The sequence below is a fragment of the Podarcis bocagei genome, assembly GCF_964188305.1.
Source record: "Podarcis bocagei genome assembly, chromosome: 7".
Lineage (NCBI taxonomy): Eukaryota > Metazoa > Chordata > Lepidosauria > Squamata > Lacertidae > Podarcis > Podarcis bocagei.
Genome location: NC_138132.1, coordinates 47,751,677 through 47,823,765, shown reverse-complemented (window position 1 = coordinate 47,823,765; position 72,089 = coordinate 47,751,677). Strand labels below are relative to the sequence as shown.

Here is a 72,089-nt window from a genome sequence, read left to right as displayed (position 1 = left end):
ACTCAGCGGGGCCATCTCCATGTGGCACGTTCACACTTAATAATGGCAACCAATCTAGGCCATAAATATTGCAAACAACGCCATTTGAATGAGAAGCCCTATGAACCATAATAAACCCCCCGTGATTAATTCCAAAATGGCTCTGTTCGTATTAGACCTGCGGTGGCCTCCCTGATGAGATCAATACAGTGTAGCCGAGTGGTTCTGATAGAAGCGTTATTATCTTTTAATCTTCAGGAGAATGGCAACTTTCTCCTGCTTCGCTCTCTCTCGAATACTTTGCCTCACTTGCTCTCTTTTTTCCTTTTCTCAGAGCAACCTTGAAGGTGCTCATTTTGAAGTTGGTTCTCTTTTTCTCCCCAGCCCCACCCGCAACATCTCCTGAAATGAAGATACATTAGAGCCTTTTCAAGGATTTATCAATAATATGACACGGTCACTGTTTGCAGAGCCAACAGCTAAAAGGCACATTTGTATGCTGAGACTTACAATTGGTCACAATGACCTTCCCTGTCAGCCTCGATTTCTGCAGCAGACAAATGCCTTCAGTGAATGAGCGGTAAAAGGACAGACATTTGCAAAGGGGCGGGGGGGGGAGAGGGAGGGGATTGGCGGGGAGAAGGGGAGGGGAGACGGCAACATATTGTTCTCCAAGAGGCCAGAAACAACTTGTTAGAAGCTCGGCTGCATACATTATGCTTAGCACAGCCATCTCATTCCTTGACATGTAGCCTCTGTTAATGGCAATACACGGCCAGTTTACAGTTTCCTTTGGTTAAACAACGAGATTAAAGCTGGCATTAAAGCTGCAGCTGCAGAGGCACCAATTAGGAAGCAGAGGCTTGCTCTGCTCTGGACTTCTGGAATCCAAATAGCATGATGTAGCTAAATGATCAGTCCCTTTTCTCCTCAGTCCCAAATATTTTGTGCGTGTGTGCGCGCGCACACACACACAATTTTATTTCGGAAAATAGTGGGGTCGTGGCCAGGGGGGAGTTGACTGCACAACCACAATTCCCCTGCCACAATATAGGGAGGGGAGAAAAGAAAAGCATATAAAGAAAATGCTATTTTTAAAGGGCAGGGTGAAAGTGGTAAGAGTCGATTTCCAGAGAGGAACAGCAGACCATAGAGAGAGAAATGGCTAGAGCACATTAATGGTGCACATAGTCCAGAATAGCTGTGTGATATCTCATCAACACCTATGGAAATAGTACAGCTGTTTCATTATGCAGAATAAGTCAGATTTTTTTTTTGAGCTCTCAAAAAAAATGGGGGATGAACAGGGAAGGAAAAGTCTTGCTTGCCACATCCTGCAGATGTTCCGTAAAAAGTGAGTGAGCAAATCATGGCTATTCCACATCAAATGCCCAGTGTGGAAGAAACCCTTCCCTTTGTTTCAGATAAAATGTGATTATTTCTCTGACACACTTATCTTTGTGGCTAACACACAGCTTCTACCCAGTGAAGTTCTGTTTAGATGGCCATGAAGAATACATATGTGTGAGGCTCATGTCCCCTGGGCCATACCTAATCTCTACTACATACTGGGTGGGGGATGGCTTGGTTCAAATTTCAATGTGAACGTACCTAATTCACACATCCCAAAATTATACTCAAACTGATGCCCAGCTATCTTACTCAACTTGCACTTTCTCAAATTTTTGATGCTGTTCTCCAAAGAAACAAAGTGCAAAAAAAGCACACACTAGGATGAAGTGTGCAAAGAAATACATGTATTAATGTAAATAAATACATAAATGCATTATAGTAGGGGAAATCACATTAAAATGTGTAAATTAGGATAAATTCTCAATATGTTGCTGATTAATTTTTATGAGAGCTTTTTGTTTAAAAAAAAAGATTCTGAAACTGACGTGGAAATGTGGAGAAATGAACTTATGACTGAAAAAAATGGAACCTGGGAGAAATGGAAATTGGCAAATTCATTGATACCTAGTCATGCACACTTTTGTACTTTTGATATATCAGTTCAATAAATATTTATAGTTTGTTGCCATAGGACATTGCAGATTTGATATACTGGTGGAATTGCCATTGCCAACGGTCACCTTAAAGAAAGGTGATCATGTTGTCAGATTCCTCAAGTCATAGGATTGAAAAATAGTTGGTGGCTTGGAATGTTGCCTTTGTGGATTTTGCTATTATTTCAGATATGAAGAGGACTGATAAGGGATCACTGGAAATTTCTGTGTAAGCAAATGGTCTCCAGCAGGCTCCCACTAGCAATGCTAAGTGGTTTTGCAAGTGTAATCCCTCTTTTTAGTTTTGTTCCCATTTAATTGAATTAGGAACGCATAACAACTAAAAGAGGTTACTTTCATGTCCTTTACTCTGCGGTATGTATTTGCCGCATAATGATTTTCAAAAAAAAAAAAAGGGGGGGGGATGCTGTGCTTGGCAAAGAATGCTTTTTTTGGTCCCCCATAACAATTATAATTCATATTCATGTCCCTGCTTCATGCTTTAAATTTTAATCAGTGTTAATTAAAAGTATTTTTTCCAGGCTCCTTTTTTCATTTTAATTTGTGAAAACACATGCGGACTTTCTGACAATTGTTAAGCCTTCAGAGAGATGTTGCTACCAATTGTGATAGATGTCTACAATCAATCAATCAATCAATCAATCAATCAATCAATAAAGACCAAGTTGTAGCCTGTCCAAAATCACTGGAGGTTCTTGCTGTCTACTCAACTTTTGCTGACTTTATTTACTGACATTAAAAAAACACACGTCTTTTTCCTCCCATTTCATTCTTATAACAACTCAGTGTGTTAGGCTAGGCTGAGAGTCACACAGCTGAGTTTCATAATGGAATTGGGATATGAACCCACAAACCATTCTGTGTATTCATCTTCTCTATATGTTCTTTTCTAGTATGGTAGGATTGGGGAACAGGTGGCCCTCCAGATGTCATTGAACTACGACTTCCATTATGCCTGACTCCTGGCCATGATGGCTGGACATGATGGAAGTTATAGTCTGAAACATCTGAAAGGCCACAGGTCCCCAGCCCTGTGACCTAGATTTGAGTTGTGGGAATGGATGTCATGCTAGAGCAGTAAGTAGTATAGCATTGCCTTTTTGCTGAGACTGATGGTATTCCAAAACATATGGGTGCCATCTGGTTGGGAAAGGCTTCAAAGGTGTAGAGGGACAATTATGCTCTGGTAACCGCTAGGTTTGATTACTGTAGCTCATCATATGTGGGGCTGCCTCTGAAGACTGTTCGGAAACTTCAGCTGGAAAAGAAATCACAGAACTTTGCCTAAAAATGCAGCACAAAAGAAAGTGTGGATAAGACCTTATCGGTATTATTTTCACCCCACTTAATAACCCTTTTGGATTCTCAAAACATGTCACAATTAAAAGCACCAAAAATTCCAATAAATATTGTAGGCAGTGTCATGACTGGGCTATTGTCCTCCCCATTATATTTCTCTTTCCATTCTCTACATTGTCTCCCAGAACCAGCAGCTGTGGTACCATGTCTTGTGTACTTTTCCTACTTAATTAACTTAGCACATATAGAGATTTCATTCATAAGTTGCTCTCATGTGGTGTATCCGAAGTTGCTATGGTTTCATGGCTCTATTAGCCCTGCGTGTTTTCAAGTCCCAGAAGAAATGAACGAGAAATTCTAAGAGACCTTTTTTTTTGTTAAAAAGCTGACATTCTTGAGAGATTGCAGCAAGAGATGTTTGTGCTATGTTTGTGTTTGTGTGTGTGATTTCTAAAGAGTGTTCTTGGTTAGGAGTAACCCTTACAGACTTAGATAAAACTGATCACTTCTGTTTGTTATGGATGAAAGTTCTCTTGATGATCTACTGAGGAAGTCTCTAACACTTTCCCTTTTTACTCTGAGAGGTGAAGATTAGGTAGTGGTAATTGGAACTTTTTAAATTGGTAAGAATGTGCTGATCTATTCATGTTCCAGCTGAATTTTTTTATTATCAGATCCTATTGAAAGATTCTCATTAGATTTCCTTTCTTCCATCTATACTTGTTTAGAGAAAAGTATTAATCAGCCCAGAGATGCAAACAGATATAAAGAAGCAGAGTGAAAGTAGATATTCCAGACTGTAGAAATATGTAGTTTGATCAAGTTGGTTGGCCAAACTTTTTTTAAAAATCCACCAATTCATTCATAGCAACTACTTTAACATATTAGCTCCTGGAAATGACTTACTTCAAACATCTTTTGATCATTTCTCATGGTGATTCTTATGGCACCTGAAATCATATGAGTTTTGGGTTTTCTGACAACATTCTTTGACCCCAGAGGCACATTTGGGGATGTACTGGAAGACTGCCACATATAAAATTTTGTTAATATGGATGAGATCTATCAATTATTGTTAGTGTATGAAAGTTCCTTAATAAGGTATTCATCGTACCAGGTTTTTAGGCAGAGCTATGAAAATGTATTTATGAATTGACTGGCTTTTTATCAACATATGATCTGCATTCAACGACTAGAAACTCTAAGATGAGTCCTTCTGGACCAGACCAAAGGTTTTCTAGTCCCACATCCTGTTTCTCACAGTGGGCAAACTAATGCCTTTGGGAAGCCCACAAGCAGGACACAAGCACAATAATCCACACCTGTTCCCCAGTGATGGGAAATTCAGAGGCAACCTCAGCACTTTGAGGCAGCATATGACCATCATGACTTGCAGCCATTGACATCTTTTTTGAATTCATCTAATCTCCTTTTACAACCATCCAAGCTAGTGACGATTGCCCATCTTGCAACAGCATGCAGCTAACTGAATGCTAGGTGAAGAAGTACTTCCTATTGTCTGTCCTAAATCTCCCACCAATGAGTTTCACCGAATGGCCAGTTCGGGATTCTATTATTTGCATATGTAAATGGATTTAGACTAAGCAGTTCAATAGGGTTCTATTTTTAAAGCTCTTTAGGTCCACTGCCTTCCCCCTTCTCCAACCAAAGTTTCAGGGATTCCTCTGTCTCCCTTCTGCTTACTCTTTTGTCTACCTTTTATTTGTTCTCTTTTGACATGACTGTGTTGGTGACTGTAGCATTGCGATTCCATTTCCTGCAGTCACTCTAGCTTGAAGCCACATTGAATATCTAGCATGGAACCATGTTTAACCCTTCCTTTGGTCAGCTTGTGCTTTGGGCTTTGGTCAGCCCAGTGCCAATGTGCTGGGCTAGTCCAAGATATTTTGCCACCTGAGGCACAAAGGACAGGAAAGTGTTCTTGCCCAGGTTACAAGTACAGAAGCTGATCAGACTGATGATGGAACAGTCTACTCTGGTATACCTGAAGGTAGCAGTCTAGTTTACAGGGTGCAGGGCAGGCCACACAGGCCACACAGTTTGTCCTCTAACACATTGCAACCATTCTTATTCCTTACCATCTCCTGCCTAAGATGGCTATCTCATGCTATGTCATGGTAAGGCTTCTTTAAGCTTTATGTAACTATCAAGAAAAAAGCTGGCATTGGAGGGATTCCTAAAGGCTGTGGTGGTGAACCTCAACTCTGGATGTCAAACATGGCCACCAGGCTCCTTGGGTCTCTCCTCAGGCCGCACCGTCTCTCCCTGGGCCATGCTCCTCACTGCCATTGCTTCACACCCTTATTTAGTGTTTTTGCCTTGCTGGAATGCGTCCTTGAACTCTGATAATGACACTTGCTTCCCTGGATAGAGGGTGTGTGTGTGTGTATGTTGAAACTAGCCTAGTACAAAAAGCAACATTCATTTTAAAATCAGATGCGCCACCTATTTTGGCCACCACTTGCATGTGGCCCCCAGAGGGCAATGTAGACTTCAGGCAGAAAGAAGTCTTCCTGTCCGGCCTGAATTTGCACCAGAGCAAAGTCAAAAACAACGGCATTGTAAATACCCTCATTCTCTTTCTGGATATGGAGCTCTCTAGCTCTGTTCCTGAAGGGGGGTTTTTTGGTACTGCTCTCGTGTGCAAGAAGCCAAAGCAATCATCCCTGCGATGAATAAGAGGACTGAAGCTGCAAGGGGAAACCAAAGGTCTGGGTGGAGTGTCAAATTGCACTGCTGCTGTGGTGGTGAACATAGCAATACAGGCTCCAATAAACAAGAGGAATGCTGTGCTGGTAAATGAGAGAGGGAAGTAGGTTATAATTACTTTAAGTACAAAAGGAAGCGAAAGTATTGGTTTTGAAAGCAATTTGTGTGTGTGTGTGTGTGTGTGTGTGTGTGAGAGAGAGAGAGAGAGAGAGAGAGAGAGAGAGAGAGAGAGAGAATGCAGTTGTGTCATGATCACAGCAAGGAAAAGAGGGTGAAAGAGGCAGACAGAAGTAGCATGCAGGGGACGGAAGGCCATCAAGTCATGTAAGCCACACTCAGGACCTGCAAAGTGGCTTGAATGGAAACTGGCATTAGAGACAGTAGGGGTTTCATTTATCGAAATAGGAAAGGCAGAAGGTGCCAGCAAAAGAATTTTTGTTGTTTGTTTGTAGAAAGGGGGGGGGGAGGAGAGCAGTCAGCAGGGAAAAGAAAGCATATATTGGAATAGTAACTCAAGTATAACCAGCAATAATCATAGTACTGCTGGACACTCACTCAATGCATAGAAGCCTACATCACTGCAGAAAGTAGATGAGTATGTTTAAGCTTATTTCACTGATTGTGTAGAGGGAATAAAACACACCCAGAAGTCAAGCAAATTCCTTATGGAGGATATGGCTTTCAGTGCTTAATGGCTATGCTCTACCTCCACTGTCTGAGGCAGAATGCCTCTGAATATCAGTTGCTGGGAATCACAGATGGGGAGAGTGTTGTGGTGCCGAGGACCTGCTTGCAGGTTTCCCATAGGCATATGGTTGGCCAGTGTGAGGAACAGGATGCAAGACTAGGTGAGCCTTTGGCCTGATCTAACAGGGCTCTCCTTCAATTCTTTCCCCCTCCCTTTTTTGGGTGGCGGCTTAGTTTTAAAGCAGGTTTATGGAACCTTTAGCCCTCCAGATGCACCAGAACTACAACTCCCACCATCCCTGGCCATTGAACACGCTTCCTGTTTTTAAATGAGCAAGGTTGCTGAGCTCTTGATTTAGGTGTTTCACTTGCAGCCACAAGACACTTTGCAGCCTCCCAGACATCTTTCTTGGACTGGAACGCAGAGGTGACATTTGAAAGAGGTGGAAACTGCAACAGTATGAATTCTGAAATCTGAAACTTAGAAATCCTTCCATCATTGTTTATAACTTTATTTAGAGCTGTGATTAATATCCATTTAACAAGTTGTTTCAGTATTGGCTTTATACAAATTGCATTTATTTATAAAAGTTGCAGCATTATGTATAACTATCAGAAAGTTATCAAATGAGAACTTGGAGCTCGGAAAAGGGGGGAGATTTCAGGGGAGAGGTTTTGAGGAGTTCTTGGGGACAAAAGTGGGCTTGTGTGCTATGAGGTAAGGATGAGGAGAAATCCTGGGTTTTTTTGGGGGGGGGGAGGAGGCCTTGTTAGTGGTGGCCAGTGCTGCATGTAGTGCTTAAATATGTTTGTCTTGCCAAAACTCTTTAAGGCTATTCTCCCCACCCCCAATGCCCCAGTTGTAATTAGAATACAGTGTTTTTAAGGGGTGGGTTGGTAGCCCACCTGTAGCAGCCACCACACCCCTGATTGCCCTGTGATGTTGCTAAGTTCTGTGGCATGCTGGGTAAAAATAAAGGGGGGTGTCAACTAGCAGCCATTAAAAAAGAGGCCACAGAGTAAAACAGTGTTAAAAAGTAATGTGGTTTTTCTTTTCTTTTAAAAAAGACCACTACTGCCAACACAGTGACATGCCCAGTGTCTTAAAAACCTTTAAAGAACTCCCTCCCCAAAAATCTCTCACCAAAATGTCCTTCAGTTCAGCACCTACAAATGAGTATTCTTTGTTCAGTACTAAATGGGTATTTTCATCCAGTGCTAAAAGTAAAGCTATTGAATGCATAATAGCAATTTTAGTTAACAATAAATGTTATGTAAATAACCTAAAACTAACAGTCCTATGAAAATTGCAAAACAAATTATGTCAATATTTCAAGTCAATAAAATATTCAACAGTTTGGGGACAAAATCGGTATTTTGGGAATGCAAGATAATGTTCCTCTAAACTTTTTTTCCAATTGAAGAACTTTTATTTTTTCCACACTCATTCACAGCTTTTGTTCCTTTGATATGTTACTGCTTTGATACATTCCCTCCACTTGGATGTAACTTCTTTCTCTTGCTGCATGACCCTCATCCAGTCAGTGAGCATGAAGCCACTTGTAGTGTAAATAATAATCACAGTGTTATGTAGGAAAGGATGTTTTGTGTGTGTGACTATATCACTGAAGGCAAACAAAAGTGACTGTGGATGAGTATCACATCTTCTGGATTCCTCTCGAGGCCAGCCAAGGGGGATTCCTGATTGCTGAATGGGAGAACACTTTTGTCACAGTCCCTGAAAAGTTTCTGAAAGGGAACTTATTGCACCTACAGAAAATGCTCATAAAAAGCAACACACACCCTTTTAGCTCATTCCTGACTTGATGGTGTGTGAAACCTCAGAGATGAATGATCTCCATAGGACCGCTCTTGGAAAGAAGGCAAATTGTAATGTGAGCTGAATGGATTCAGTTTTATGATCCTCTTTGCCATTTTGTGTGACATTTTTTAAACTTAAATTGATAATGGAATCTTGCAGCAGGCATAAAATATGAATTAGCAGAGGTCTGGAGAGAATGCAAACAGAAAGGCAGGCACGGAAAGCCCCTCCGAGAAATTCAAATGAGGTGTGTACTGACACAGTTTGTTGCTGAGGTACCATACAATTATCGTCAAGGTAATAAAGCACGACAGAATATTTTCGGGGTACTTTAAAGTCAATGGAACTAATATTGTTGACAGTGGTAGTTCACAGGGCAATAGAAAAGAAGTCACAGTTCCGTCAGCAGGGAATATTTGCTGAGTTGTTTCTTTCAGCTCTTTCTTCTTGTGGGGTTTCTCTTCTAGTCTGTTTTGTTTTTGTTTAGTAATGAGCAGAGTATCTAGTTCTCAAGTTTTTCAAGGTACATTTGAAAGCGTGTGGTAAAATCTCAGAGGCTGAGTTTCTAGTCACTGTCGCAAAGCTTCAGTGGCTACATTATGGGATTCCACTCTAGGCATCCACAGTTAAAGGATATCAGGGGATGGGATAGGAAAAGAATTCTACCTGAGGAGAATTCTGTGGCCTAATTCTGTCCCATTTCTGTTTTGCCTGCACATTTTCAGTGGTTTACAATACATTTATCCTTAAAATATACATTTTCTACACTTTGCACATACTTTTGAGCATATGTTTTGTGCACCAAAATGGCATTGTAAAATCTGGAGAAATGCAGAATTTGACAGAGGGCTCCATTCTAATCCACAAGAAAGTTTGGGAGGGTTGGCTTGGGTCAGTCCATTGTGAATATTGGCCCAAATGAAGTCTTTCCCCATCCATAAGAGCATAAAAGTGTTAAGCTAAATTAGTGGTGGGGAACTGGATCCAGCCAGCAAGGCCAATTTTGATAGGTAAGTGGGACCATTCACCTGCCTATCAAAGGAGGTCACAGCTGATCCATGGTTACAGAAAAATCCTTTGAAGGTGTGCTTTCAGTATCAGTTGATTGGTACTGAGAGGAAACCTTTGATCAGCCTTTATAAGGAGTCCCTTCAGAGTTTGTTTCAAGGGAATGGTTTGAATCAGATACATTCCTTCCAAACGCACCATTGTCCATTCTGCAGATAAATTAGCCCTATGTTTATTTTATAAAATTTATATACTGCTTGATTGTAAAAACAAACATCCAAGTGGTTTAGGAAGGTGTCTTGCGCTACTTCCTTCAGATGGAACATTCCCCCCATCCCTACAGACATCTGCAGGGGAAGAAATGCTCCAGTTGGAGGAAGAGGTTTGAATCCAATACACATACACACAGATATTCTAACACTGTATTCCTGGGTGGCAGACATGAACACCCACACACAAATTAGAGGTCCCATTTCAAGGTGAACATCCCCTTTGAGTTTGATTTGATTTGGTTTCCACACTCCACCTCCACAAACATTTGCAGACAGAAATTGAGGATTTCCCAGTGAAATGATCCTCAGCTGTCCAGGAGAGGCTTTATGGAGTCGCAAATAATTCACACTATGTAACAGCCCAAACACTAACAGCTGCAACTGACCTCCCCACACTTTGGTGTGTAGCTTGTGTCAGTTCAGAGCAGCCTAGGAGCAGTTGCAATGACCCATGATCTCTGCTTGCAGTCCACAAAGATTGCAGTGGAGATTATGGTGCCATGTGATCTCTGCCTGTGAGAGATGCCACAGTGGTCTCAAGTATTTATAGCTGTGAATTGTGGAGCTTGCTAGCCCCTTCATCCTTGGCTGCAAAATGACAGCTCCATGCAGCCCAGGTGAGGTGTTCAGGGATTCTCAAAGATTGTAGCTGGGGATTGCATAGCTGGCACACCCCATGATTCCCATCTGCAATCAGTGACCCCAGGATCTCAGCAGCACTTTTGTCAATTGTGGTCAGGGGATGTACGGCAGATGGTGTCTCCTGGAGTAGATGGAGGTGCCTTTTCCATTTGTGTGGTCTCCAGTTGCTCTCTCCTTTCTTGAGGTAAGGATGTGAACTGGAAGGGTGGTAGACGCAGGGAGGAGTCAGCTGCTTCAGTGTTCAAGTGGAATGCTTAAAAAAAGAGAAAAAATCCCATTTCATTTTTTAAAGTGTTTGACTTGAACCTTCCACTAATGGACTTCTAGAGTATGTGTGTACATGTGTGTGTGTTAAAGAGACCTGAAGGGCTTGTTCATTAGGATGCTTTGAATGAATCAAATAAAGCGACATTCAAACAAAAATACATATTAGTAGTGGCCTTACTCTGAGTCAAACCCTTGGTCCATCTACTTCACTATTGTCTGCAATGACTGGAAGTGGTTCTCCAGGATCTTGGCAAAGGTATCTTTCCCATTTCTACCTGGAAATGATAGGGAATGAACTTGGGAACTTCTGTATGCCAAGCAGATGCTCTACCACTGACGTACAAAAGTAAACAACATGGATGAGATGTTTTGACCATATAAATTGGAAAGAAAAACAAACTACCCTGCTGACTGCAATGTCAATGTCTCAAGAAAAGCTGAGCTAATGTTCACATATTTTTCTTCTTTGCACTTTTGTCAATATACTGCCAGTTCAGATAAGGACAGGGAGTGCAAATTGCTAATCCCTTGTTTTACAAAAGGCCAATGACTTCTTCATCCAAGTGCTGGAACATCATGTATTTTGTTGTCCATAATGCACACATGACTCATTTGTTCATGGTCTGGTCATAAACCCTAAACATGAGGGTCAGAAGTGGGCTAAAATATGTGTATCTTTGAAATGTACTGAGGTTTCCAGAACCTCCTCCTCCTCCTCCTCCTCCTCCTCCTCCTCCTCCTCCTTCTTCTTCTTCTTCTTCTTCTTCTTCTTCTTCTTCTTCTTCTTCTTCTTCTTCTTCTTCTTCATTTCACCTGAACAAAAGCTTACAACTGGGCAGCTCCACTTCATACGACTAAGAGACCAATTTCTGGATCTACCCTGCCTAGATGTCAGTAGATCAGGGTTGGAGAACCTCAGAAATGAAGGCCAAATCTAATCTTCCAGGCCTTTCATCTAGCCTTTGGACAGTGACTTGGCATTGGGGGAAGGGGGGGGCTGGTGCAGCCACAGCGGGCTGCCTCTGTGCCTAGCCCCCCACATGCCCTGAGTGCCATGTGTCCACCCCGGATGGCAGTAGCATACGCTCCACCGCTGCCTTTGGAACCCTCCCCTGTCTGCAGTCCCCACTGCCCCTGCTTCACACTGCCAGGTCTTCCTCCTCCCTAAAATGAAGTCAAGGGTCACAGATCCATGGGGGCTATGGGGCTGCAGATTGCTCACCCCTCTTTCAGATACCAGGCGAAACCAGCCACATTATCCAGCACCTTTGGCATGGATTTAATTATGTGACTCTTTGTGATATTGTGCTTATAACACACTGCTTTTATGCTTGGTTCTAGCTTGATTTATTTTGTATTTTGTTCTTGTATTCTTGAAATTGTGTATGTAAGCTACCCTGGAGACTGCTGATGGAAAGATGGGGGTCTATTTTTAACAATTTATTACAACTCACCCTTGTGACAGCAGCATCATAGCTGATGGAAATGTGAGAAAAATGAATCCCTGAGCAAGCAGAGATTCATTGCAACACATTGTCCAGATAAAAATGTCCTATGTGCAGACAATTCATGGGGGACAGGATGGTTTCATACAATGGAAGACAAGTACCACCAAGGGATGGAGAGACACCAGGTTGACCTTGACCTTTCTGAACATTAATGGGCTGCTCAAAATGTCAAATTAAATCACAGGAGTCTTTTCAGTTGACTTCAGCAGTCATTAATAGAGGACCTACCATCAGTGGCCATTATCCATGATGCCAAGGGACAGGATGGCTGCAACTCGACTCATTTCATAAGTGAGCATCATAATATATTCAGTTTGACCCATATGTTCCCCATATTTAGTTGTTATTTCAGTAGTTCTTTGCATGCATGACTATGATCTCCAACAGAGGCGAATGGCCCTGGTACTTAGGGAGAACAGCTAGGAGTCTGTTTTCACTCTTTCCCAGCATCTGCTATCTGAGGTGGTTGCTTCACTTTGCCTAATGGTAGGGTGGCCCTGACCTGATGTGGTTGGAGCAACAGGAGAGCAGTCAACCAATGGCTTCAACTTAGTCCCTTTGGCAAATGCGTCGAAAAAGAACTGAGTGACATGTAGGGTCAACACAAGGTGCATCTCAGTTGTGCCGAAAGTAAACAAAGCAAATATATGGCTCAGAAAGAGCAATGCAGCCAATAGAATATTCACTTCTACATTCCTAAGGCTGTCATATAAAAGGAGATATGGAGAGGTAACTTAAAGGTAGAAGAGGGATCACATAGCTTGAAGGGAACATCAGGGAATTGAAAGGTAGCATGAAGTCTTGGGACTTGGGAGCCAAAGTGCCATTTGAGATTTGGGGGAGAGCTGGAAGGGTTGCTTTTCACACATACCCCAAGAGAGGTAGAGCTTGTTGGGCTGGAAGAGATAGAACAGGGGAATTCATCCTCTGAGGTAAGTTCTCTTGGAATGTACTTCAGAAGGGTGAAATAAGGAAATGCTTCATGCAACCCTCCCTCTGGGACATCTTTTGTTTTTTAGAATATGTACCTGAAACCAACCAACTAGACAAAGAAAGTGGAAATTTCCAGATAGCTTGATTGGTGAGGCAAAGACTGGGTTTTATGAGCACATCTCTTCATGTTCACAGAATCACAGTATTGTTGAATTGGAAGGGACCCCAAGGATAAGGTATCCTGGTATGTATTATGAAAGTCCCTAACAATATGTAAGCTAAGGAAAACTGTAATGAGTTTAGGTTCTCTGGGCTATCAAGCAGCAGCTTGGTAATCTTGCTGCATTGCAGTAATGGGTTTAATGTTCAATCTCTGATCAAATTAAAAGGAACAAAGATTTCATATCATAAATGAAAAACTAAGTATACTTTTGTTCAGCTTTAAAATAATAAATGTATCCAACTGGGAAAAGGTAAGTCACTTCCATTCCTCTACCTACTTTTTGGCCATATGGCTCCCAGCGAAGGAATGCAACCCTTGGAATGCAAAGGTTTCCCACCCCTGTTGTAAAGGCAGCTTGGCACGAAATGCAAAAAAGTGACTACAGTGGTACCTCGGGTTACAAACACTTCAGGTCACAAATGCTTCGGGTTACAAACTGTGCTAACCCGGAAGTAGTTGCTATGGGTTGTGAACTTTGAACCAGGATGAGAACGGAAATCACGTTCCAGCGGCGCGGCAGCAGCAGGAGGCCCCATTAGTGAAAGCGTGCCTCAGGTTAAGAACGGTTTCGGGTTAAGAAAGGACCTCTGGAACGAATTAAATTTGTACCCCGAGGTATCACTGTATTTTAAAATGTATGTCGTGTAGAAAAACAGTGCAAAACTAAAAGGATGCATGGATTTCACACCTCTCAGTTGTTTAACTCAGAGGTCTTGCTAACCATAACTTGAGAGATTTTTGGAAGCTTATTCCCTTATAACTTCAGGACTTATATTTCAAGACTTGGATAGGAAATCACTTGCATCAAGTTCAAGTAATACGATAGTTGCAATGCTGGCACTTTCAACCCTGACATGTTATGTTCTCCTTAGGAGGGAAAAGGCCCATTAAAACATTTCTCCAATTATTAACATTTTCTGCACTGTCTAGACATTTAGGATGCAGGAGCACACTGTTTATATGTCTGCCTTGTCTTGCTAAATGTACACATTTTAAGTAAAAACAGCTCAAGATTTTTCCCTTCTACTACAATATAACCTTTATTCACATTTTCCTCCCAGTAAAGAACCAGACAAATCCCAACAGGCTTAAGACTTAGGTTTGGCTCCAGTTCGATCAGATAGTCCAACTTCTCTGTCTCTTTTCCTGAATTTCGTATGTCCAAAGTTGAATTGTGTCAAGTCCAAGGTTAAACATGATATGCAAATTCATTCCAAATAAGGGCCAAAATAGATCTGACATGAAGATGTGTTGTTGTTGGTGATGGTTGCTGTTGTGGAAGTGTTTTATGCTGGCCATTGTGGCTGGTTGTTGTGGCTGGTTGCTCTTGTTGCTGCTGCTGTGCCTAATTAACAGCATTTTGGGCGTGTTGCTTGGCTCCTGTTTTTAAAGGAAAATTATCATTTCCCTCGTGTAAAGTCATTTTCTTTGTTTGTTTAAAACCATTTCTAGTTCTGAATTAGGTAAAGGACCCCTGGACAGTTAAGTCCAGTAATGGGGTTGCGGCGTCCATCTTGTTCCAGACCAAGAGAGCCACCATTTGTCCACAGACAGCTTTCTGGGTCATGTGGCCAGCATGACTAAACCGCTTCTGGTGCAACAGAACACTGTGATGGAAACCAAAGCGCACAGAAATGCCATTTACTTTCCTGCCACAGCAGTATCTATCTATCTACTTGAACTGGTGTGCTTCCGAACTGCTAGGTTGACAGGAGCAGGGACCGAGCAACGGGAGCTCACCCTGTCATGGGGATTTGAACTGCTGACCTTCTGATAGGCAGGTCCTAGGTTCTGTGGTTTAACCCACAGCGCCACCCACATCCAAATGTGTGTAAGAACCATAATTAATAAATAATGCATCCATTCCAATTTGAAAACAAGACTAGGTAATTTGGAGCCTCAAAATCTGGGTGGAAATTTTGGAGAAGAAATTTGAAAACATCCCTCTAGCAACCAGAAAATATTCCCAACTCATTTCGCAACACTGAAGAGAGTGGGGAAGCCTCTGCTTGCATGGATCACTGCACTTGCCTCGACAGCCAGCATACTGCATAACTTTGTGGTCCAAATCACTTTGATCAAACCTTCAAAATGAGACTCCTAAAGAGCTAATTCATCTGTCAGTTCAACCTGCAAGGTGCTTTTCTTCTCTCATTACGTTTTGAAATCAAACCTCTCTTACGATCCTTACACAACTTTCATTTCCTTAAGCATCAGCAAGGTTCCACATTTCAAAAGCTCTTCACTCAACTACAAAAGGCAGCACATCATATTTATTTCTTAATCAAATGTGGGGGGGGGGAAATAAAAGCGGCAGGACTCTCACTGAAACCTGTGGGTAAAGGAAAGGAAGTTTAAAAAGAAAGAAAGAAAATTATTCATATACTAAATCCCTAGCTTTCCTTTATCTTTGACACAAAGGAAAAACATAACATGGTCAAAAAGATAAAACAATGTTTTTCATGAAACAATCAAGGTGAGAGCTCTGTTGTTGGCATCCGTCTGGCTTAAAAGACAATGGAGTGCATCTTTGGAGGTGAAGTCAAACCGTTGTGTTTGCAGTGACCTCTCTTGGGCACAAGGCTGGGCAGTGTGTATGGAGGTTTTAGGCTGCCCAGATGACAAGACCCCTCCCTCGGGCTGGCTGAGTTGTGCTGCAAATGAAAACAGAGCAATACGTTTGGCACCAGCTTGGCTGCAGGAGTTGTCAGAAGGAGGCACGCAGGGTGGCGCTCTGGTCTAAACCACTGAGCCCCTTGAGCTTGCCAGTCAGAAGGTTGGCAATTCAAATTGCCATGACGGGGTAAGCTCCCGTTGCTCTGTCCCAGCTTGTGACAACCTAGCAGTTCGAAAGCACACTAGTGCAAGTACCGTATTTTTCGCTCTATAAGACGCACCAGACCACAAGATGCACCTAGTTTTTGGAGGAGGAAAACAAGGAAAAATATATTCTGAATCTCAGAAGCCAGAACAGCAAGAGGGATCGCTGCACAGTGAAAGCAGCAATCCCTCCTGCTGTTCTGGCTTCTGGGATAGCTGCGTAGCCTGCATTCGCTCTATAAGACGCACACACATTTCCCCTTACTTTTTAGGAGGGAAAAAGTGAGTCTTATAGAGCAAAAAATACGGTATATAAATAGATACCGCTGCGGCGGGAAGGTAAACGGCATTTCCATGTGCTCTGGCTCCATTGCACTAGAAGCAGTTTAGTCATGCTAGCCATGCTAGCTCCCTTGGCATGAAAAGCAAGATGAGCACCACAACACCATTCCACTATCTTGGGGACTCAACTCTGCATTTGTGTAGGGTTTACTCCTTGGCTTTTTCTTCTCCGCAAAATGTCTTGCAAGGCGGGATATTTTTTCTCCCCAGGTTGATGAGCCCCATCTGCCCATCACTTCTTCCTATGACACATGCAGAAACCGCCTTCTTGAGCACTGGATCCACTGTTGGTCTGTCTGCTCAATCCACTGGAGCCTGTCTTCTCTGAGGGATTGCGATTCATCTGTGTGGCGTTCGTATGGAGCCCCCGGTCGTCTCACGGACTATAGACCTGTACACCACTAATCCGCTGCCACCAACCAGGTGCTCCCCAGTTAGTCTCAGTCAGGTTCTTAAGTTAACAATGAAGATTGTAGTTTACTGCAAACACAAATAAACTTTAATGCATTCGAAACGCTGTTACCCTTTACCCTCTTAGTCTTATTTTATTCTGTCTCTAACTCTTCTACCTCCCCTCACACAAGAACCAACTGCACTAACTGTCTCTCTATTTCCATCTGTCTGCCAACTGCTTTCCCAACTCCCTTTTCCAAACCAACCAACCAACCTCCGGGCTAAGCCCTTTTATAAACAGGTGGGCTCTGCCTCTGGCTTTTCTATTGGTCTGCCTATTAACTCTTTCTTTCCCCCTGTACAGACATTTTCAAAAGAATGGGCAAATGCCACAATCTGCTGCCCTCACCTGGTGTAGTCAGAACCATTCCCAGGGTGTGGTCGCTGTCGCACGCTGACAGCCTCTAAAAGCCACAGGTGAGAGCTGAATGCAGGGTGGGGAAAAAGTTGGATGAACTAGATGAAGACATCTGAGGCAGCCCTGTTTAGGGAAGCTTTTAATGTTTGATGCATTACTGTATTTTAATATTTTGTTGGAGTGGCTGGGGAAGCCCAGCCAGATGGGCAGGGTACAAATAATAAATTATTATTATTACTACCCCAGAAGGGGCCTGACATGTCCCCCGTCAGAGGTACTACCCCTCCCCTAGCTCCCCATACACCCCAATGAGAGCCTTTGAGCTTATAAAATTCATTGTTCTACTCTTCGAATCCAAAAAGGTGTTTGAGAGGTGTTATGTAGTGTAGTTTCACCCTGGGCCAACAGGGGGATACTGTATATAGTTTTCACTCAGGTCTGTAGATAGTTTTCACTCAGGTCCGCGGCAGTTAGTTTAGGCGGGAACTCTGGGCTGTTGTGGTTACAATGTTGACAGCCGGCTGCCTATAAATACAGGCCGGCTGAGCTGTTCGCAGTTAGTTCTATTCCAGCTTATCTTAATAAAGAGCTACTTGAAGAAATCGCTGTGCCGGCTGCTATGTCAACCCACTATTTAACACTGGCGATGAAGGTGGGATAGATGGACATCAGAGCACAGCCAGATGCGGCCAGCCTCTGAACTGAGCTGAATCACAGAGCGAAATCACTGAGCGAAATCACTGAGCGAAATCACTGGGCAGAACCAATTCAGAGCTGACTGTTCTGGCTAGAGCACTGTGTTCCATCCATCGCCCTTCACGCCGGCATCGGAATCATGGCTTCACTTGTGCCTTTACCGCCGTTTGCGCCAGCCTCTGAGTCATGGGACTCCTACCTCGCTCGGTTCGACTGCTACCTCCAAGCCAACGAGCTGACAGCAGTATCAGTGGATCGGAAGTGGGGCCTATTTCTCAGCCTCTGTGGGCCTGAGGTATTTGAGACGGCCCGAGCATTGGTTGCGCCTGAAGCAGTCCAGGCAACACCATGGGACACGATCCAAGAGAAGCTCCGCAACCACTACGCACCAAAGCCGTCCAAGATTGCTGCCCGCCATGCGTTCTACCACCGGAACCAGGCAGAGGGGGAGTCAATCAACAACTACGCCACCGCCCTGCGACAGGCTGCAATGCACTGTGAGTTCCGAGACTTAGACGATGCCCTGATGGATCGAATCGTCTGCGGAGTCCGGGACATCCATCTGCAACGGCGTCTCCTAGCCAAGCCAGACCTCACGCTACAGAAAGCCATTGAGGAGGCTGTGGCCTCAGAAGCTGCTGAACGCTCCGCCCAGGAGATCCGCAAGTCCAGCAGCCCGCGTCTTGCTAGGGGGCCAGTTCCGGTGCATCATGAAGAGGCCAGCAGTGATGAGGCATCCTCCAGTGAAGACGATGACGTGCACCAGACAAAGTGGGAGCGCCGGAAGCTCCAACAGAAGTCCAAGGGCCAACCGGAATGTGCTGGCTGCGGAGGCGACCATTCCCGTGCCAAGTGTCGATTCAGAGACGCCATCTGTAGGAGGTGTTCCAGAAGGGGCCACATCGCTAAGGTCTGCCGATCGGCTCCGTCTGACACCCCCCCTTCATCGACTCGCAAGTTCAAGTCTTCACTCCAGTCCGCCAAGGAAAGTTGTTTCGCTCTCACCAACTGCCGCTGCCCGTCTGGAACCACGATTGGCCAAACCGACTCGTCTACGCGACGCAAGCTGAACGTCACGGTGCTCATTGAAGGAGCTCCATGTGACATGGAGATCGACACCGGGTCTGCCCTGTCCGTCGTGTCATGGAGCACCATCAAAAGACTGGTACCCAGAGTATCCAAAAGGCAACTCGACTCTCACCGCGTACACCTGAGAGACTACCAGGGAAACGACATTCCCGTGGTTGGCGTTGGCCGGTTCCGGATCGCCTTCAAGGATTTTTCGGGCCTGCTCCGGTTGGTGGTGGTCGAAGGTCAGCGGCCAAGCCTCCTAGGGCTAGACTGGTTTGATGCCCTCGGCCTGGAAGTCACCGGCATCAACTGCATCTCTAACGCAGAGACTGAGGGTCTGGTCAAAGACTTTGCCGAGGTTTTTGACGGCACCTTGGGACAATATACTGGTACGCCCATCTCCTTTAGCCTTGATCCACAAGTCGCCCCCATCAAGCTTAAGCCACGCCGGGTTCCCTTTGCTCTCAAGGCTAAGGTGGACGAACAACTGGACAAACTGATCGCCCAAGGAGTTTTGGAGCCCGTTGACCACGCAAAGTGGGAAACCCCCATCGTCACGCCTGTCAAGCCAGATGGGTCGGTGAGAATCTGCGCTGACTACAAGTGCACAATCAACAAGGCACTTCAGCAGCACGCTTATCCGGTTCCTGTTGTCCAACACCTGCTGCATTCCCTGGGTGAGGGTAAGGTCTTCGCTAAGCTGGACCTTGCCCAAGCCTATCAACAACTGCCAGTCGATGATGCCACTGCTGAAGCCCAGACGATCGTCACCCACCGGGGGGCATTCCGTTGCCGCCGGTTGCAGTTCGGGGTGAGTGTGGCTCCTGGCATCTTCCAAAGCCTTATGGAGCGTCTCCTGCAAGGGCTTCCGGGCGTGGTACCATATTTTGATGACGTCTTGGTGTCTGCAGACTCACACCAGCAGCTGTTCGAGCGCCTCCGTGCCGTGCTGACCAGGTTCCAGGAGGCCGGGCTCAAGGTAAAGAGGGAGAAGTGCCTGATTGCTGTTCCACAGGTAGAGTTCCTGGGCTATCTTATCGATGCCTCCGGCCTTCATCCAACCACATCCAAGATCCGCGCTATCCAGCAGGCCCCCACCCCAAAGGACAAAACGGAGTTGCAGGCATTCCTGGGGCTGCTGAACTTTTATAACATGTTCCTGCCCCACAAAGCCACAGTGGCTGAGCCTCTTCACCGACTCCTTAGCACTAAGACGCCTTGGGCCTGGGGTCATCGAGAGACGGCGGCCTTCAACGCGGTCAAGGCTCTCCTTTCTTCAGACAGTGTGCTGGTACAGTACAGTGAATCCAGGCCGCTGGTCCTTGCCTGCGACGCCTCACCTTTTGGCATCGGTGCTGTCCTTAGTCACCGTTTTCCAGATGGAAGAGAAGCACCGCTCGCCTACTTTTCCAGGACACTATCTCCGACGGAACGGAATTACAGCCAGCTCGACAAGGAGGCATTGGCACTTGTGGCTGGAGTGAAGAGGTTCCATGAATACCTCTATGGCAGGACTTTTGACCTCATCACTGACCACAAGTCACTCCTGGGCCTCCTCGCCGGTGATCGTCCAACTCCACCGGTCCTCTCACCACGCATGCTGCGATGGACTGTTTTCCTGGCTGCCTACCACTACCGGCTCATCCATCGCCCGGGAAAATCGATGGGCCATGCCGACGCCCTCAGCCGTTGCCCTCTTCCAGCATTTGTGGAAGACCCGGCTCCAGCTTCATCGCTCCTTCTGATTGAGGATCTTCCGGCAGCACCTGTATCGGCTGCCACTGTGGCCTCCGCGTCTGCCCAGGATCGCACCATCAGCCGGGTGCTCAACTGGGTGTGGAGGGGGTGGCCACAAGGGCCTTTTGCATCGGAGTTCCAGCCCTTCGCAACCAGACAACATGAACTCTCAGCTCATCGCGGCTGTCTGCTGTGGGGAGACCGCGTCGTGATTCCCCAGGGACTCCGTCAGCGCGTCCTGGAGGCTCTGCACGTTGGCCACCTGGGAATTGTCAAAATGAAGGCGTTGGCTCGGTGTTACGTTTGGTGGCCTAATATGGACGATGCCATCACTGCCTGGGTGTCCGCCTGTCAAGCGTGCCAAGAGTCGAGGCCTGCACCACCGGCAGCTAAGGGACACACCTGGGAGACGCCAAAGACACCCTGGTCGAGGGTGCACATCGATCTGGCTGGCCCCTTTCACGGCCGGACCTTTATGGTAGTGGTGGACGCCTATTCCAAATGGCTGGAGGTCGCCCTGATGCCCTCCACCACTACCGAAGCTGTCATCCGGGTGCTGCGAGGCCTGTTTGCAACGCATGGGTGTCCTGATGTCCTTGTCTCTGACAACGGACCGCAGTTCACGTCAGGCACGTTTGAACGGTATCTTTTGGGACTGGGCATCCGCCATGCCCTAACGGCACCTTTTCATCCATCCAGCAACGGGCAAGCGGAAAGAATGGTGCGCTCGACAAAAGAGGCACTAGCGCGCCTGGACCGGGGAGACTGGCATGAGCGGGTCGCCGAATACTTGTTCGTGCAACACATCACTCCTCATGCGGCCACAGGGAGGAGTCCTGCTGAACTGCTTATGGGCCGCCGCCTCAGGTCACCGCTCGACCGGCTACACCCAGACTTTGCCGTGGCTGAACCCCCAGGCTGTGCCAACGCACCACGGTCATTTGTCCCAGGAAACCAGGTCTTTGCCCGGAACTATGTGGGGGATATCCCTTGGGTGCCAGCCACAGTAGTGGGAGTCACTGGACCTCGCTCGTACCAGGTGGCACTCGAAGACGGACGTTTGTGGCGACGGCACATAGACCAGCTTAGGCGCAGGGTTGGCGACTTAGACACTACCGAGGTGCCCCCAACTGCGCTTGCGGCTCCAGAAGAGACACGTACAGATGGCGAGGCCCCACCTACACCTCCCTCGCAAACTGCTCAGACCACTCCACTTGCGGAGGCTCCACCCACAGCAGCGGATCCAGGGGAGTTGGTTCCAACGCCACCTAGGGTCGCACCACAGCCTCAGCGAGAACTGTGTGGCCCTCCGGACTTGGCTACCAGTCCCCGGCGGTCTGGCAGAGTTTCCAAGCGCCCAACTCATTTAAAGGACTACGTTGTTGGACAGGTATCACTGTTGGTCTAAGTATGGGAAATGTAACCGATATGCTTTTGTGCCTAATTGAACCATTACGCGTAGTGCTGTATATAAGGAAACCATTACGATTGTAACTAACGCCTTATCTCGGTGGGGAGGGGTGTTATGTAGTGTAGTTTCACCCTGGGCCAACAGGGGGATACTGTATATAGTTTTCACTCAGGTCTGTAGATAGTTTTCACTCAGGTCCGCGGCAGTTAGTTTAGGCGGGAACTCTGGGCTGTTGTGGTTACAATGTTGACAGCCGGCTGCCTATAAATACAGGCCGGCTGAGCTGTTCGCAGTTAGTTCTATTCCAGCTTATCTTAATAAAGAGCTACTTGAAGAAATCGCTGTGCCGGCTGCTATGTCAACCCACTATTTAACAAGAAGGAAGTGCCCCCCTCCTAAAAAAATAAATAAAATGGAGGTAGGGGGATTCCTTAACAGTTTTCTGGGAGATCTAAATCATATTCTCAGTTTTGCATACATAACATGTAGAGAATATTTTTATCTGCTTAGATGTGAAATACTAACAGATGGGGAAAGTGACATGCAAAGAGAGCAAATAATTAGGAAAGATGGATGGTGGTATTTCAAAAACCCCAGCTTCAACATTGTTGGAGATTTTCTAATGGCTCTTAAAGAAAATTCTAGGTTCTCCCTCACATTCTTAATAACACATTTGTGACAATACGTCTTGTTTTGATGGTTCTGCCCACCAACCATGATATATCAAAACAATTTACAATTATTATCTCATGCATTTTCCCAACATTTATGACTCACTCTCTTCCAATACTTCAGGTCTAAAATAGATCTTGACTTCGCTTTCTGATGTTTTTTTGGCTTGAATCATCTAGTTCCAAAAAGTATATTTCAGGCAATGGACCTGTGGCTAATTTCAGAAGAGCCATACCCTCCTGTAACATAAATGGCTGTACCTGAAAGACTTTGGCCCCAATTCTTAAATGTGTTAGAAGGCAGGGGAAATCCTGAAATTGGTATGATCATGACCTGACATTGTGAGGAGGTGACTATATCAGTTTTTGTTTCTCTCATTTTTTTCAGTCTTCAGTTCCCCACATTTCTACATCAGTTTGCAAGTACTTTTCCCCCTTCCTTCCTTTACAAAAAAAAATACTCCATAAAAATGCATTCAATTTTTCTAACATTTTTGCAAAGCAAGTTCCCTAATACAATGCATTTTACGTGTTATTTTTGCTAATTCATGCATTTGTATTCACACTTCACCTTTGCATGTGCATCTTTTGTACATCCCTTGGCAGGCAAACTGCATTTCAAAATTCAGAGAAGTAAAAATGTTGAAAGGTGGCTGTTTTTCGTCCTATAGGACGCACTTTTCCCCCTCCAAAAATGAAGGGGAAATCTGGGTGCGTCCTATGGGGTGAATGCGGGCTTTTGCTGAAGCTTGGAGAGCGATAGGGGTCGGTGCGCACCGACCCCTCTCGCTCTCCAGGCTTCAGGAACACATCCGCAGCCTAGGCAGCCCTACGGGAGGTCCGGCAGGGATGTCTAGGCTGCGGATAGCAGCCTGCTGCCCAGCGCGAGGGGCGCCCTGAAGCAGAGCGCCCCGTGCCAGGCAGACATCCGCAGCGTGGGGAGCCTTGCAGGAGTTCCCTGCAGGGCTCCCCATGCTGCAGATAGCAGCCTGCCGCCCCGCAGGGGGGGGCGCCCTGATGCAGAGCGCCCCCCGCGCCAGGCAGACATCCGCAGCGTGGGGAACCTTGCAGGAGTTCCCCGCAAGGCTCCCCACGCTGCGGATAGCAGCCTGCCGCCCAGCGCGAGGGGCGCCCTGAAGCAGAGCGCCCCCCACGCCAGGCAGACATCCGCAGCGTGGGGAGCCTTGCAGGAGTTCCCCGCAAGGCTACCCACGCTGCGGATAGCAGCCTGCTGCCCAGCGCCAGGGGCGCCCTGAAGCAGAGCGCCCCCTGCGCCGGGCAGACACCCGCAGCGTGGGGAGCCTTGCAGGAGTTCCCCGCAGGGCTCCCCACGCTGCAGATAGCAGCCTGCCACCCCGCAGGGGGGGCGCCCTGATGCAGAGCGCCCCTCGCGCGGGGCTGACATCGGCCAGCCCCACAAGCTCGGGGGACAGCAGGGAGGCGCAGCGCCACCATCCTGCTGTTCCTCGACCTGGTTCTGTTTCCCCGACCTGCTTTTTTTGGGGGGGGAAATAAAGGGAATTTCCCCCCCTTTATTTCCCCCCCAAAAAACTAGGTGCGTCCTATGGGACGGAGCATCCTATGGGACAAAAAATACGGTATATTGCTTTGGAAAGTGGGAATTAAGTGGTGCGGCAATAAAACTGCTAGTACAGTTGCAAAGCTAAGCAGGGTCCACTATGGTTTCAAATTGGATGGGTAACGGTGTTTTGAGATCCTTGCATTGCAGGGGGTTGGACTAGATGACCCTCAGAGTCCCTTCCAACCCTATGATTCTATGAACTGTGAACAGAATTGAAATTGTCCTCCAAATGGGGCTTAAACTGGAAACCCATGGGTCTGGGGCAATAAGATTTTTTAAAAAATATTTTTTATTAACTGACCAATCAAATCAAATTAAATCACATCACATAAGTTCCGAATTGCAAAGCCGAATTTTAAATTTTGTTGGGGGGACCCCTATTTCAGGATCCGAATTGCTACTGCATTAATGTCCAAATCAGACCAAATCAGTCCAAACAGAGTTCATAATTCTATCCAGTCTTATCTTGCTGTTTCCACATCACATCTTGTTCATATATTTTCTCTTTTTTCTTTATGATCTCTTCTGATAGTCTCCTTAAGCCGATAAACACTAATATTAATCCTGTGTGAATTTTTCCGTTCTTCCAATCCTCAAATCGAGATGGTTTTCATATATCATCACCTTCATAGATAACATCGCTCTTTCCATCATTATCTCGCAAAACTGTCGCTCTTGAGTCCCTCTGAGGAGTTTCACCCACAGTATAAAAGCAGCTCTATTTCTCCTCCCAGATTCAAAACCTCCGACAGAACTTCCCAATATGGCGACGGCAATTTTAACTGCGTCATTCCAGAGCTCTTGTACACTCCATGCTCTTCTTAAAACATGCTTTGGTTCGAAAGTTTATCTCCACACAGTCTTAAATCCACAGCTTAAGTCCTTAAAATGACATTTATGACTCGTGAGGGGAGGGGATTCTTGTTTGATCACACAAGGAAAGAAAGGAAAGCCCCCCCATCAGTCATTTGCCATACCGTATCTTGACGTATCTTCTCATGATTTATTCTTGTCTTGTTTTATCAGAGATCTCTTCTGTCAGCAGTCTTTACTCCCCCTTCTTTGTTGAAATATGTGCAATTAGCCTCATCCAAATTGTTTCTTTTGAAGTTCTTGCAGCTAGTGGCACGGATCAGGGACGGCGTCCAGGAGTGCCAGAATCCCACAGGAGGGCTTTGTGCCTAGTGCCCCCACCCCCACAAATTCGGGGGTGGTGTAGGGCACAGCAGGCAAGGGCAGTCCCCCCCCACCATCCTGGGGGGGGGGGGTAAGCAGGCTAATTACCCCCATCATAGCCTCCAAATTACCTCGTGTGGGTCGGAGAGATGTTATTGTCAGCCATCTTCCGATGCACCCCCTAGTGGCCCCCCCGGGGCAATAAGATTTTGGAGCTGCTCTGCCCACCCAGAGATTGGCCATTGCATAGCTTTGATCAAGAGGGACTATAAAGTAGGGTTGGGAAATCTGTGGCCCTCCAGCTGTTCTTGGAATATAATTCCCATCATCTTTAACCATTGACCAGACCTTGTGAAACTGTCTCTAGATGTGAGGGTTCATCCACATTTCCACTTGTCTGAGCAATTTTCTGCTTGTCTTGTGCTTTCTAGGCACAGGTCTGATCTGAGCAGTTTTGCCTTCCCCCAGAAAACCCACTCTTTAGTGCTAAATCATGCAGGCACTCCATCGCAATCTTGTCAAGCATCTTACCCCAAAGTGGAATAAATTCAACTGGGCAGTACTTGTTAAATTCTGTTGGGTCCAGGGTGCCCCCCCGAGTGGCTGCAATATCAAGGGGGCAGGCACCGCCCCGTTCACCACACTTTGAACACACAGAGTCATATCCCCAGCTAGCCTTTATCGGGCATGAAGGGCAAGGGTCAACAGAGCATGCTGTTGGGCATATACTTGCAAACACCTTGTACATGCCACCAGGCTGCAAAAATGGAATCTGATCCCACAAAGCAGAAAGCTCACTCGGAGCTGCCTGAACTAGTTCACAATGGAGACAAACAGTTTTGTCTCAAAAGTGCCCAGTAAGCAATTCAGAGAGGTTTTCTGAGTTGTCCCAGACCCTATCCAACCAATATAGGTGCCAACAGCATATTAATCACTTTGAAGAGCTCTGCTGGGTGGTTACTCAAGGGTGCCCCCCCCTCGCTGCTTTCATGACAATTCAGTAGGCACGGTTATGTGCTGTAACATGCGTCAAATCATCTTTGTTGGGGTTTTTACTCAGTGGGCTAGTTTCCACACACAGAAAGACATACCCCCCGTCCCCCTTCCAAGTGAGAAAGAGGCATTATCAGAGTTCAGTGACACATTACAGCTGTGCAAAAAGCCACAAGAAAAGCAGGAAGGGTGAGGGATGTTACTTGGGCAGGTGCATGGCCTTGGGAGAATCCGGAAGGCCATGTAAGAGAAGCCAGGGGTGCTACATTTGGCCTTCAGCCCTGAAGTTCCCCGCTCCTGTTTTAGACTAAGATGAAACAGCAACAGATTTGAAATCTGCCAAAAGAAGACAACAAAAATATGTGTGGTGGGGAGAGAAGATGGGAGTCATGTCAGCTGTGCACTGTGCCAGGTGTTGACTTCATTAGCATTGCAAATCCCACAGTCGGATACACAGGAGATATTCTTTTCAGGAGAAGTTTAGATGGAAATGTAATTAGAACCTGTAAAGTAAGTGCTAGGAAGCGCCGTCTTGTAAGGTTGTGTATTAATATGAGGCTGAGTCAAAACTGTTCTTACCATTTCGTGCTCTTTCATATATATATTTTTTAAAAAATGTCATCAGTGTTTTTATCTCCCTCCCCTTGCCTTGAAATTATGGTAATTTCTGTTTGACTGTTTTAAACACTGCAGGTCTGAGAACCTGCAGTGAAATTTCACTAGAAAATGCAGCACTTGGTGGGTACTGCGTCTTTTTGTGTGTGTCAAGAACAGCAAGTACAGCAAACTTTTTTAAGTCCTGAAATCTTCTGGAAAATAGTAATGAGATGACATGGCAAAGCATTCTGGGAATTATACATTTGTGGTGAGCACCATTCAGAATGAAGCTTAGCGCCAAGATCGCACCACGAATCTTTCCCCTAACATATGCATTTTTGTAAACAGTGTTTGGTTTCCGAAATTCTTTGTCAAATTTGGATAAGTGCCAATTTTGTTTTGCGTATTATTTTGGAAATTGTGCATTGGAGAGATTTGGGTTTAAATGAGACCTGTATCAAATTTCTCCTCCAGCCCTAGTCTGGACAAACTGGTTGAAGTGCTCCACTTCAGAATTGTGGCTCTTGAGATTCTTCCTCATGCCTTGGTTGTGGCTCACATGCAAAACACACAATTCACAAGCAGAAGGTTCCAAGTTCAAGCTCTAGCTCAAAGGATCGGGCAGCACTCCTAGGAAAGACCAGTGTCACAAATCCAGGAGATTTTCTGCCAGTCAGGATAGACAATATTGGACCGGATGTTTCAGTGATCTCATTCATACTTTGGGGTAAAATTTCACCACCTACTTAAATTTCTAAATGAAATCAGTAGAACTTAAACATGCTTAACACTGACTGGATTCTATCCATCATCTACCCATCTATTTATCTATCCTCTAGGCCAAAAAAAAAGCACAGTAAAGAAAGGCTGAGTCATAATAATAAGCTGCATCTCCATTAGAGACTTTTTTGTGATCAAATAAGAGGGAAAGTGTTAAGTGCAAGGGAAGCAGGGAGGTGTTCACTTGGGAATAGCTTGGTTAATATACGGGGCTGCTTTAAACCCACTGCAAGTGTAATTTACGCTTTGACCTTTCTTCCTGCCTTTGCCAGCCAGGTTGCCTAAGCATTCCAGTAAGACCTGACAGATTAATCATCTGCTTCGGACCACAGCCCACTAGAGACATAATATGCTGAGCCTGCTGTGTTTGACAGACCACAGCTCCAGCGCTATGCTTGAGGGCAGCTTGGCAGCCACTTCCTGCTAGGAATGGAGATGGTGTGCAAAGGGATGTTGCTTAAACACCATACATTATTGCCTTCCCTGTTTAACCAACTTCCTTTCAAGGGAATAGGATCCAGCTGAAAACACAAGACCCTTGGGTCTGACCTGTTCACAAGAAAATTCTACGGGGGGGGGGGGCTTTGTGCATCTTCAAGCAGATATGATATTCAAATTAAAAAACATGGTTGTTGGTTTTAAAATCTACTTCTGCAATATAATTTAAAATGATGTATCACACCCCAACAGTGCCCACCACCAATTCCCCTTTTTATTTTTTATAACACTTGGCACTGAGTGACTAGGCAGCAGCCATCTTGATTTCCTACTATGATCCCAAGGGCTGCCTTTTTAACTTTCCACACTTCTCCAGAGATATGCTATACCAGGGACATTTGAAGCCCTGGGCTGTCCTCTGTTGAAAAGAACTCTTGAGCAATAGGCAGCCTTATATAGGAATATCAGGTCTGTCTCAATTGTAAGCTCCACTTTTATTAAAAGGTGCCTCTTCAAGTAAAGGGCCCTGATCCACTCCAGCAATCTTTTGCTCCAATGGAATGGGGGTGATTCTGGTTGCCCTGGGAATTCTGCTATAGAGTCTGCTGAACTGTTCAGCAGTGGAATGGACTACTTTGGAAGGTGGTGGACTATCCTTGGTGGGAGGTTTTTAAGCAGAGGTTGGATCTGACAGGGATTCTTTAGCTGTGATTCCTGCATTGCAGGGGATTAGATGAGGTACCTTTGGGGTACCTTCCAATTCTGCAGTGCTACATTCTATGAGTCAGAATGTGGCAGTGCAATAGTATTGAGTAAGAGTAGGCTGGCCCTATGTACAATCCCCCTTTTGCAGGGGTTGGGAATATCACACTCAGGGGCCAAATGCAGTTCTCCAGACATCCCTATCTGACCCTTAGGACTTGGCCACTTTCCAAAGTTAGAGATACAGATCGGATTGTTGTGACCAGTGTACACGCCTATCAGGTACTCCTTTTGAAAACTGAGAAATTCATTCGAGTCCACAGAGGAGATGTCTGGAAACGGTTTAGCCATTTTTGCTCCTGCTGTCGGAAACTCATCTCTTACTCTGGTGTCCCTTGAGACTTCTCCGTTAGGACAGTTCTACAAATAAATCCACTTCCCTGCTTATGGCTCTTTCTATTCTCCTTCACAACTGTCCAGAATATCAGGTGCTGAATAAACAGAGGTTGACTAAAAGATCAATGAAGCTTCATCTGGCAAAACTCCAGACTGTACAACCGTGTCACTCTGAAGAACTTTATTTAAAAACACAACGTGAAGGGCATACATATGAGTCCAAGTTTCTGGAACACCCAACTTTCATGCAAAAGAATAAAAGCTCCTACAAAGGGAGAACATTTTTGTATAAAGATTTCTGGCGTTTTGTCAATAGATTACAGCTAACAGTAGGCTGATGCCCACTATCTGATTTGGAATGGGGGTACTTATTCCAGTTTCCTTGGAGAGCATCTTACATTGGATTAATTCAGGTTAAAACTGAACCCATTTTGAATCAGTTCTATTGAATTCACAGTGATATATTTGGGAATGTGATGGGGCCTGGAAGCATGGCTGAAGCATGTGCCTCTAACACTTTGCATTCCTTATCAGAGGTGGGGCATCAGGGTCCTATCTGGCCAGGATGAGTGCAAGGTGAAGTTTAATGAAGGCCTAAGATGTGGCTGCTATGCGTGAACAATGTATCTGATGAGGAATGATATGCTGTGTCTGAACCCTGGGAAGGCAAGATTCCTTGTGGGTGGGTGGCTTTTGTACTGAGAAGCTAAGGATGGGGTTGCACTCATACTGAAGGAGCAGGTACGTTGTTTGGAGGTACTCTTTGTGCCAACCTTGTCACTTGAGGCTCAGGTGACCTCTGTAGCTATGGATGCCTATTTTCAGCTTTGTCATTGGCCTCATCCAGCAGGGCTGTTCTAATGTTCTTATGTAAGTCCTTAGGTTTCTCAATTGTTTTGGATATTGCTAAGCATGTGCAGTATATCAGACGCATCCAAGGGTCAAGGGAATTACAGCCCCCATAATCCCCAAGGTATAGCAACATATAAGACCATTATGAATGAAACCTGATGAGTTCCTGGCCTCTGCAATTGCCTCCTGATGACATTTCAGGTTCTATAGTTTTGTCATAGAAGCAGAAATAGGTCTGAATTAGCTGCCCTCCCCCCAAAAAAACCCTCAGTGGGTGAATCTATAGGGCCCCTGATTTGAGCCTAGGGTTCCTACCTGTCAAGATAAGCCAATCACTCAGGGCTGAGCCTTGGCCATAGGTGCATGAAAAGGCAGAGTACGAGGAGGATGTCCAGTTTTGAAGCAGAGGTTGCTCACACATCTCTCATTGACTTCTGAATTGGGAAGGTGGATTAAGGGGTACAAGATGTTAACCAGGAGATTCATGTCTTAATTGTCAGAAGTAGCCAAAGCCACTATGTCTCCCATTCTATGACTACAACAATGCAGTGTTTCATCCAGGAGATTATCTTGGCAAAGGAGGGTTCACAGAAGGTAGGAAAGAAGGTTTGGGAAGGAACTGGTGAGACAGCCATAACAAATATGTCAAATTTTTCCAAGGTACAGGCAGGATCTCCAGGGCCAGCTGGCAAGTCTAAAGGAGCAGAGGCAGATGCAGGGGAATGCAACCGGTTTGGCGGCACTGGGCATGGAGCCTTAGGAGCGCTGCAGGGGGAAACCACAATTATTATTTAGAATGTGGCATGAGATGTGGGGGCACTGAATTTTGGCATCACACGGGAAACTGCTGAAATTTGAGACTCCAAGATCCACCACTGAAAAGAGGCAGAATTTCAGCACATTGTATTACAAGCACTCTTTCAGGGAGTAGGTGTTTTCCTAACGAAGATCTATCATTTAATGCTAAGGTATTATACCACTCTGATATTATACCACTGTACAGGAGAGATTAAAATGCTGAGGCTATTTCTCTTGCCCTGTATTACAGTTTTCTCATTTTACTAGGTTTTCTTCACCACACACACCGACCATATTCTTTTGGGACATTTGATTGGCATGGTTCCTTTAAGTAGAACAAATCAATATGAGCTCAGCCCTGGGATGTACAGAATGCTGATAAGGAATTAGTAGGAAAGGCCAGGTAAGGTTTGGTTTAAACTGTAAAAAAAAACTTTCCTAGAATCCTGCTAATTAGCAGTGGTGGAGTAATGGTCCTTTATAGTGACTTTAAGGATTTAGAATAACATGCTTAATCTGGAAAGGCACATTAAATGAAATGAAATGAAACGAAATGATGAAACTCATAAAGCTGAACTGCAATTATGTTTTCCAGTTTCAAATTGCAAGTTAAAAACAACAACACAGTTTTGGTGTTATGAAACAAAGACCTTCTTTATTTTGATTCTGTTTGACTTGTCCTGGTTGCTATTACGCAACATGTTTTCCTTTGGGTTTGTTCTTTTCCCTTTCTGGATTAGCTCATAGTTGACTGCAGTCAAGCAGGGATCATAGATGGTAAGACAATTAAGTAGCCAATTAAATGTGTGTGTGTATGGTGATGTCATTGAAGGCACATGAAAGCAGTTGTAAGGGAGGACAATGCTTCCTGAATCAGTCCCATGGGAGATACAGCCAATGGGATGGGAGTGACACATGACCAGTTAGATTACCAAGAATGGATTGTGTCAATTGAGTTTGTAAATTGATGTCGACATTCCTCAAGAAAGGATGGTGTTTGTTTGGTCCCCCCAAAGGGGGCACTACACTGTCAAAATCACTCACTTGACAAGTTAGGGATGCTTTCTTTGGTACTGTTCATGATCCTTTGGCTTAGATCATAATAACAGTATTGATTTACTAAAAACAACAACAACAACAACCCATGAACATGACATGGTTTGGGACCAGCTTTATGAAAATCTAAGATTTGATTCACAACATCAGGAGGTTATACCCCAAAATGGGTGGAGGCAGAGCCAAAGGATGTTGGCACCACCCCTTTTTACTTTTTATCCCATCCCATCCCATCCTCTCCCTCCCTCTCCCTTTCCCCCATTTCCTCTCTTTCTGCCATCCATTTTCCCCCATGTTACCATCTGCAGAAAAGTAAGCTAAAGGCTACATATGGACTATAGCATTGAGTCCTTTCAATTAAATTTCATAGGTCTCCGCTTCTCATTTCCAGTTTTCAAAATACAGCTAATTGAAAATATGAATGTGAATGTTTTGCAGAAACACCTTATCTCATTTAGTAATACTGTGTCTCAGTGTATACGTGAGCTTCCTTGCACACTAGCAAGCTTTGTTCATTGTACAGTCAAACTGCAAATAATGTTGAGCTGAGATACACAACAAAAGCTCCATAGAACTACAATCATGGTTCTCCCTTTTTTAAAATCAAGACTTTGCTAGCAGTCCACATGATTTATAAAGCTCTGTAAGTCTTCCTTGCTGTTGACATACATGCATACATTGCATTGCCCATTCTGTTTTAATACCTAAGCCTCTGGGACAAAGGCTGAATGAAAAAAGCTTGCCAAATACCAAAGGAAAAGGCAGTATTTCAACAGAAATTGAATATGGCAATCTTGAAGTGCAGCATGGATCAACAGACTGGTATATTTGTGCTCTAGAAAAGATGTTTAGTTAAAGGGGTATAACATATTTCAAAAAGTAAAAACAAGGACACCCCCAAAATTATTGAGTCCCCCAAAAACACACACACCAAAAAACACAATTTTTCAATTGACTTGCCTAAGATCCAGTCTTTTGGAAATACCCCCTGGACGTCAATTCCGCCTTTGAAAACCGGTAAAGTCCAGGAAAATCCAGATGTACGGCAGCCCCAGGTATGACCCAGTCAATGCATACGGAGAGTTGCTTTAGAAGAAAATTTCCACGTGATGTGTCTCTGGGACATTTTTCAGGAATTCCATGTTTTAAATATATACATAGATTTATTGATTACTACTGTATTAGTGGTACTCAGGTACTTAAAGCCGACTGCCACATTCCACAAGTCTGGTCTAAGACATTTTGCTCCCTGAGGTGGAATTGCCCCATCAGTTCAAGCCTCACAACTCAAGGTACATAAACAGCTGTGTCTGGTGCAGAAAATCACACAACTGCCTCTCCATTTCCCTAGCAGTAAAAATCTAACAGTAATAAATAAAGGAAGAGACCATTTGCTATCCTTTCAGGAAACCCAAAACTGTTTTTTGGGGGGCAGCTGTCTTACTCTGCCTAATGAAAAAGCTGGCCCTGCCATGTCAATCACATTCATACATGGATCTTTACATTCTTTCCTGAGAGAAAGGTCAATTCAGTCTACAGATTCAGAAAGCAAAAACAAAACCCTGATCTGCCGGGCCTGGAACCACCATCATTTCAGGGTGAAGGTGGATGCCTGAACAATTCCGTCCTCTCCTTCACCATATCAAAATTCATGGCACATTAAAAGCTAATAACCCGGGGAAAAGCTTTGGTTAGAAAATTTATCAGTGCAAAACTGTGTGCAAATGGCCTCTCTGGTATGGGGTGTGGTTGTGAGATTGCTTGTTATTGTTACTGCACAGCTGATAGACGGGAGTAAGAAATATATATATATATATTTAAACAATACAACAGAAGCAGCTTAAAACTCTTCTGTGGAACAGGTCTGCTTGCTTATGAACCACAAATCAAAGGGAAGCTTGCATGTACTGGGGCTGCAGGAGGCTCAAAAAGCTGCTTAGTTTGCTGTGGCTTCAAAAATGGTGGTCTTGTCAAGTATCTGATAGGCCACAACAGATGACTGATGGATAAGGTCTGGTTTGGTGCACTGCAAGTTTGTAGACCTGGCCCATGGCTGGAGATATGCTACAGAAAGGAAGATATCAGCTAACATTTGGATTTATTGTACATCTGAATAATACAGATTCGCATATTTCTTTTGGGGAAATAACTTAATCCTTCAGTGGCTCCACACCTCTGACTCTGAAATGCACAGTACAATCCAAGCAGGTTTTCTCAGCAGCAAGTACCACTGAGCTCTATGAAGTTTACTCCTTAGAAACTGCACTTCCTCTGCTCAATGGGTTGACAGTGGTCTTATTCTTTAGAAGGAGTTATATATTTTTCTACTTGGGTCAGATGACTTGGCCTCAGAGGACAGCTGCTTATGGTTGCTAAATCCCAGATGGATTTTTAATCATCGTTATGGTGCAGTGTTGTATGGATAGTGAGAGCCCATTATGAAATAGCTTTAGGAGTCAATAGGCAGTTTCCATTCTGGAGAATTTCATTAAATGTAGTTTGTAGCTATTTGGATTATATTATACTAAACATTTAAAGTAGCCTCACTCTCACTGGCTTCAGAGTAGTCTAGAGAGCCACTTATCCGTATCATAATTGAATGTTTTCAAATCAATATAAATTTTCAGAGTCTTTCCTGATCAGCCTACAACTTCATAATAATTTTATTTATAATAATATATTTATGGCAAAATTATAGTGAGCTAATAATAACTTTTTAAAAAATGCTAGTAAGAAGCTAAATTTATTTCTGGTGGAAGCTAATTTCAATTCCCGAAAAATAAGTGAGGTCAATTTGGAAATGATTAAAACTTGTGCTTTCAGAAGCCTTTTCTCAGTCTGATGAATGGCTTGCCAAGGCTAAAAAAAAATCTATCTCATGCAGTTTCATAAAAATATAGGAGAACAGTGGTCTTTCCTGAAGTGACATAGGACAGGAGTAACCCAAAGCATAGGAGTAACAGTGTTCTCTATACATTATTGACTACACCTTTCATAATTCCTGATCATTTCCCATGCTGGCAGGGGCTGCTGAGAGCTGTTGTCCAACCACACAGAGAGCACCATGTTGACTACTCCTGACTTAGGAAGAATCCAGTACCAGGTGCAGAGTCAAGCCCAGTTCTACCGTTGTCACTCCTGCTATGGACATAGTGAACATCCAGCAGACCAGAGGGAGACTAGCTCTCCATTTCCTATCATTGCAAGGTACTTGTCCTCATCATAACAGCCAATGCAGCATAGAACTAAGACTGTCAGACCAAGACCAAAGTTCAAATCTCTCCTCAACCATGAAGTTCACTTCATCAGTTTGCCTGCTCCAGAAAAAAAATGGGCTTAGAAAAAGCTTGCTCATTTCATCTAGAAATAGAGGGTTGTATCCAACTAAGTTTTATTCTACATAGACCTGCTGGAATTAATGTATCTAAATTAGCCATAGCCATTAATTTGAATGGGTCCACTCTGAGTAGAACTTAGTTAGCTACCACCCACAGTTTTCATTGGCTGTGTTGCCAGCCCCAATGCATTTTTTGGTGCAGCAAATGAGAAATGCACAACGCAGTAGCCCTGTTTCAGTGTTCAACAGCATCCTGGAGAGCTCATATTGTGTCATGGCATGGGTGCATCATGTGCCGCCCGCAAGCCCATCTCTCCTCTCCTGTCCTTGGTGCGTTCAAAGCAAAGACATGACTGCATTGCAGCTGAATCCTTCCCACAATCAGCTGCACAGTGCAATCAGTGTTCCCAATCAGTGCTCTGCCTTGAGCAGAATATGGTTAGAATATTCCTGCTGGCTTTGTCATGAAATGCATGAAGGTTGAGAGAGGAGAAAATGAGGCCAGTGTATGCAAGGATGTTGAGAGTGGGGGCTTATGAATATATACCCCTTTCCTAGTTTGACCCCCTCTCCCCATCTTCTGAAGGACTGAAAAGGGTTAGTGGTATCCTTACATACGTTTATGTTAATGCCACCGAGGATGAGAGGATGGAGACTTCTTTGGAACTGCCTTCCTAGAGAATCCCAGTTCCAATCCCTAAATTGGAAAGTTTCTGGAAACTCTGCCATATGTTCTGGTTTAGAAAGACCCTTTGAAATATTCTGGACATTTTAGAATTTGCATGAATGCAGCCATTTATATGTTCTGTCCCACGGGGCATTAGAATAAGCAGGATTCATTGGATACTTAGGGGGTAGTCACTTTAAGATTCTGTTTAAGGCTTATTCTACATTTGCTTTCTGGTTTTGACATCCTGGTGCAATTCCATTAAGCCTTGGAGTTTGTTTGTTAAGAATGCAACAGTAAAGCTGGGAAAAAACACACAAAACTTTCCAAGTCTCTCAGTGTAAAGAGCCTCGAGAGAACCAAACACATAGTCCCAGAATCCTACATGGAGACAAAGCGAATTTCACATAAAAACATGCTATTCAAAAATGTTGATTGCAAGCTCAGTGTAATTAGTGTGGCTTGAGTATCCATTGCTAATTGTTCTCAGCCATCGTGAAGTCTGGGCATTCATGAACAGCCACTGCATTCAGTTTTAATTACTGAGTGAGTTGTTATCATAAACATCCCTCGGTGATTACTAAACCCCAGCAACGGAAGCCTGTTTTAAGAAGATTTAGGCACACACATACACACACATTGTTGAACATTCTGGGTTAAATGCCATTTAAAAACCCAGAGTAGGCCTCTTGCTGAAAGCTGCTCATTAGGAAATATATCATCCTGTCTATAGGAGAAATAACTTTGCAATTTTCCTCCCACACGTGTTAAGAGTCTATCCTGAGCAGCGCAAAATATTGTCATGCAAGGGAAAATCGTAGCATTACTTTTAACAAAAAAATAAAAACAAAAAACCCTACCTAGGCTTTGATTTTTAATCTGGCTGTTTGTGAATGTGTAGGCTGGCCTAGCATGGGGGTCGCAGAGCCATTTAAATTTCATGAGGAAGAAACTGAAAGCCATTTGGCTGGAGGGGCATTATCCTGCCTGAATTGAGTATACATGAATATCTCATTTCAGGCAAAGCAAGGCCTGGGATTTTATTTGTTAGTAAGACAGGGCTAGGGCTTCTGACAACACAGGGGGTGGCAGCTTGCCATTTTTAAAAATACATGAAATGGTGCCTTTGTTCTGTGGTACGCAGTACTAAAATAGAGACAACAGTCAAATCCCTAACCCACCACCCACCTCAGTTGCCGTATAAATATAGCATGAATTCTGGTTAGTTGGATGTTGTTATCTGAGACTGCAATCTGTTTGAACTCCGAACAGGGTTGTAAGTCCAATGGACCTGATCCATGAGTGACAGGCATGTCCCTTAAAAAAAAAGCCATGTGAAGTGGAGATAGTGGAACTAAGAAATGAATCGTGGTGATCCAGGGAAGGCTGTCATGTTTCCATGCCAGATCACATCCTTCACAAGTCAGATCAGGGACTCCCCAAGCTTCTGAGTCGCTAGGGATATCAGAGAATGCTGACAGAAACAGGAGTGTAAATTACCAATCTTCACTTACTCACCCCATATTTGGAATGGAAAATCCATCTATTGAATACAATTAATATTTGTGGTGCTTGTTTTTTTTTAGTCTGCAGATGATTCATAATCATGACTCCCCCTCCATTTGGATTGTGCTTTCTTTGCATTGGAATGAATGGTGTGAAACAATTGTGTAATTGTGTAAAATTATGCAGACAGTGAAGCAAATAATGCAGGGTGTTTTTTTTGCCAGAAGCTGAAATGCAATGTTGCAAAAACAGGACTGCACGGGACGAAAACAGGACTGAATGAAGATCAATGCCTTCTTACATCCCTGCAGGTTGCACTGTGGCCTTGGCTGTCCAACGAAGTGAAGGGTAAATGGGAAGGGGCTTGATAGAGGAATACAAAATTTTACACGGCATGGAGAGAGTGTATAAAGAGAAGTTCTCCCACTTAGTGAAGGGTCCTGCAATGAAGCTGAAAGGTGGGAGATAAAGGACAGGAAACAGGAACCACATAGAAAAGTATGGAATTTGCTACCAGAAGATGTAGTGATGCCCATCAGTCAGATGACTTTTCAAAGGGTCTAGACAATTTCATGGAGAACAAGGCTATCAGTGGTTCCTAGTTATAAAGGCTAAATGCTTTGTTCAGGATCAGGGGAAGCATGGTTCTAAATGCTCATCAATGGTTCCTCTTCATCCTGGAGAAGAGTGACTAGTGGGGTGCCACAGGGTTCTGTCTTGGGCCCGGTCTTATTCAACATCTTTATCAACGACTTGGATGATGGACTCAAGGGCATCCTGATCAAATTTGCAGATGACACCAAACTGGGAGGGATGGCTAACACCCCAGAGGACAGGATCACACTTCAAAATGACCTTGATAGATTAGAGAACTGGGCAAAGACAAACAAGATGAATTTTAACAGGGAGAAATGTAAAGTATTGCACTTGGGCAAAAAAAAATGAGAGGCACAAATACAAGATGGGTGACACCTGGCTTGAGAGCAGTACATGTGAAAAGGATCTAGGAGTCTTGGTTGACCACAAACTTGACATGAGCCAACAATGTGATGCCGCAGCTAAAAAAGCCAGTGCAATTCTGGGCTGCATCAATAGGAGTATAGCATCTAGATCAAGGGAAGTAATAGTGCCACTGTATTCTGCTCTGGTCAGACCTCACCTGGAGTACTGTGTCCAGTTCTGGGCACCACAGTTCAAGAAGGACACTGACAAACTGGAATGTGTCCAGAGGAGGGCAGCCAAAATGGTCAAAGGCCTGGAAACGATGCCTTATGAGGAATGGCTAAGGGAGCTGGACATGTTTAGCCTGGAGAAGAGGAGGTTAAGGGGTGATATGATAGCCATGTTCAAATATATAAAAGGATGTCACATAGAGGAGGGAGAAAGGTTGTTTTCTGCTGCTCCAGAGAAGCGGACACGGAGCAATGGATTCAAACTACAAGAAAGAAGATTCCACCTAAACATTAGGAAGAACTTCCTGACAGTAAGAGCTGTTCGACAGTGGAATTTGCTGCCAAGGAGTGTGGTGGAGTCTCCTACTTTGGAGGTCTTTAAGCAGAGGCTTGACAACCATATGACAGGAGTGCTCTGATGGTGTTTCCTGCTTGGCAGGGGGTTGGACTCGATGGCCCTTGTGGTCTATTCCAACTCTATGATTCTATGATTCTACAAGTTGCTGGGGAACATATATGGGAGAATGCTCATGGGCAGCTAGTGGGTCTACCATCTGGTTTGCTTCTGTGGAAACTATTAATGCTCAATTAATTAGGCCTTTCACAAGGCTCTTCATAAGTTCTTCCTCAGACTTGGGGTAGTGGCTTAAACTGGTGAAGAAAAAAATGCATAAGAAAACAAAAACTTTCAACATGCTGAAGTTTCTTTCAATAGCAATGAGATGTGTTATTTTTTTTCCTTGAGCAGAGCAGCCAGCTTGGTTTCTGTGGAACAGCTCTGTTAGTCTCCACCGAGTAGAATTGTGATTGACAGAATTAAAAGAGAAAAGGCTGTTTCATATTTTCCCTACAGGCGCATATAAAACATGCTAAAACCTCCCTCAGCTGGCACCACACCAAACATTAATCTCAATTTACTGTGAGTTTAGCTCCCGTCTCATCCGTGGCATCTGTGCCAGGCATGGCTGGGAATTGGAGTAACACCTGATTTACCATGTTCAGAACTGTCCTGGACTTGGAAGGGATTAAATTGTGCCACTGAAGCGCATCATAGCATGACAAACAAAATGTGTATGGATAAATATAGTGAATTAAACTGGAATCTCAGTCACCATGCCTGCCCATTGCTGGTAGAATCCTCGTGTCCCCTTTTCACCATCCTCTTCATCCTTAATTCAGTGCCCTCCCGCTGTTTATATTGGCCAAAGCAGACTGTCTCTATGAAAGAGACCAATACTTTTAACAGCTATGAAACGGAGACAGCTCACGAAGCCCATGGCAGTTGCCATCTTGCCTTGCCAAAAGCCCAACCTTCGTAATGTATGTTTTAAAAACTGCTGATTTTATTTATCATTTGGGGGGGGGGAATAGGCTTGTTTGTTTATTTTACTAGTAAAGTTAATTTACATTTTGCATAAACTGCTTAGAAGTGGTGTAAAAAGCCTGTTAAATAAAGAGAAATCCTGACATCAGTTTTGTCTCCTCTTTGACACCCAGGGTCTGAAACTTTTAAACTTTGGGTGAAAAGGGTGAGATGTTTCAAAAGTAGTAGTCATCTCCACTTTTGAGATGTTAGGTATTATGCGGATCCAGTTTAGAAATGCTCGAGATCATCTTGCCGAAGCCAAGCCAGTCAGACTCGAAATGCAGCCTCTTTTTCTAATGCAGATGCCTCTTTTGTCTGAGCAAGCCTTCCTCTGATGCATGAATGAGCCACCTGAACTTTCACCTCCTCCAGGTAATGTATTGCTTTTCAAACTCAATCACATTTGATTACCCTTCAAGGGTTTGGCTTCTGGCTCTGCCTGCTCTTCCGCAAGACCTGGAGCCACACAGCGAAACGGGATGCTCTCTCTCTCTCTCTTTTTTTTGAATGGCATCTGCTTTTATAGCTGAGTTGTAATCATAAATGAATATCAGCCAAGCAGTCTTTTCTTATCTATATTTATTGCTGAATTGGTTGGTAAATAATAGGCTTTTGCCTTAGTTCATTGCTTTTTGAAATGAAGCCTCTTTAGTAAAGATTGTTAAGTAATTGCTGCTGCAGCTATTCAAAGTGTGTTGGGGGGAATAAAAGGAAAATGAAATTTCCAATAGCTAGAATTCATATATTAGTGCAAGTGTAAATATGCTGTAAATTGAGGTTTGTTTGAACTTTTTCACACAATATTGGGGGGAGGAGAAGATGGATGTATTTACACAAGAAATATTGATATTGTGATTATTAATGGGTTATTTAAACAGGGCAACTGTGCTCCAAGAATAGCATACACCAGCTTTAATCTCAAATAAATTTCCCTCCAAAACTTCACATTGGTGTTATCTTTTGCAAATTTTGATGTCAAGTATTGTCTAGTTAGAAAGCATTCAAGGAAGCAGAGACTGACTATTCTCTGTGTAATTTATATCTAACTTTGATGTCTTATATTCCATAAGCAGCCTACAGAACTACTTGTTTGTAGCCAGGATGGAAATATTTCAAGTAAATAGGTCGACATCTATCAGATAATGGAAGTACTTATAACTTTATGCCAGTGAGCACCATGCTCACAAGTACCCAACTGATAATACGCAGTTCAACTAAAGGGCGAATATCAACAGCTCCCAAATTATTCTCTGGTTCAGATTTCTATCCAAACTGGAGAAAAATTCTCCTCCAATCTGTGCTCTTTGCCATCTCTTTAAGCCATGTTTTCTTCAGGAACTATTTGCTGCCTTGTGGTGCTGGAGAGGAAAGAGGAGAACTTCTGCCCTTCCCTTGAACCACACCTAGGACAACTAGAGGCAGCACTCAGGCAGTTGTGACAAGCCATAGTGATGGGAAGGACTGATGAGTAGAGAGAAATTAGAATCAAACCTGAAGCCAACTTGAAAAAGTTGGGTTTACACTTAGCTACCGAGCTGCTTTTAGAATATTCCTGAAATGTGTCTGTTGTGGTGGTGGAATAGTCTCTTGCCTAAGTGTTATTTTCACATACAAGACACCAGTGGGACAATTCAAGATTCAGGATGAAATGTCATTGTTTAATACTATGGGAATTATGCAAATATTTACTTTAATAGCTATGAAACTCTGGTGCCATTGCTAATGAAGGACAGTTTTCCAGCTACTCCTAGTCAAATAGAGCCGAGTGGAGAATTTATTGAAAACATTTCCAACTTTGCTTATCTTAAGCAATGAGAACAGAAAGGGACTCCACATTCTTGTGCACAAGGAGAAATCACAGATGCTTGGTAAAGAATGTCATATAAACACAGCACTTAAGGTCCATTTCCCCGTGATGTCCTCTGTATATTTTTTATCCACCTCATAGTTTCTATTCAGTGTCTATTCTGTTGCACTAATTTCCTGATGTGTACCAACACATTCCCCACTATCTTGCAGCCAGTTGCAAATGGCATGAAAATCCCCGGTTTTTTCATTCAAATCTTAAATTGTGAAATTTCCAGTTGGGTTTAGATGTAGAATGTTTGAAGTAAGGAGCAAACTTGTTTCCTCCTGCTCTGGAGAGTAGGGCTTGAACCAATGACTTTCTTGTTACAAGAAAGGAGATTCTAACAAAACATCAGGAAGAACTTTCTGACAGTAAGAGCTGTTTGACAGTGGAATGGACTCCCTTGGGAGGTTGTAGACTCTTCTTCATTGGAGGTTTCTAAACAGAGGTTGGATGGCCTGTCATGGATGCTTTAGCTGAGATTCCTGTGTTGCAGGGGGTTTGTCTAGGTGATCCTTGGGGTCCCTTCCAACTCTATGATTCATTAATTCTAACAGGTGCCCACAGTCAAAGCAAACAGGTACCACTGTATTCTGCTCTGGTCAGACCTCACCTGGAGTACTGTGTCCAGTTCTGGGCACCACAGTTCAAGAAGGACACTGACAAACTGGAACGTGTCCAGAGGAGGGCAACCAAAATGGTCAAAGGCCTGGAAACGATGCCTTATGAGGAACGGCTAAGGGAGCTGGGCATGTTTAGCCTGGAGAAGAGGAGGTTAAGGGGTGATATGATAGCCATGTTCAAATATATAAAAGGATGTCATATAGAGGAGGGAGAAAGGTTGTTTTCTGCTGCTCCAGAGAAGCGGACACGGAGCAATGGATCCAAACTACAAGAAAGAAGATTCCACCTAAACATTAGGAAGAACTTCCTGACAGTAAGAGCTGTTCGACAGTGGCACTTGCTGCCAAGGAGTGTGGTGGAGTCTCCTACTTTGGAGGTCTTTAAGCAGAGGCTTGACAACCATATGTCAGGAGTGCTCTGATGGTGTTTCCTGCTTGGCAGGGGGTTGGACTCGATGGCCCTTGTGGTCTATTCCAACTCTATGATTCTATGATTCTAGGGTTTACCCCTTGTTTGACAGCCAACAACCTGCCCATGAATCTTAGGGTGAAGGGTGGATAATAATAACAATTGTAACAACAATTACAATCATTGTAATAATAATGATAACAACAATAACAATCACCATCTATTTGGTAATAACATTCACAAAGAAAAATCTAGAGGTGAAATTTAGGAAGCAAATTAATTTTGCAGATCTAGCTTGAACATTATTTCTAGAACTCAGTTTAGCCTATCCCCCCCTTCCTACTTTTTTCCATAAGTTCTTCCCACCAGTTCCTCCCCTGTTCTTTTTCTTCACAGTCACTGCATATCGATATTCCGATCCAAGCTTCTCACAGTAGGATCCAATTGACATGGTTATTTACAGCAGATTTCCACTTGTAAACACACAGAATTTAATTGTCTTTCGTGTTTTGGAGGCTGCTTTCATAGCAGCCCTGTTAAATCTCACAGCACAATTTCTCTGATGACACAAATGTGAGTACAATTTGCTCTAAATTTTGGAGATGATGGGGAGCTTCTTCTATAATTTGAACTCCCAGGAGATATTGATGTTATCCAAGTTTCTCTGTATGGGGTCAAGGGGAGGGAGATCCTTTGTATCACCCCCATATTGATTCATTAAGAATTTTTTTTAAAAAAGCTACAGTTGCTGTGTGTTTTTTTAAAGAGAGTATTGGCTGAAGTGGTGATTTGGCTTTCCGTTCAGCCATAAAAGGGGAAATCTGTCAGGATAGTTTGGATGTAAAATATCTGTTTTCTGTGTTCATGAGACAGATGGGAAATGTGATCCCCAGCACTAACCTTGCAGGTGGTACTAAGTAGCCAGCTGCCACCTCCTCTGCCTCTGCTCTTTTGGCTTGGACATTATTTTCTCAGTTCAAGGAAGGACAAACTTGGCTTGTGATTACTAAAGCGACCATAGGCCAATTGTATTTCACAAGGCCCAGTCTAGACAAATAGCTTCATCATGTTGGTAAAATGTTTCTGGACAATACCAATTTGGACTGAAAGCAGGAAATCATGATCAGACGTTCTCTCTTTCTCTCTTTTTAAAACCCTACAGATGGAAAACCAAAAAGGTCTAGGTTACTTTTATCTTCTAGTACCTTCTAGATTCTAATATTTAGGAATATTCAAACATGCAATCTCCTCTCCAGTCTGAAGCAACACAAGGTTAACAACAGAGGCGGATGGCCACACCGACTCGGCCCCGGACACATTGACCAGATACTTGGAAGCTGTGGCTGGATGGTTTTATGGGAGCCTATTGAAACTAAATCCTTTGAAGACAGAGGTCCTCTGGCTGGGTCGGGATGGTGTGGGGATGAGGGACCAACTCTCTTCTCTTGCGGGGGCCCAATTACTGCCATTGCCTTCCGTTAAGAGTTTGGGTGTAATCCTTGACGCCTCCCTTTCCATGGAGGCGCAGGTTACAGCAACAGCCAAGGTGACATTTTTCCACCTTCACCGCAGTTGGTCCCTTACCTTTCCCACCCTGATTTGGCCACAATGATCCATGCGACGGTCACCTCCAGGCTTGACTACTGTAATTCGCTCTACGCGGGCTGCCCTTGAAGCTGTCCCAGAAACTCCAGAGGGTGCAGAATGCTGCACTGAGGCTCATCACAGGGTCTCTGCCATGGGAGCATATTCACCCAGTGCTTTTCCAGCTGCACTTGCTCCCGGTGGAGTACAGGGTCAGATTTAAGGTGCTGGTTTTGACCTTTAAAGTCCTTCACGGCCTAGGACCCTCGTACCTATGGGACCGCCTCTCCCGGTATGCCCCACGGAGGACCTTAAGGTCCATAAATAGCAACACCCTAGAGGTCCCATAGAAGTGCAGCTGGAAGGGCAACATTATGCAGACCCCATATACTATATGCACTTGATCTGAGCATATGTCCCATACGTACCTAATGGAACTTTCTTCTATGCACAGGATTGTTTTGTAAGATAGGTTTCAAAAATGCACTCCGTCATGCTTAATTCACTGAGTGGATTTTTTAATTTATGGCATTTATATCACACCCTTCTCCTCTCCCCAGAAAAGGGTAAAGGTGGCATATATGGCTCTCCCACTCTATTATCCTCAGAACAACCCTGTGAGGTCGGATAGGTTGAGAGTTAATAATTGGTCCAAGATTGGTCAGTGAACTTCATGACTAAATAGGGATTTGAACCTTTGTTTCACAGGCCTTAGTCTGGCACACTAACCATTTTGCAACACTGGCATGATAAGCCTCACATCCCAATCTTCTCTTTTCAGATACATGTGTAACAGGTAGACTATACTATTTCATAACATGTTGAGCTTTTGGGTGATGTGTTACTTTTCAGAGTAGTAGAAATGAGTGCTTCAAGTATATGTTTGCATAGGTGGTGGGAGCACCATAACGCACACAAAAGCAGAGACTTTCACATGGTAATTGAGCATCCAACGCAGTCATGAATATGTGTTCCTGTCCTTTAAGTAAAATCAATGCTGTAAAATGCTACTTCTCCCTAGCATTTGTGTGTTTCCTTTAGATAGTGCTGTGAAGTCTATTGACCACATCTGAGCAGGAATATGTTTTCTCCTCATAATTCTCTGTTCTGTAACCATTGATCCAAAATGCATGCCATAATAATGGGTTTTTAGAATCTGTTTCCATGGAAATCTTTGTAATGCTAGCAACACTGGTAAATGAGCTCACTGTGGTAACTAGATTCTGCACAGTGTACAATGGGGGTGGGGGACCTGTGGCCCTCCATAAACTGCTGGACCCCAGTACCCAGCAGCCCCAGCCACTTTACCCTGTCGCCAGAAATTATGAGAGTTATAGTCCCACAACATCTGGAGAGCCACAGGCTCCCTATTACTGATGCATAAAGACAGGAAAATTATTGTTGAATGTTTTGCACGTGGAAGCAGCTTCATGGAATAATTCAAATAAATTGAGGAGGAAAAAGAAATACAATTAGCAGGTATTTTTGTTTCAAAAAATGTATTAAAATGTACAAATATGCACCTTTTTAATGCAATTGTTTCCTCAGCTAATGTCTCTTTCCTGAATTAGTCAAGAATAACCTGCTTAAAGTAAAAAGCAACATTTCCAGTTGCGTGTCGAGGTCCCCAAGCCACCCCTCAAATAACTCACAACACACACATAATTTTTGTTTAAGGTTTTTGGCATAATTTTGGCCACAACTTTATTGAAATACATAAATGTGAGTGGTTGCTTAGGCATTGGTTAAGACTATCTGTCCCCCCGCCTGGGGACAGAACTGACTTACGGCCACCACCAAAAGCCAGTAAGGGAAAAACAATATTGGGGAGAAATGGAGCTGAGTCAAAGACCCTCACCTCTCCCCGCATGCTCCTCAGGGTTTGCCGGCCCTAGCCCCATTCCAGGGATTTGGATGAAAAGATGGCAAGCCCCTGGATTCCTTTAATGGAATTTCCCTTTCCGCAGCAACCTTGGAGGGGCAGGCCTAGCCAATCCTAACCCCTCCTCCAACCAATTGATAACCAATGCCTAACCGCAACCTTACAAGTTGTGACGATTTGCTACGCAGTAGGCAAAAACCAAATGGCATAGCCAATTGGCCAGATGGACAAAAATCCTACCAGGCCCCTGCCCCAACGGCAGACGACCCCATGACAGGCATAGCAAGGTCAACGCAAACCCATTAAATTTGGGCGGGTTGGTGGGTGCTCACAGCGAAAGAGAACACTCAGGCGGCGAGCACAGGATTTAAAACATCCGATCCCTCCCACCAAATTGCAACATAGAATTTACCCCAGCAACCCAGCCATCCAATAGGAATCCTGCCTGGCCTGGTAAACCCCACTGCAACATGTGCTCTCCATGAGGAAGAACATGCTTTATGCCCACACCACTCCCCCCCCCCAATGGAGAGAGCTGGAAATGTTGATTGTGTGTATTTCTGTGTTTGCTGTATGTTCATGAGAGAAAGAGAGAGAGAAAGATTGTGTAACTGCATATAAATTGGCCCCTGCTGCCATGTGACCCTTGGAATGGTGGTTGACCATGGGCTGGAAAGAGTATATAATTTCTATATGTGACAGTGAAATACTGGAAGTAATTATCTACAAACATACACACCTCAGCACAACCACTGTTACTTATGCACTCTGCATCCATCTGCAATTAACAGTGATTTTTTAAAAAATAAAAAACTTCCTCAGTAAACAACTGGAATGAGCCTTAAAGTACCCAATCTACTCTGCACTGCAATGTAGCTCTTCATCACACTCCCATTATTTTCCTCCTACTTGTGCTTTACTGCTCTCTTACCACCTCCGTTTTATAACCCCACTTTAATGAGTCATTATTAAACTTTTCCCAGCCTAAACCCAACTTTAAAAAAATGACTCCTTGCAGGCAGACAGTCTATAGCATCCCCTGGTGAGTGACTTGCAGGCTCTGGAGTTCATAATTATGGGAATGACAAAGAAAACATATAAACACTTTTTATAGGAATCCTCTAGTGGCTGTGGCCTGGCATGTAAAACGTCAGCAGACTTTATACCTTTAGGGATTATTTGCAGGGGTGGGAAGTTGTTGTTCCTCTAACTTTTTATTCTGCTTAAAAAATGAAAAACAAAAACAAAACCTCACTGTGTTAAGCTTGAAAATGTGGATCATATTGATGTGGGGGACTTTTGCAAATTGTATGTGACTTCCCCCCACCTCATCTGCTCCTGAAGATTCCAGCCAGGAGAAAGGACATTAAAACATGAATGTGTGCATAAAATATCCACTTAAATCAAAGCAGCATAACAAGTATTCATTACCACATTTTGCTGATGCACAAGTTAGTGTTATCTGTAGTCTTACAAAGCAGTGAATTCTTTGCTAAAGAATTTTGTATGAACTTGGACGTGCTGGATAAGCGATTCAAGAGCTGAACTGTTAGATGATCTAAAACAAAGATCTTTGCAAGGTTTTTTTTTTGCAGGTTAATTAAGATAAGCATGATAAGATTTGCAGCCTAGAAGTGTATTAATTGAGAGCTTAAAATTTTGTGTGTGTGTGTGAGAGAGAGAGACGGGGGGGGGGGTGGAGGGAGGGAGGGAGAGAGAGAGAAAAAAAGGGGGGAAACACCCTATCCAAGTTTTTGGGATTTGCTTTCAGCATAGGTGATGGGATGGTATACGGTAGGAAGAAGTGATTTTAAGGAACATTTATTTGCTTTTTCAAATTTATAACTCACCTCCCCCTCCCCACCCCAAGTCACTCATGGAAATAAAATTGCATTTTAAAAAGTGCAAAATAACTTTGTCTCCAGATTAGTGTACATATTACTTTGCATTTTTAAATAATAATAATAAATAAATAAATCATGCAACATAGAAGAAGAGAAGAAGAGTTTGGATTTGATATCCCGCCTTTCACTCCCCTTCAGGAGTCTCAAAGCGGCTAACATTCTCCTTTTCCCTTCCTCCCCCACAACAAACACTCTGTGAGGTGAGTGGGGCTGAGAGACTTCAAGGAAGTGTGACTGGCCCAAGGTCACCCAGCAGCTGCATGTGGAGGAGCGGAGACGCGAACCCGGTTACCCAGATTACGTGACTACCGCTCTTAACCACTACACCACACTGGCTCTCACATAGGTACACAGGAAGCTGCCTTATTGTGAGTCAGATCATTGGTCCATCTAGTTCAATATTGTCTGACTGGCAGTGGCTATGCAGCAATTGAGCCAGCATTCTCTCCAAGCCCTACTTTGAGATGCGATGGATTGAACCTTGGGGTTTCTGCATGCAAGGTAGATGAGACTATTTATCCAGCTACCAGTGGCTCTCTAATGTCATGTCCCTTGCATCCAAGTCCCAGCATTGCTTCAAATAGAATTCAAATCTGGAAGAATTACGGGTCCCCCTCTCTGGAAGGAACCTTCACCATCCCCTTTTACACTATCCTAGTCTGAGGATGTAGCTGTCCCATGGTCCTCAGATTCTGGGGGAGAACTTACCTGTAGCTTCTTCTGCTCCATAGCCATGCTGGAGCATATGACTGCAGGATCAGCCATAGGCCCTTTAAAGATGGTAGTGAGTCCCGGGGAGGTGGAGTAACTGGAAGGTCAAGCTCTACCTGAGGCACCAAACATTTTTTTTTGTTTTTAAATAAATTTTTTAAAATTGATTTTCAATATATTATAAACATATATTTCTACAGCTCAGGTAATAGGGTGCTTTGGAGCTGTCTATGGTCCTGATCGCTGCTCATCAGAATCTGCTGTAGGGAACTGTAATAAATGTAGGGGTTACTCGTGCGCAGGTTGGTGCCACTCCTGGCTAGTTTGCCTTGTTAAACCTTTTCTGTCTGGACAGCCCTACACTTCGTGGCTGTTCAGTCGCTGGCAGAATCCGCCAGTGGGCGTTTATTAAACCTTTTCCAGCATAAAAGTTGTTTGACTCCAAGTCTCCTCCTACTCTCCCTGCGCGGAAGTCTTCTGCGCAGGGAGGGCGTGGGTAGCGGAGGACCCATGCTCTCCTCGCTGATCTCCGGCGAGGAGTCCTGGAGCCCCCTCGCCGATTCCCCCATCTGCCCCCCTTTATCCCTGGTGTTACGCTGATTTCCTTCCCCAGCTGGTGAGCCGCCTCTCCCCCTGCTGGGCCCTTCTCCAGCATCATTTGAGAGCCTCGCCTCCGCCTCTGGCTCCGATGTCAGTTCCCTGACAGGAACCCATTTGTCTTGGCCAGAACTTAACATGACATACGTGGACTAACCTGATGGACCTGAGTTTCCCCTACTCAATTGACCTCTTTCGTTGAATAACCCAAGCCCCAATAAAACAAGCAATGGTCTAAGTCAGAAGTCTGTCACATCACTTGCTACTGAGAAGTTTTGAACACAGAACTTTCTTTATGCTATACCACAAAGACACTCCCAAAGAATAATGTGTAGTTTGACCCTTAGTGGGGGAGCGAGTGTGAGAGAGATGGCACTACCAACATTACAAAATACAGTTTCCGTAAAAAATAGATTTGTCATGCCCAACTTGGCATGGCCAGTTTCCCAAGAGACATTTAAAAAAAGAACAACATTTGATTTAAGAATGTGTGCATCTATTTAGAACCTAAGCTAACATGACATAACCTTTTAATCCCCCCCCCCGGCCAGTTTAGTCCATCCTACATTCCCAAAGAGGAGTTTTAAGCAAGAAGAAGCAATTTGAAAGAGTAACTTAAATCAAATGGTTTTCTTCTTCTATAACAGTGATTGTGTTGCTACTGCAATGCTTTTCTGAAATGAGAGAAAATGGGACTATTTGAGCCCCCTTCAAAATGAGAGGTTTACAAAGAGTGAGACACCTAATTAATGCTCCACTTTGTAAAAGTTTGCATTGTTCACTGTCAGCTCTCAATAATTTATTTAAAGTAAAAGGCTAATCTAATTGGCAGTAATGAGCCAGTAAAACTTATATTGGATTACTGGCAACAGAAGCCCACAAGAGCTCCCTGGGCAGTTTAAATCAGTAATATTCTAGTCACAAAACTTCATTGTTTCAGCTCAGATCACTGGCACTGCCTCTGAGCTTGCCTAGGGTAGTAAGCCTGATTGATTCCATTGCCTTCATGTCACTTCTGATGGCTATTTGCCTCTGCAGCACTTTTAACTAGCAAGACACCGGTGCTGAAATATTTACCAATTGCTTCTTCGACTGGAACATCCACCACTAGCCCTCTCTGCAGAAATAGTTTTAGGAACTGCATTAAAAACAATGGAAAAGAACAAATTGCATAAATTCCAGTACACCAGACAACACATGAAGCACTATACATACTTATTATTTACTAATTCGCATAGCGCTTCCTACCCAAATAGGCCTCTAAACGGTTTGCAAGTATAAAGTCACAGCAGCAGCGAAATATGAACTTCTATAGCTAAAATACACAATTGTATAAGGAAACATTTATGTATGAGTATCTATAGGCAAAATGTGCAATGAAACAATAGAGTTATTAAAACAGGAGACTCAGGTGGAGAGATAAAGATCTCCCACAAGTGCCTGATGCACCTTCTGGTTTTGCAGTCCCAGCAACAGACATAGCAAAACAGAAGTCTGGTGAGCTGTGTCTCCTCCCCCTCCATCCAGCTGTACCAAATGTTTTAAATGAGCTCATATTAAGGCCATTCATGTTAGCGCTGGACTGGAGATTTTTTCCCCGCGCTTGTAGATGAGATGATGAAAATTCTCCCCCAATATCGTCTTTTTGGGAGGGGTGGATTTGAAAAGATGGTAAAGGATTGTTTTGACTTCTTAAAAAGAAAGGAGGAGGCTGCAATCCTGACCCCACTAAACTGGAGGTAAGCAGTGGCGGAGCTTCATGCTCTGGCACCTGGGGCAGAGAGCAGGCAGGGGTGGGGCTGGTGCATGGCCCAAGGGTGGGGTGCACCACCCAAAGGGGCATGGCGCATGTCCTGGGGGTGGGCCGCCCAGCGCGGGGTGGGGGGCAGCTGCAATGGAACCCCACCGGGATCGTGCTGCTGGGGGTGGTGTGCTCCCCCCGCCCCCTCTTCCTCCGCCAGTGGGGGTAAGCCCCATAGAATTAAGATCTATTTATCCACAGACATGGCTAGGATTAGAGCCTAAGCTGTGGCTCCAAAGTCGTCCTGTGATTTCACTACTGGTTGGAGGTTGTGGAGTAGCATATATGAGTGGGCTGCTGCTGCTGCTGTGATATACCTATAACACTAACGTAACATGAAACACAAGCCAACAACTACTCCTACTTTCATTTCAAAAGGGTTTGCATAAATCCCAGGAACTGGCCTTACTGAACCATATAGATGTGGCATTATCGCTGGATGGCATCCATGGTTTCTAAGGCTCCATTGCTGCAGTAGTTTGCATTAGCCAACCCTCACAGTTATTTGTTAGCACAGGGGCTATAGGAAAGGGGTGGTGCAAGCCGTGCCTTTTCTTGTCTTTGCACAGTAAGGACAAAGCAAAACTGGCAAGAGTGCTTAAATGTATTTGCATTCTATATATAGCCTACAATCTATATCTCCTGGTGCTCTCATCACATTGGGGTGTCATTGTTGCTTATGAGGTTGTGCTCATGGATGGTGTATACAAAGTCAATCTTTGTGACCAGATAAATAATGCAGTAGAGAGTTCGTAAGGCTCTATAGTTTCAAACTGAAGATAGGGCACTGAATTTTGAACCACCATGCCCCCACATTGGGGGGGAAACCCGTTTCTGAGTGTAGAAACTACAGCAGGTCATGGAGGAAAAGGAGCCTAGAACCTTCTCCCAGTCAGGCTAGCTCTGTGTGGTTTTGATGTGGAAGAACATTTAATTATGCAGTCCCACAACCTGGAATGGTATAGTCCCAAGGATGTTTGTATTATGCAACTGAGCATAATATAGATTGGCTGTTAATGACACAAAACCCAGAAGTACTAAGTCATATATGCCATAAATCCAGTACTTAAAATTTTATCTTTAAAATTACATTGCATCCTAAACTCCTAATGTTAGTATATTAGCAGAGAGATTTCCATTATACTTCTTTTTTGTACTATTTTAACTGCTGTAGAGTTCTACAGCAGCTGTACACAAAGAGTCATCTGCTATGAGCTGAAATGTGTCCTGGGTTCATTTCTCTTACCTCTGACAAGAACTTGCTAAGTTGCCTTTGGCAAGGCACTATTTCTCAGCGTCTGACTTCCACCTGTAGAATAAGATAGTAATAATGACCTACATCATAGAGTTGTTGAAAGGCAGTCCTGCCCCCCATCAGCCAGGCAAGATGGCTCATCAGGGACTCTGTAAACTTTGTATGTCTGCGTGCACATTTGCACTCTTCCTGTGTAAAACTCATATGCTAATAGCAGACACATTAACGAAACGTGGATAGTTATGTTGCCAAAATGATATCATCTACACACAAATGAAAGATAATCACAAACTTGGGGGATTTGACAAAGTACAAACATTCTTTGCTGGTGGGGAAGGGGTGGACCAAAACTGAGCCCAGTAAGAACTGAACATGCACATTTGGCAAAGAACGGTTTTGGAGTGGTGGTGGTAAACTAGGGAGGAATGGATTGGAGTATCCTGAAAGAAGGCATGGCTGGCTGGCAGACACATGGAAACAAAGCACTCTGTATTGCAGCATCTTTTCCTCAGTGCCACCTATATCCCTTAAGTTGCAAGTATTTTTTAATCAGCAGTTCAACTTGTCATATGAATAACACTCCTGTGAGTCTCCCTAAGTGTAGAAAGCCAGCGTGGCTTAGTGGTTAGTGTGTCAGACTAGGACTTGGGAGACCTGGGTTCAAATCCTCAGCCATGAAGCTCATTGAATTACTTGTGGCCAGTTAGTGACTCAACCTATCCTACCTCAAAGCGTTGTTGTGGGGTCAAACGATGTGGGGTAGACACATGTAAGCCACCTTGAACTCCTTGGAGAAAAATTGGGATAGAAATGTAACAAATAGATTCATAATGATTAAATAGGTTGTATTGACTTTAGCCTTGACTTCTGTCTGTAGAACTTGAAAAAACTGGTAGATATTTTTTGCACAGAATAGTGTCTAAAAGACTACATGGCTCAGATTTAAAGGGGGAAGAAATAAAAGCTTTTAAAGGCTTTTTAAAATTGTGTGTGTGTGTCAAAGGATTGCAATAGACAGTAAAATAATGCAGCAAATAGAGATTTTTGACCCCATAGGAGTTTTGAAATAGGCTTGTTTGAGGAACATTTTAATCTGAGTAATTTTGAGCTTTGGTTCAAGACTTGTACTTTCTTGTAATCAGAGTTTTCTTTTTCAGTCAGAAGTGGTTTTATGCTATGAAAAGTATCAACCTAAAAAGATGTACGAATAAAAAAATATCATTGTCACAATAATGAGACTTATTATGAATTCTAATTTTTCATTTGTTCTATTTTCAGCATAACTCTTCCCTCTGTCTCTGGACAGCTAACCTTGTTCCTAGCGGTAACCTTTATCAGATAAGCTAAGAATGACACATGTACTCTGTAAACACAGCAGACAAAATACCAAACCCACCATTATTCTGATAGATCTGTGTTTATCCTGGAGAGACTAGAAGCTTGACGTGATTGACACTTTTTTAAAATTACAGTGGCAACTTTCTCTTCCAGGCATTCTCATTGATAAGTACCACCTCCTCTTTGCTGGAAACTTATTGGGGGGAAATCAAAGGGAATTGGGGGAAGGGTTGGCCTGGTCCAACAAGCTGCTAAGGAAAAACAGCAGTTCAATTGGTTCCCCTGTGTATCTCCTCAAGCTTGATCCCAGTCCCAGAGCTCATGAATCAGCAACAGTAGCCCTTGGCATTGCAGCTTGAGTACTCCTCTATTCCACAACAACTCTGCTGTGTTTAAGTTAACTAAGGTGAGAATTTTTAAAAAAGATATCAGTCATGAAGACCAAGAATCACAGAAGTGTAGAGTTGCAAGGGACCCCAAGGGTCATCAGATTTTCTAAAGCAGTTAGAGCTGCTGCTGCAGATGATGTGGACTACAACTCCCATCAGCTCTGATGATTGACCATGCTGTCTGGGCTTAGGAATGTGGGTGGTGGATTCAATTTACTTCACTTGTAAAGGTTAACATATCTAATTTTCACTTCGTGAAACAATGCGCAGACATCCTTCAAAATTAGCACTTTGCCAAATTTTGCAATTCAGTTGGCCATCCAAGCAGTGCTTAAAAAGAAAAAAGGGTATAAAATGCACATAGTGGTGAAAATAACATACTAAAATGCATTATATTGTAGGAAAGTACTTTGCAAAAATGTGTATGTTACTGGGAATTGCATATAAAAATGTTGACAGAAGAAATTCACATAAAATGCTGCTAAATTGTCGAGAGGACTGGTTTGTTTGTTAAAGCTAACTGGTGTGAAAATATAGGTAACTGAATATTCGAAAAATGTGGACTCAGACAAACTGAAATTGAGAAATTCACCCAACCCTGGCTGGACTTTATGGGAGTTCAGCAACATGTGGAGGGCACTTCATTAACTACCATATTCTAAAGGATGATTGAAACATGCAAAAATAGCATTTCCCTCAGACTTTCCCCAGACTCTACCTAGGCAGGGGGGTGGGCTGGGGAATAACATATCTGAGGCCAAACCCACCATTGAGGACAAATGAAGGTTTCTCTCCTTACCCATAGCGTGAGTCAGTTTGATTTAAAGAGTTGTGGGGAGTAAAAGAGCTTGTTTTACATACTCTTCTAAACTTTAATTGCAAATGCGTTTATTTCTGCAATTGATTTTGCAGTCTTCTGTACAACTGTTTATGGGAGTGCGACTAACCTTACAATAATATATTAAATTATTTCTAGTTTCTCACTTGATTGCCTATAAAAAAGAAAAGAAAAATGAATTAGCCAATAATGTTTTGCAAGCACATTTCTTAATAGATTATAATTACCCTATTTGTTCACTTGGATGTATTGAAACAAACTTGTGGAAATGGAAATTTAAGGCTAGCTAAAGTGGATGGATATACTCTTGGTCCATTTCTTCAGCATTTTCCTGGGTTGGTAAGAGGGGAGATGTCAGGGCTGTGAGGAAGGCACAGGTCAGAGGGAAGATTGAGACTCAAAGTACAACCAACTTTTTCATTTAAAGAAGTCATATCACAACAGAGTTCAAATAGACTAAACCTCGCAGGCAGGTGTAAGCTACAGAGAGAAGGAGGGACCCCCCTCTGGGCATGTCTGGTTCATTGCTTAGCAATGTGCAATGCTCTTCGTGTTCTCAGTGTGAGGGGAGGAGAGCTCGCTCTAGAGCAGCCTTTCTCAACCTGTGGGTCCCCAGATGTTGTTGGACTACAACTCCCATCACCCCTAGCTAGCAAGGCCAGAGCTCAGGGATGATGGGAGTTGTAGTCCAACAACATCTGGGGACCCACAGGTTGAGAACTCCTGCTCTAGAGTGACCAGCCCATTGCTGTGAAACTGAAATAGTCCCTGGCTCCTCTCTGTCCTCTCTTTCAGAGTCTGTGCTCACAATGAGACCCTCAGCAACCCCACTGTCCTTGAATGGCTTTCTTCTTCTGACTCCCCATGCTCACTCATGCTTCCTGCTTCTATCACCTCCCAGCTTGTTCCCTCCTCCTACTGGTCTCCAGCATCCTACTACCACTCTCCTGGGTCTAAGTCTTCTTCCTCTGAGTCATGCCTGGAGGGTGCTTGGACAGGCCACTGTTTATCACCCAGCCAGTCCCTGAAAGAAGAAGGTTGGAATGGATCACCATAGGCCAAACTTTCCTAACCTGGTGTTTTGGACTACAACCCCCAACATACCTGATCATTGGCCACGTTGGCTGGTGGCGATGGGTCCAAAAATCTGAAAGTTTGTTCTTAGTTTACAGCATATGGTTTGTCTGGAGGAGATGATGGGTTGAGCCAAACCATGACATAACCCTGGTTGGTGCAGCAGCTGAAGGACTGTGGGAGGGACTCAGCAGCCTCTCTGGGAACTCACATAGTCATGCTAAACCATGGTTTGTGCAAACTGAGTCTCACCGTCTCTGACTGCATAGCCCATGAAGGGTTGCCTCTGCAATCCTACTCCTAATCCAGAACACATCTGTCATCTTAGGTTCTGTCTCCTGCTATCATGTCACGACTGTTGCCATGGGGCCCGTGGCAGGTTTTCCCTTAATGTGGCCTTCAACAGATAAAAGGTTGCTCAAAGGTTTATAAGAAAGAGCCACACTCATTCAGATTAAAGAACTAAGTAGAAGTATACAGAGCTATGCAAAATAATAAAAATAAAAATAAAATAAACAAACTTTTGAATGGAATAATTAAATGTTATCTGGGAAGGTCTAACTGATAGTCTAAGAGCAACTCATCACTTCTCACTTTAATGGACCAAACTGCAGGTATAATTTATAAAAAATTTAATGGATCTAATGGAAGCTATTTCATTATTTCAACGAGCTCCTAAAATATTGTTGATGAGTAGATGTCATGTTGCTACATAAAGCTGGCATTCAAAAAGCAACATACTGCTTTGCAGGAAAGGATAGATTTATTTCACATTGTTTTATGTGTTTTATAGCAGTTTCCGGGAGAAAATAAACTTGGTATCAATTTGGGCTTTTTTTTTTTTTTAACAGAATGACCCCAGTCATTTTTACAGTGCACCAATAAAGTGAGGCTGCATTAGGCAGAGAGCCACTGACCCACACATGTTTCAGTTCCTGGCTAAAGTATTGCCTCGGCAGCCTTCCAAAGCATAAATGTAGGTGCCAGTTGCAGCAGTGAGGTGCCAAATCAACCAACCAACTCATGCCCTAAATTGCATGAGAATCTGAGTACCTTAAAGGGAGAGCAGGGCCCCTTTGTCATACAAGGTGGCCATTTACACATCGTCAAGAGAGAGGGCAATAATTTGCCTAAAATTTGCATATTCTCATATACAGATGTAAGCTTAGAAATTGCGGCTACAATTTTGTTAGAAATATAAAACATCTTGTCATACTGGAGAAGACTGTGGCCCCCTGACCTTTGTGCCTGCTACGTTTGCTGTCCAGTTGCTAGCTGTTGGTGGGAAAATTCAAAGCAAATGCTCTCCTTTCTGAGAGTTGCTTATCTTTAAATTGGACTTGGAGCAGACAATACTTCAAATAGAGGGCTCTGTCAAATAGATCTTTGTCCTCTGAGACCCCATCAAACAAAACACTGCTCTTTGTAACATGGGATTCACAGCCACCCAATTTCTGCATGTTCAATCTGATGTATTCCGGTCAATAGCCAGTGTGTGTAGTGGTTAGAGAAGATGTAGGGAACCTTTGACCCTACAGGTGTTCCTGAGCTACAGCTCCCAACTCCCCATGCCCATTGGCCATTGGCCATGCATGCTGGGGCTGATGGGAGACATAGTTCAACAACGTATGGTGGGCCAACAGTTCCCAACTCCTAGGTGTGAGGGTCAGACTAGGATCTGGGACACCAGGGTTCAAATCCCCACTCAGCCATGAAGCTAACTGAGTGACTTTGGGCTACTCTGTCTAACCTGCCTCACAGAGTTGTTGCAAGAATTTTAGAAGAACAAGCGAGGTCCCTGCAGTCTGGAGTTGGGCAAATGTTGTGCCCATTTTCAAAAAGGTGGTGGTGGGGAGAGAAGACCCAGGTAACAACTGACCACTCAGCTTGACGTCGATGCCAGGTAATGTCCCAGAACAGATAATTAAATGGTTGATCTGTGAGCAGTTAGAAAGACATGCTTTGCCTAGATGACCTTCAGGATTCCATCCAACTCTACATTTCTATGAGTCTATTGTTGTATATACAGCTATCATACTCCACCCCCTTGCTAATGTCACTGTCAGATGGCAATCCAACCTCCATTTAAAAGCTATCAGTGAAGAAGTCTCTACTACCTTCCGAGACAGCTTATTCCACCGTAGAACATATCTTACCATCTAAAAGTTCTAATGTTTAGTCAGAACCTCCTTTCTTGTCATTTGAATTCATGTTCAGGTCCTACACTCTTGGAGCAGGAAAAGAACAGCTTGATCCATCTTCCACATGACAGCCCTTCAGATCTTTGAAGGGGGCTAGCATATCACCTCTCAGTCTTCTCTACTCCAGGCTAAACATATCCTACTCCCTTGACTGTTGCTCATAAGGCATGGTTTCCAAACCCTTGATCATCTTGGTTGCCCTCCTCTGCACATGTTCCAGTTTGTAATGCTCAGAACTGGACACATTGTTCCAAGTGTGGTCTGACCAAGGCACTCTAGAGTGGTGGTATTACTTCCACTGTTCTGTACACCATACTTCTGTTGATACAACCAAGAATAGTATTACCGTTTTCTTCCTGCTGCATTATGCTGTTGACTCATGTTAAGTTTGTGGTCTACTAAGACTCCTAGACCCTTTTCACATGTACTGTCAAGCCAGGTGCTTCTTTCACATATCATTTTAACCCTGACAGAACATCGCCAGAGTCCTGTTGTTTCAGTATTTTATTGCTGATGCAGTCTTCAAATCTCCAGCTTTTTTTCCTTTGTCTCTGTCCCCCAACCACTGCACTCAAATTCTAAGCACACTCCTGAATGTCATATATGCCTCTTTGATTAAGGTGTACAGCTGGCCAAGTCTATCAAATAGAGGATTATGGCGTATGTGAAGTCTCAATTGTAATAGAATCATAAACTACAGAGGAAACCCTTAACATAGCCTCATATACGGCTTATAAATTTTGCAGCACCCTATCAAAAGGAGAACAAGAAGGAAAAGCAGGCTAGGCACACACACACACACACACACACACACACACACACAGCTGGTGCTCTGCTTTCTCTGCGTATTGGAAGCCCAAAACCTCTCTCCTGAAAAGTTATGAACAGAAGAGGGTATGTATTTCCATATGTGATTGACTTCCAATCTGGCAAATGCATACCAGGTGTGCATGGAGGAATGCAATAAAAAGGGCAACTATATAAACTTAGGCACCATCTGCGCTATGCATTTAAAGCGGTATGATTGTACAGGCACGGCTTCCTCCCAAAGAAGCCTGGGAATTGTAGTTAAAGGTGCTGAAAGTTGTTGGGAGACCCCTATTGTCCTAACAAAGCTACAATTCCCACTCTGGGAATTGCAAATCGTATAAAGCCAGGAATGAGGAACCTTTGGCCCCTCAGAAGCAGCTAGACTCCAATTCCCAGCCAGCATGGCTAATGATTAGGAATTGTAATTCAGCAACATCTGAAGACTCACAGGTTCCCATCCCTGTAAACTTTGATGTAAACTTTTCTGATTTGTAACATATTAATTGGTTGATTAAAATGCACGGCAGCCATCTAGTGCATATTGGAGAAAGCAGAGCTGGTGTCGTACATGGCGCCACCTAATTTGAGTAGACTATGCCACCTCTCCCTGCTCTCCACGACTTTCTGCTCCTCCCTGACACTTCTACTTTCCCTCTTCATCCTCCTCTTCAACCACTGCTTCTTTTATTCCCTGCCCCTGTAACAAGTTGTTTTTTTAAAAGTAACTTGCTGACACCACAGGGAAGTGAGGATGGCTCCTGGGATTCTCTTGGTGACCAATCCCATAATAGATCACACACTTTCCTCAGAGTGAAGGAGAAAAGAGGGAGCAGCAAGAAGAAGAAGAGTAGGGGGTGAGTGATAGAAGTAATGATAAGGTGGATGGGTTGTCCAGCGGCTAGTTCTAGAGGCAAGCAATCTTCTGCCCCCCACAGTTCACCACCTGAGCCATCTGACTTACATGGCCAGCCCTTTCTTGAGCTACACTGAGCCATTTGACTCAGTGTAACTCAAGAAAGGGCTGCTGGTTATGTAAGGAGGGACCTCAGCACAGTTGTTGACAATAAAACCTGAGTGTATAAGGTCCGAAAGACTCCAGTTGCAAACCCTGGAGAGAGGCACTGTAGGCAATAGGGTGCTAGAATTACCAATGGTCTCACCCAGCACAGGGCAGCTTCCATTAGTAATTTATTTACAAAAGTAAGGGTGGAGAAGCTCATGCCTGAGGGCCAAATGCAACCCCCAAGCTTCTCTTTCTGGCCCTTGGGACTCTCCTTGCACACCCTCTCACCAGCCACACCCGCATTGGCCCTGATTCACACGCTTCTTTGCTGCTTTTGTTTGGCTGGGATGTGTCATTGAACTATGATAATGCCTCTTGCTTGCCTAGATAGAGCGCAGAGAGGGGTGTGTGTCTAGAACCTACCCTACTGTGCAGTGGCAAAACATACATTGGTTGCTCCAGCCACTGTTACCTCTGGATGAACACACTGCTGGCATATTTGGCCCTCAGGTGGTTGCACAGAAGGGAATGTGACCCTGGGACCCCAGCACTATAAGGCAAACTGCAAATGATCGATTCTGGATTGTGTTTTCTGCACTAATCACAATGGCCAAGGGGCAGGGCAAGAGATGAGCAAGATCAAAATGCAACATAGAGTACCTTGTTAACCATAACAGGAAGGGAAAGAAACCTTGAGTTTGCTCTGTGGCTTTAATGAATGCACTGATGCGTCATGTTCCATCGCATTAGTAGACTTTGACAAAAGACACAGATGCACACAAAAAGGAAGTTTGTAACCTTCAAGGTTGTGCCAAAGAATTAACAGAAAGAGAAGACAATGGAGGGAAAGTCAGTAAACGATTCACTATGGAGACCATTTAAAGCACAACACTTATGAATACATGGAAAGCTACCAAGGTGCAAGACCTTGAACATGATACCCCATAAAATTAATTAAAAATAAAATAGGTCCTCCTAACTTTCTCCTTTCCAAAAAAAAGAAAGAAAAGAAAAGAAAAAAAGAAAGAAAGACGACAGAGAGTTGTGCCCGAGAAGTTTGCCATTAAATCAAATATCCTGAGGTAATCCTGAAAGCATAGCATTAAACTGAACTCAAGTTATTTGATATTGGAAACCTGGAGAGGAGCCAAAATGGAGGCTTAAACTCCATTTTCCTTGGCTTTAGAATACACACAGGCAGCACTGGAATTATTTCGTAGGCATGAGCTGCTGTCTTCAAGAGAACGCTGAGCCCATGTGAATCATTTAGCCGTCTGCAATATTTATTGTTTGCACTGACACTTGGATGCTAGTAAAAAAAATTTTTTTAGAACTGTTAAAAATAAAGAGGTAGCTCTAGTAGTATATGCATAGTTTTTGCACTTATGTTCTCAAATAGGCATAGTTTACTACAGAGAAAGGATGTGGCTCAATGGTAAAGCATCTACTTTGCATACAGAAGGTCCCAGGTTCAGTTTTCAGTGACATCTCCTGGTAGGGCTGGAAACATCCCAGTGTGAAACCCTGGGGGGCTGCTGCTGGTCAATCTAGACAACACTGAGCTATAGGGACCAATTGGCTAACTTGGTATAAGGCAGATTCCTATGTTCCACAGGTGGGTGGTGTCCACTGAGGCTGGTAAGACAGAAGATAATTAAGTCAACAGGAAGTGAATCCAGAGTGATTGATAGGCAGAACCAAACAATTCTGTTTCTTTCTCTCCATACACCTGCCTAATTGCAACTTTGAGACTTAAGGAGGAGGGATCTGACAGCCGGTGTCATCACCTGGACTGGATGTAAGTAACAAGGCATGGGCTGGGGGTTGGCTGACGGAAGACTGATGTTGGTGGGGAAGCACCCCACTTGCCCTAATAGATCAGCCATCACTGCTATCATAGCTGGCAACTTTTCTCTTTTCTTGCGAGGAATCCTATTCGGAATAAGGGAATTTCCCTTTAAAAAAGGGGAACGTTGACAGCTATGACTGCTATGTTCCTACCTACTCTAGCTGTAATCTTGACAGCTGTTGTTTTTCTCTTTTGTACTCTCTACACACCCACCATTTCAGAAGGAAAGGTAATGACCTAACACATCCAATGTTAAAAATGGAATTAGCAACTACAATGTGTGTTTTGGTTCCTTATTTTTAGTGGGGTAGAATTTGCCCTTTTTATTCTTGGTGGATGGATACCCTTATTATTGTGTTTTATTCTGTGTTGTGGGTTTTCTATTTGAATGATCTGTAAGTTGCTTTGAGATTTTTGTAAAAAGCAATAGGCAAATATAATAAATAATATTAAAAATAATAATGGGTTTCAATATATTGTATGTGACCTTGAATGGACATTTGAGCCTAGAGAAGCAAAAATAAAATTTGAATGTAAATAAGTTACAATGTAAAAGGTAAAGGTACCCCTGCCTGTACGGGCCAGTCGTGTCCAACTCTAGGGTTGTGCTCCCGTCTCACTTAAGAGGCCGGGGGCCAGCGCTGTCCGCAGACACTTCTGGGTCATGTGGCCAGCGTGACAAGCTGCATCTGGCGAGCCAGCGCAGCACACGGAAACGCCGTTTACCTTCCCGCTAGTAAGCGGTCCCTATTTATCTACTTGCACCCAGGGGTGCTTTCGAACTGCTAGGTAGGCGCTGGGACCGAGCAACGGGAGCACACCCCGTTGCGGGGATTCGAAATTACAATGAGGAAACATATAATTTTCTTGCAAAATTGAACACATCATCCTGGGAATTATTTAAGTATTCCTTTTCATTTTCTTCCAGGCATTCTATGTGGAAGGATGCAAAACATGTGGATGGGTGTGCCTACAAGAGGGCTGGCATTGAAGATTATGTGTGGAAAATGTCTGTGGGCAAAAAGTGGGGGTTCAGAAAAGAAGCAGGACCTTGAGTATGTTACAATAATAAATAAATCCCCAAATGAGAGGTAGGAGTACATCTTATGCAACAGCGAAGCAAAATAAAAGGAAAGGTTTTCAAATCAAAGCCAGAAGATTGTTTGCACTGAAAGTTCACACGGCCCTAAAGATCATCATCAACTTGTAAAACAACATGCCCTGCTAAACTTTATTTTGCAGCTTATCTGAAAAACAGCATGATTCACACTGCGAAGTGCACCATGAACAAATTTTCTTTCCTTAGAGAGCTCCGTGCATCATTCGTACCCCTGCAGTTTTTTCTATTCTCACCTCCAGATGACTTTTCTTTCCACTTTGCTTCCAATAGCATTTATCTCTTTCTCTCTCTCCTCTATTTTTTATTTTTATTTTATAAAATCTCATAAAGTACATGTGTCAAACCATCCAGCTTTAAGAAATCCTTCAATTAAAATGCACAGAAGCACAGCAATGAGAAGCTGGTCAAAATGGAATGGAGGGCTGAAGTGAGAAGCAGCAGTTGAGAAAAATGTATGGTTGGTGATACAGTGAATGGGCTTAATTGAAATGCTACATGTTGCTAATGAGACAAATCTAATCCTGAAAGTATTTTCTTCCATTAAACATCACTTGAAAATAATTAGGAAGCTCTAATCAATGAGATGGCCAAGCACAGTGTCTGGAAAGTAAATTGCTTTTATGCTGCTGGAGTTATATGCCAGTTAAAAGTGGATAGGCAGCAGAGGAGAGGTCTAATTTGGTGCCAGATTCAGGTTTTGGGGAACACTTGGGCAAGATGATATCAGTGAGTGGGTCTTCCTTGTTGTCTGTTGACTTGCCTGCTTTCTCTCAGCACAGTCTACCTGGTCAATGGGAGAAGGAAAGGCAAACAGAGGCACAGCCAGTTGGAAGTGATTGCATTTTTAATGGTTTTGATTATTTCTCTTTTGTGAGTTTTCAAAAACTGCTTCTCCATTGATTAGTGCTTCTGTTTCTGATTGTAATGGCTTAAGTTGTGATCATGGGCCAGTTCAGTTCCCACCCTCATCGAGCCTTTCATTCCTCCTGGCTTGTATATCCCCCTCTCTTACATGCATAAAGGATTGTTTTGTATCAGGGAAAATGCAGGAACTTGCAGTTTCAATTAAATATGGACACAAAAATGTGTTCATGTTAGGGGGGATGCATTGAAAAATGCACAAAAATGTGTACTTAACAGGAAAAGTATGTCCAAAAAGTATTCAAAATGTATATACTACAGAAAATGAAAGTAAACCTTGTTTTGATACTATCTATGCCTTAGGAGGGAAATGCCCACAATCACACAAAACAACACACATTTTGAAAATTGCCAGTATTACACCCCTGCTTCCCATGTTGGCACCTAGTAGCATGGAATAAGCATAATCTTTAGAGACCTAGCCAAAGTTTTAATGAAATCTGGAAACCATTCTTTGGAAGGCTGAAGAGGAACCTCAGGCCAGTGGCGTAGCGTGGGGGGTGCAGGGGGGGCCGGCCGCACCGGCCGCAACATCTGGGGGGGGGCGCTCGCCGCCTCCGGAGTCGCCAAAGAGCCTCGGGCACAGGCTGTAGCAGAGCCCCATGTCTTGCGGAACCGACGAGCTGGCAGCGGCTCTCAGCGCTCGCCGCGGTCCCCGCGCATCAGGGCCATGGAGGGTGCGCCAGGCAGCCCCTCCTCACAGCTCCGCCGCCGCCGCCGCCGCTGCTGCAGCTGCTGGGCCATGTTGCATTTTTCTCGCCTCTCTGCCCTCCTCCTCCTCCGGGCAAGCAGTGTCGTTTGGGCGGCAGCACCAGAGGCAACTCGCCTCAGATCACCTGACACGGACCCGCCGCCGCCGCCATGGCTACCTTACCATAAATACCCCAGCCCAGGCAGCAGCAAGAAGAAGCTGGCAGCAGCGGCAGGTTAGGGGTTAGGGGGCGCAAATTACTTGCCTTGCCCCGGGTGCTGACAACCCACACTACGCCGCTGCCTCAGGCTGGGGTATTTGTGATAAATACAGCCCTCTAAACCTCTCTGTAAGGCTCTTGGGATTCTCCCCATACCACGTCCCTCCGCTGCCCTCTTTTATTGCTTTTCCCTGGCTGGAACATGTCCTTGAACTCTTGCAGCTGAAGTGATGTGCCTGTAGAAACGTCTGGCTTTCATGTGACCTACTCTACAAAGAGTCAAGTCTGTTGCTCCTCCCAGTTTTTCCTCTGGCCCCACCCACCACAGGCATGCAGCCCCTGGGAGTTTGCCCATGACAAATGTGGCCCTCAGGATGAAAAACTCTCCTAACACAATTGGCAGGCTATGTTATCTCTGTCTTTGAGGCCACAAGGAGCGAGGCCATCCAATGACAGCTGGACATGCTTTAATACTGCTATAAAAGTCTCTGCTTGGAGTAAAATCTTTCTAGCCTTCTGGTCCAAATTGCTGAAGAGCAATTTCCACTGTGCTGTGCATTTCTCCATCGATTTATCATCCCCTTTAGAATCTTTACCTATCTTGGAACGTTCCTCCATGCAGGCTCTTTTATAACTCACAATAATGTGTTTATGTCATTTACAATGTGAGAAAAGTTTCAGTTAGAATAGTTTAAGAGTACTGTTGTGAGATGAATGGAGGTTTACGAACAACATGCTACCTATTGTAGAATTTTCTGTCACCTACCCCAGACAAAATTTACAGGCAAGTATAGAACTTCTTCTGGAAGAAGCACTGTGGAACACAAACAACCTTAACTCGAGATTTATAGATTTATTGAATATTTTCTGTCCCAAACTTCCTCCAGTCTGGAGCACAGGACAACGAACACCAAGAATAATAAAACCACAATATGTCAGTAAAACAACACTAAAACCACAAAATCAAATCAAATAGGATAGGCAGCGACCATTGTATCTGTAATCCCCCCGCCCCGCCCCCCAGAAAATTGCTTCATGGATCAATTGCCTGGCCAAATAAAAATCTCTTTAGCCTTTTCATAAATATTGCTACAGTGGGGGCAGACTGAAAATCACTTGGAAGGATGTGAGCAGTTGTGGGTCAAACACCAAGAATTTACTATCTCATGCCATCACTCTCCTAGTCAGGGGTGCCCCATGCCATATAATCAATCACAAGATGTGGTGCGTGGACACCATTTGAATGGCAATGCCCAGAAACCTTTTGGGGGGATCAGCCTCCTCAAATATTTTATGGGGCAGCTGAAGGGACCTCAGCCAGTAGGTGTTGGCTCCTTTGCTTCTAGTCTCTGTTATGACCAGGGCAATGCACGAGACCTCTTCTGCTTAATGTATTGCACAGCTCAGTCAGTGGTGGAAGAAGATGCTCTCTAATATATTTGTCTGAATTAATCCATAACCTTTTATTCATCTGTGCCTTGCTTTTGGGTGAGTTGGTTGGGAAACATAACTAAGGAGGGATTGCAATCCAGAAGAAGATGTTAAACTATATTAAAAAAATGTATTGGCTGTATATTTCATGTTGCAGATGAGTTAGTGTAATCCTGTATAAGAGTTTGACATCATTTCAAATGCATGAAAATGGCTTCATTTAAGAATCACCACCATGAATTTTACGCATGCTACTTGATTCCCAGATAGCATTTATAGCAGTGTTTGTTTAATCTGTAAAAAGGCTTCAGGCAAAGTAGACTAATATTTTGCTACCCTTTTGGAAATCATGATGCTCTGTCACTTGTTTCCATGATTGGCTAGTCTGAGACAAACGAATGCCCCAAATTAATGTGAATTACAGTGATGGATACTGTCAGCAAGAAAATTAATTTTGAAATTTTCACGTGGAGTCACAACTCTAATATTATGCTTGTTCCAGTGCTTTTGTTTAATTTTCTGCACCTCCTTTCCATTCCTTGGCCAGAATCTAAAGATTTGCACCTGAGAGCTTCACATTCCTTAAGGCATTTTTTTTTTTAAAAAATACTTTTTATCATTTAAAGTTTCCAGTGCCATATTAAAAATGGCATTTAGAACTCTATTTTGATGTATGCCATGCAGCTTGGAGAGCTGCTTTTTGGAGAAACCAAACTCTAAATCTTCCTAGGGGGAATAAATTCATTTCTTTGGTATAGAATTTGGTATATAATTCATTTCTTTGGATCTTGACCATTATGTTCTTCATAGTCCCAGCTGGCTCACCATACTTCCTGCCTTTCTTTTGCAAACTAGGACTTATTCCCACCGTGTTATTATTCTTATTTTTTGAACACCTATATTCACTGTACCAGGGTGGGGGACCTTATTCAGCCTGAGGGCCACATTGCCTTTTGGGCAGGGGCCACATGTGGGTAGGCAAAAGGGCAAAAGTGGGCACAGCAATGAATGTGAATTTTACCTTTGTACAATAAACTAGTTTCTACACACACACACACACACACACAGAGAGAGAGAGAGAGAGAGAGAGAGAGAGAGAGAGAGAGAAGTTGAGTTTTCTATCAGGAAAGCTTCCATTCCAACAAAGTAAACAAAAGGAGACTGCAAAGCAAACTTAGTGAGGGATGGGACGTGGGACGTGGGTGTGGCCCAGGGGAGAGTCTTGAGGGCCAAACAAAAATGACTCCAGGCTGAGGTTTCCCATCCCTACACTATACCCATTTTGTTTAATCTTTCCTCATGTAGTCTGCCTTCTAGGATGAAAGTATTATCACAGCTGTCTGTGGATGTGTGTCACACCACTAGATAAGAGACCACGGTTATAGGTGGATGAATCGGTTTATTTCTAGTCGCTGTCATTTCCATATTTGTTCACTGATCCCATCCTTGTTTCTGCATTAATGTGTTTTTTTTAAAAAAAAAATTCCACTTGAAAATTCCATTTAAATACATATGTGTTAAAATTATTAGAATGTGTTATCTCAATGATCAAGTTTGCAATAATAAACTAGATGCAGGGAGATGATAAAGAAAGACGATGATAAATGGAGGTCAGTTGGAATATGTATGAAAAGAACTTGGAACAGCGAAGGGTGGGCTGGCTCATCTGCTTCTGCAATGCTTTAAAGCAGAGAGGGGAAACCTGTGCTCCTCCAGTTGTAAGTGGACCCCAGTTCCCACCACACTCAGCCAGTGTGGCCAGTGGTGAAGGATGATGACAGCTGGAGTCCAGCAACACCTGGAGGGTACCATATGTTCCTCATCCCTGGGGTTCAGGGAGATAATGAAAATGCTGGTTTTCAGGTGGCTGAAAATATGAAATATGAAGTACTTGCTATTTATTATTTGTTTATTGTGTATATATAGTCTATTGTCTGTGGTATTTATGTGTGTGTGTATAGATATAGATATAGATATAGATATAGATATAGATATAGATATAGATATAGATATAGATATAGATGATTAGATAGATATAGATATAGATTAGATAGATATAGATATAGATATAGATTAGATAGATATAGATATAGATATAGATATAGATATAGATATAGATATAGATATAGATATAGATATAGATATAGATATAGATATAGATATAGGACTTATTTCAAACTTGTAGCATATATCAGGAATGGCATTGATGATACAAAATTAAATGCTGTTATGTATTAAAAATATAATAAAATAAATTATAAACGTAAGTATTGCGTATCAAAATGCTCATGTCCAAATGTACCAGCTCACAAGAAGATGACTAAAATGTATTTTGATACTATTTTATTGATCCTTTCATATTATGCCCCACTAGCCGTCATAATTTTCCAAGCTGTTAAAGTTAAAAATATGCTTAAGAAGACTAAGAAAACATCAACACACACACACACACACACACACACACAATTGTTTTATTTATTTCCCCCCAAAATTATGATCTTTAATTTTAAACAACAGCATCTCTCTTCAGGTAGGTTAAAAATGTGGCCACAATCAAACACAGTGTTTATATTATATTATTTCATTAATATATTATTATAATGCCTGCTAGTTTTCTATGTCAATCACAGTATGCTGGATTTCAAGCATGGCAACCCCCTGCCTATAACCCTAAAGTGGTACAGTCAGTGAAAATGGTCTCATGAGATTCTGTTCTCAATATGACTCTTGCTTTAACAGTTGTTAACTGAAAATGGGAAGTATTCCAATAAAACAAAAATACAAAAATACACCCCTGACCAGTAAATAACATAACACCTTTTTTTGCTCCTATTCCTGATTGTTTTGAACTGAAAAAATGATTTAGAAATCATATTTCTGTTGTACTCCATGAAAGAAGAATTGCTTCAGTACACAGTAATTTTCATAGAAAGGGTTTGTCAGAAATTATTGTAAATAGCAGTCATTTAAAGCTCTGAATTCAAGTTTTTAAAAGAAGAAAATGTACAATAAACAGCTCTCTTACCACACAAGCCATCTTTTAAAAGCAAGTGGGGTTGGGAATTTGGATTGTGGCTTTATAGAGCAATTCTTATATGCACTGAAACACTTCTGGGCCCATTAGATCTCTGACAGTGTCTGGAATCCACACACTCCCTTTCAAACAGAGAATGCTATTGTTTTAGTGCAATTAGCAGCAGCACTTACTAGAGACGGCAACATGCTGGAAAATTAATTGAGAATTTAACCTTCAGATGAAAAATATTCAGTCCGTTAGATTTCGTTGTAATCAGCTTAAGCAGTCGTACATGAATTGAGGAATACAATGCCGGGTTTAGCTATTTCTCTTCTGATTAATGCAACAATGTATTTTGTCGTCTTCTTTTTTTTTGCATAGCCCATTTAATGAATATTATGCAGAAGATATATCTATTATCTCTCCAAATGGCAATGTACTAATGATTCTTGTTTCCATTTGCTAAGTGGATGGTTAGCATGATTAACAGTGGAGATCTTTTTTTGGTTCTGAAAGCTGACAGCCACCATGTATGCAGAATGGGAACCTGTCACGGGCGCCAATTCTCAACGTTCATTGGCAAATCTGCCCATTTCAATTTCTCATTTTCCCAATCTTAAATTTGGTTTGCCACATTTCCTCATCAGTTTGCACTTTCTTCTTTTAAGTACTCATGAAAATTACCGTAATCACAATTTTAGTGCAAATTTCTCTATATCCCTTTATATGCAGTTTTTTCTAATTGCTTCCCCCCTCCAGCAAATCAATTTCCCCACATATAATGCATTTTGTACGTTAGCTTCACAAATATGTGCATTTCTAGTATGTGTGTTATCCTAGTAGATGCATTTTTGAACACAATACTTGACTGGAGAACCACATTGCAAACTTTAGAGAGATGCACATTTTGAAGGATGGTTGCCATCAGGTTTGCATATTGTTTTGGAAAGTGTTACGGTTTGGTTTTCCTTAATACATGTTCACATCAAAAGTGCAAATTAGATCAGCTTGCCTTTCAATGCAAACTGAATCAAAATTCTGCCCCATCCCTGTTGGCTAGTGAATCTTTCTCATTGCAAACCTATATGAAGGGACATGGACCTTATGCCAAGGGGATACTATGAGGTTTGTGTTTCCAGATTCTTTAATTATACATACCATTTAGCTGCAAACCAAATTCTCTTGACGTTTTATTTTCCTTTGTCTGAATCATTGCCAAAAGATATCTTCTTTGATGTGTGCTGGCCAAACTGATTTTCTTTTTGCCAGAGCAATTTCTGCCACAGTTCTTCCTTTGTTATGTAATCTCATCCAGTAGAGCAGAAAACCCAGATTTCCACATTAAATAAAGCTCCTTTAATTACACTTTTCCAATCAACCTAAGCAGAATCCATTATATGCAAATGCATAGTGCAAACAAAAGCCATTCAGATTATTTTTTTGGATGAGAGTGGGGGTTGCTATTCAGTGGGGTGTGGATAGCTGCAACATGGGAAAAAAATGGGGTGGGGAAGGGAAGGAGGCAGATGAAAACCCAAAAACTAAGCATAGTACAACACACAATTATTCATATTTGAAAGAAGATGATATGGGCACAGTGATAGCTTTGTATACTCATACAATTGCAATGCCATATAATGGTAGCTGTACCATTTTCAGATGGACATGTGATTTCAGTTGGTTTTGCATGCACACACATGTGCAGCATGATTTGGAGAGGGAGAGGCAATTATGTTCCACCTTTCCTGCCACAAACAAGCACTCCTTACTTGAGGAGTCAGCTTAATGGCAGTTTCAATCCCTGGTATCTCCAAGTAAGACTGCGAGTTGCTGCCAGCCATTGTGTACAATACTGAGCTAGAAGTACCAATGGTCTGACTCAGTGTAAGGCAGCTTCACTCTCTCTCTCACACACACACCTCTTATTGGGAAGGGCCATAGCTCAGTGGTAGAACATTTGCTCTTCATGTATAGCGTAAGATCTCAGTAATCTGCCTTGCTTAGTCTAATTAGGCTCGATGAAGGTCTGCTGTGGTTCTTAATGTCCAATGCTTTCTGTGTAACCAATAAAACCTATAGCCTTCATCCATAAGTATGCTTATTGTCTTCAAATCCGAAAGAACCACGGCCTTTGGCAACTAAAACCTTTGGCAGGATAAGCTGGAATTTGATTTGTATTCTTCAGAGAATGAGGGTGAG

The 72,089-nt window shown here is 43.5% G+C and overlaps 1 long non-coding RNA gene across 2 annotated transcripts; it reads left to right on the top strand.

The window, feature by feature from the left end:
• Window positions 1–13,394: 13,394 nt before the first annotated feature.
• On the top strand, window positions 13,395–64,891 carry LOC308591787. 2 transcript variants are annotated; one of them, XR_014010258.1, is made up of 6 exons: window positions 13,395–13,418; window positions 17,317–17,429; window positions 35,351–35,533; window positions 40,677–40,746; window positions 62,258–62,440; window positions 63,420–64,891. It is a non-coding gene; the product is annotated as an uncharacterized lncRNA (long non-coding RNA). The 2 variants fall into 2 exon arrangements; XR_014010259.1 differs by lacking the exon at window positions 13,395–13,418 and having other exon boundaries at window positions 17,064–17,429.
• Window positions 64,892–72,089: the final 7,198 nt, after the last annotated feature.